The sequence below is a fragment of the Pocillopora verrucosa genome, chromosome 4 (genome assembly GCF_036669915.1).
Source record: "Pocillopora verrucosa isolate sample1 chromosome 4, ASM3666991v2, whole genome shotgun sequence".
In the NCBI taxonomy this organism is placed as follows: domain Eukaryota; kingdom Metazoa; phylum Cnidaria; class Anthozoa; order Scleractinia; family Pocilloporidae; genus Pocillopora; species Pocillopora verrucosa.
Window position 1 is genome coordinate 13,498,791 of NC_089315.1, and position 71,070 is coordinate 13,569,860.

Consider the following 71,070-nt stretch of genomic DNA (forward strand, 5'->3'; position numbering starts at 1 on the left):
CTATTGTGCCAAACATTGTGCCCGACGCTTTTCAGAGAATCTATGCCAGCGAAAGGCCTATTCCCTACCCATACGTTCGCACAACGATTTGATTAACAGCTTGTTTAACTTATAATTGTGTTTGTTAGTGACCTAATGACCAGTACTTTAGAGATTGGGAACGATATTCGAGTCAGGCCGGATTAATGTAAAGAATTGAAGGGGGGGAGGAGCTCGGTTTGGGTTAGGTTGGGTATGATCAGTCTTTGATGAATTATCAACAAAAGAGCTAACCTATTTTAGAATTCAATCGCATTTTTTCATACATGTAAACCACTTTACATAACTATGTAAGCTGATGGATTCTAGACAAGTCAAAGCAGCTCATTTGCTGACGTGAGAAAGCATCTTTTATTTCTTCCGCAAGACTGAAGTGTATCAAGCCCGTCTCTCGGGCTTGTGTATGCGATGACATATTTTACTTTTCAAAACAAGCGTGGAAACACTTGGGCTGAGTCCCAAAGAAATAAAGGTGACATGACATAGAAGGGGACTTCCCCTAATCAGCATGTATGCATTCATTCGATATTTCGGTGGAAACATCATGCTTAGTACCGGTGACATTGATACCCAATCACAGTGTATTGCTGTGACCAGTAGCTGCGAGAACATAATTGTAAATTGTGATGGCCTTCCACAAGAGTGGCAAGACTGTCCGTTGACACGTATGACTAAAGATATTTTGAAGCAAGGCAGCTAGCGGCTGTATAGATCCATCTGATTTCTTTGTTGTTTTAACACCTTCCAAGTCCTCAGGGCAGTAAGTTATCGGCTAAAAAATTTTTTATTAAATCTGAAAAATGACCTTCACGGCATAAAGAAGGGAAGGAGACAAGACATGGAATGAGAATATAAACAATGGTTACATATGCTCCCGTAGACGGCCATAAAACTGTACATAAGAGAATAAACGACCATGGTATGAATTATACTTCAACTCATAATAGCGCATCTGAACCCAAACAAGGAAGTAAGATAAAAACACAGTAAGTGCGTTACCCTCTTCAGACGAATCTGTGTAATACTATGACGTAACAAGGCAAACCGATTGGCCACGAGGCACCAATCGCAACAGTCGAAAGGATGTGCGGCAAGAATTAGAGAACAACAAACAGAGGCTTGCAAAATCGAAAGGGTTATTGAGGGGTTCGGTGATGGCTCCTATTATTATGTGTAAATATATCTTCTGTCACCCAATACCCTGTGGGTGATCTGCCAAGAGAGAGGAGTGTGCCATCCGTCAGTTCTGCCTCATGACCTCATACGAATAAATAGATAAATAACAATCGAAATGTTTCCCTCGAGGCCACATTTTTGTAGCGCGCCATTTGCTAATTTGTTCTTTGTTTTCCGTCAAAAACTTAAGTCAAATTAACCACTGACTGCCGACAACTAATGATTGTATCTAGCTTGAACACCAAGTAATCTGATTGGCTCCCGATTTAGCGCGCTAAATGCTAAATTGTTCTTTGCTTCCCGTCAAGGAATGTGGTCAAATTAACCTCTGAATTATAACAAATAATGATTCTATCTAGCTTGAACCAATTGAGAGCAGTTTAAAGTTTTCTTCCTGCACAAACGGGGGTTAATAGTGAAAAGGAGGTCATGATCAGTTTTTGTTATTGGCTAATGTTGCAAATGTGAGAATTGGCGAGTTTATGAATATTTACATATACCCATGTGACGTTAAAAACCTAAACTTTAAATCGTCGTCACGATTCCGGGGCTTTCAACGACTTATTTGACTAAGAAAATTTTTTACCTTCTAGCGAGGTCTCAAAGCCATTTTCAGACGAGGAGGAACGAAATTGTTCACGAAATATGCCGTCTTCTTTTTGTGGGTTCATAAGACTAATGGTTGTGCAGGTTCCGCTGGTTCCGGAGGTTCCACGGTCTACTGACCCACAGTTTAATAACACCTAGTGACTTACACCTTTAAAAGTACGTTAGTGACCAGAAATAAACTGAAAGTGCTTACGAAGCAGATTATGACAAGATGTACGAGGGTATCAGTCCTTTGAAAAGAAAATGAAAAGGTCGAGTTATGACAGTTATGTGATGTTGTGAACAGATACATCGCAACTCGCCATTTATTGTGTGAATCTCAGCTAACTTCTTCGAATTCCTAAGGGGAAATAACGGAATAATTTTAGCTCAGCACTCCAGATCATATGAACAAAGGGAGTTATTTTCCAAAGAAACTGTGGAAAGTTTTCAACATATGCGGGGAAATTTTGGCGGGAAAGAGCATGGCGTGGGCCAAAATTAGCATTTGCTCTGCTGTCTCTGAAAACTTCATCACGTCACACAAAACATACGTAAATGAAGGCGGTATTACATGCCCAGATATTTATTCACACAATGAATGAAGAGTTGGGATGTATCTGTCACAACATCATTTAACTGTCGTGACTCGAGCTTTCCATTTTTTTTTTTCAAAGGACTGACACCCACGCGCGTGTTGTCTTAATCTGCTTACTTCCTTCGGAACTTCTATGTTAGGGACCAAAACCAGGAAAGGCACTGAAACGATGAAATTTTTAAGGAGAAACCTGAACTCAGTCTGAAAGTTCATACAGCTGGCAGTAATGGAAAAACCATAATTTAAAATTGGATCGTAATCCAGTCTTTCCATGTTCTCAGTTAGAAGTGCAGTTTATATTACATTGCTTTGTTTCATGTTGTTAATCATCCGGGTGTTTATGACTCATTGTTTACATCAGAATTAGCATAAATGTGATGTGGGGTCAGGCCTGAAACAATAAATGCGATCAATCGATCCCATTTCGAAAGCCTTCACACCGTGATGGTAAGTTCTGTTCGCTGCAAGTCGCAAGAAAGTTGAGACAGTTTTGGAAAATCAAATTTCAGAATTCATAAAGCGATTGCGATGAATTTTGGGTCGAATGCGTTCAAACTTCAGACCCAACCTTCCTTCACTTACTGCACTACCGGTCATTAATTACAAAATGAATTTCTGTTACAGCTACGTGATAAAGAACTTATAATACTATGAATTCGACGGGACAATTAACGCTTTCCTGTGTACAGACTGTACGATGACTGACAAAAACGCTAGGATGTATCGATCGAGCGAACAAATGAAGATGTGAAAATGAAAGTGTCTACTTCAGCATGTTTTTTTCTTGCCACGCATAATTTATCATATGTCACAAATGGTGGGGGAGGGGGGGGGGTTGTTGAGTACGCGAACTTCTGGTAATCTATCATTGAAAGAATTAAATTTAAAGCGATATAATGAATATCTCAATGGAACTGGAGAAACGAATTGAGTTTTAGGTGGAACTTATGTAGCTCCTTTTTGTTATTCAAATAATATTTTTTTACACCTCCACGGCGGCCTTGTTAGAAAGTGACCTTTGGAATTCACGTGTTTTCCATGTGATAAGTGAACCATAAGGTGCCGTACATGAGTTTATTAAGAATTGCACAACATACGGACGGGCGAAAATGTCACCGTGCTTTTGTGGAGTGGGAAGTCTGTTAAGATCATTGTGTGCATCGCGTTCTAACCCGGATACCGATCCATGCTGTATGTTGGAGCCAACGGAGAAAATCTCAGGTGAACTTCATGAAAGCTTAGATTATTTTACGCGTCATGATCTATGAGCAGGAAGTTTTGAAAGAAGACTGTTCTTTTTAAAAATGCTTGAGATAAATAGCAAAATGAATTTAAGATATGGACGGAATAAAGATAGAGAAGCTCCATAAAGGGTCGATCACGCTCTATAACTTTCATGTTGGCCGACGATTGCTGTAAAAGGAATCAAGAAGTTAGCAATTTAGAAAACTCGTATTGTAGTTCGAAGTGATTGTGTCGTCACGAAGTAACGAAGAAAATGCTGAATACTCTTTCAGCATATATACTCAAACTAGTGCAGGACACATTCGGGCAAGTTCTTTATCCCTTGATTTTTGTAATCAGTGTTTCGACATCTGTGAGTGTTTGAGATGGCGGGAAAAGTTTGAGATGGCGGGAAAACATAATATCACGCGGAGGAAAGATGGTGACACGTGCGTGTAAGTTATGGCGGGAAAGAGCTTGGCGCGCGGGTGGGAGGTTCATTAATAGAATTACAATTAAATCAGTATAAAATACGTCACACCACTTGAACAAAATAAATATGCAGCGGACTTGGAATTTGAACTGAAAACATTCCCTGCTTGTGTTATTCAAAACCTACTGAACTTTCTTCCAACCTTCTCTGTCAAAACTCAAAACTCCCTATGAGAAAGCAGACGAAAACTAAAGCCAGAAAACATTTATTCAAGGAATCACGATGGTGCCGAAATTTGACACTGGCGTGAGCTGCATTGCGTGAAGTATTGGGAATTTAATCTGACGTCTATCCATACCTCTTTACCTGTTCTATTATTCTAATATTTCGACAATCCTTCGATTTATCTTCTCTTCTGGTTATACTTTCGACTAACACGTGTCTCGTGGCCGAATGAAACATAATTCCGACAATTCGAAAGTATGTCACACAAACAAAAGGGTATTGAAAGTGACGCAAATCACAACTAAAAATAGCCTTCGTTACATACATGCGGAGGAAATATAAGAATGAGTCGGAACAGGAAAATTTTTTGTAAATGAATCGACTCGAACCCCTCAAACGCAGCCACGGGGAGGTATATATCGAAACTTTGATCGGTAGCCGAGCTGACTAATCACATAGTCTATCTTTAAACTAATGTTCATGAAGATTAATAACTAATGCAGAGTGCATTCTGCAGCGCATATGGTAAGTAATTTCCTGTCACTGGTAATTTTTGCATTCTGGAAGAGCATGCAAAGTTCAGTGCATGTGAAACTTCTCACTTGACTGACCAAAGTGTCGTGGGGGAAAAATTTTGCTCCTTCTCGACCTCTCCATTAAGGCTTTGCAAAGTTTGAATATCTGGGATTAAATAAAGCAAATAAAAAGGCTCAAGTTGTTAAATGCAACAATTAGAAAGACGTTTCTTAGCTTCTGGCACGAGAATTTTGTCGTCCATCTCAGACGGACTCTTTGGACCAGTTAGTTTAGTATAGTTTTGCCGCAGTTTAACAAAACCGCATCCTAAACAATCCTCAATTTTGCTGGACCGTTTATCTGAACCTTTATTTTTGTGAAAATTGTCAGGGCTGAAAGCGAGCAGTGGAAGGACATTTATTTGATAGAATCAACCTAACAGCGAAAGCCTGGGGCCCACTGATTACGTAAAACCGTGGCTTGGATTAGACCTCGTGTCGTGACCTCAAATCATGACGTTGGAAACAATACTGTCGAACGGACAAGATATAGTTATCTCAAACCTTTAGTTTTGTAAAACTTTCAGCTTCGCTTGAATTCGTAAGTCAAGGGGGATTTCTGTTTGTTTATACAGCCTTTGTGTTGAATTGAGTTACGTTTGAAATAATTCTCTTGTTGAAAATCAACAGCACCGATTCAATGTACCGATAAAGAGCCAGGTGTGTTACCAGGACGAGCCTTAGAAAGACAAAGTTTCTCATTCGAGAACATATCTGGACTTCAGCTAAAGCGAGTCTACATGGTGTATGAGAAGGAAGACAAATAAACAACAAGATAATGAACTGCATTCAACCTGACCCCAAAGATTACATGGAAGTGGACTTTTAATCCTTTGTTATCGACCTAACGTCTCAACATTAAATTAAAAATTCGAGAAATCAGCTCTCGATTCTTTTTTACGATGTAAAGCACCAGATGGTCTTTTTAAGACCGTAGTTTGAAAAGTATTACTGTTTTGTTGAAGAAATATGCGCTGTCTTCTTTGATTGACAGTTTTTCATATATATGCTGAGTAACTGAAAATCTCGATTAACATTTAACTATACATTGATTTAAAAGCGATAGGTTAGCATTTCAAGTCAGTTCAATCAAATCGGATGTCAAAGTAAGACCAAAGTTATTTGTTTGCCGTTCTCGTTAAATACATTGACAACAAGAAGTATTCAAAAGTATTAGTGCTAACCCTATAGAAGTTACACTGCTGTTTACACCCCACCGCATAAGTTAGTTTCCATTACGTATTTTCCTCGTTTAGCGCACGTTATCGAGCATTACACAAGTAGTGATTACGAATTATGAATGTATTTCTCTTAGAACGAATAAATACATATTAAAGTTTGAATTTAATAATATACGGTTTGTGGCGGTCTCCATTTCGGCTAACCGGTTCCATGAGGAAACAATTACAAAAATGCCAATCTCTCAATAACTGTATATGAGGTTTTAATCACATGCAACGAAACTTTTGCACGCATTCCTGATATATGAAGAAATCATAGGAATCTGACTTTTAGAATTCCAAAATCATGAACGAGTCATGGAAATGTCATTCGAAATTATTATCGCTGATTTTTGTTCTTAATTGCCCAAAGCATCCGTTGCTCTCTTTTCTCGGAGAAAAAGATATTTATGCATCACTTTGCAATAGAGAACTTTATTCACCGCGAATTGGCTTTTCATCTCCAGACATTTCTAATGATTCATATGGAAAAGATGGAAAGCAATCGTCCAATTTCCAAAATTAATTGAGTAGACAATTTTATGTAAAGGTACATTCCTCATGCAATCTTTGAAATGTTAAGGCATTATTAAAGAAGTTTCGTTGTTTCGATTCCCACTATTCCCTTATGCTGCGCAATACGTTTGAGGATCACTTAACATACTCTAAGAACTTATTATTATTTTTAATCCATCTTTATTCGGCTTTATGTCTCTTTTTTCCTGTCCCTATCGTGTACTTCAGTCGTAGTTGTTTATGAGGGGGTATACGCCACAGCGTAGTTAGTATTTCCAGGAGCCTGGTATTGCGCAATAAGTTCGTTTAAATTTCGACATTGGTTTTCTAGTTATATTTCCTACTTAAAAGTTCTGTTTTAGTTTTGTGGCGTAAGTCGATCGATTCCCTTCCATTCCTACCTTGTAGGCCAGAAAGCCGAGCTTGTTTTGATCTGTCAAATTTAAAATCATTGAGTATTTACTCTTGTTGACAAATCTTGCATAAAGACATTAGCTCACTTTCACTTTCAGAGAAGTGTAGTGTTTCATATAAGATACCATCGTCTATGAGATTGTAAGGGAGGGGTGGGGAGAGGAAGGGAGGGGAGGGGGAGGCGGAGGGGATAGAAAAATGGTAAAATGGTAACCTATATACTGGCACAACTCATAATTTGCTAGCAGTGACCATTACTAAGAGATATTTATTATCGTAGTTTACTCGGCAAAAGTTGGCTAAACAAGAAATGTATATGGTTCTATGGTTTCGTTTAGCAAAACGAACCATGAAACACGACGCTAGAAGTTATCGAGAAAGAGACGTGAACGCCGCGTTTTTTTTTTTTTTTTTTGTTCACACAATGTTTTGGTTATGATCGCTACTTATTATTTTACCTGAATGTAGAATTAAAAATCATTGTAAGACATATCCATCCGCGCTCTCTGAGGTTTGTTTATATTTACAAATACCGAGGACCCTTGGCATAGAAGGGATTGCCATAAGAATATGAGATTTATATTTTTGTTGAGAACTTCCGCTCGGGTAGTGGATGCGCTTGGGTAGCTTAACGGGAAGTATCGTAATTTCCGGCCGATTGCCCGCACGGCCGATTACCCGGCCGATTATTGCATACGGCGAAAAAAAAAAAGTAAACAGATTACCCGCACTGGTGGATAACCCGCACGTTATGTTATTAAACTTTTTGGTGGCGAAAACGTGACATTAAGGTGATACATTTCATTCTTTTAAAAGTTGTCTGATCTAACTTTCGAAAACTTGAAAGCTTCTTTGCAGAGTTTAAAGGTCAAAGAAATTCAGATGCGTGTACAATTCTGTGTCAATATTGGCATGTACTTTATTGATGAAATTATACAGTAAAAACACTAACGGCCCATGCCCAAATCTGAACGTTTCATACTTGACAGAATGCGAATTTGTGGCCACATTTTGTGCGAGCGATCGTTCAGCGCCATGTTGATTTGTTGAAAGAAGCTAGGTGAGTGTTAAAACTTGAATTATAAAGCACTGTCGGCGATTTCTGAAAAAAAGATGTCTCCGTTTCTATTGGGTCTAACAAGTCCCTTAAAACGGGAAAATTCTCTTTAGCTCAAACTAGTGTGAAATGGAGATTTGTTATTGATGCGCCGGATATTTTTGGATTATTTTTGTCACCACCAAGGTTTTGTTTTCACGCGTGCCGATAGCAATTTGTTCGTCACGCAACAAATTTTGCGTGAAATAAACTCGAGTCGGCATCATGTTTTCGTGCCGCTTTGTGGCACTCTTAATACAGTAAAATTCATTTGAGAGGTAGGAACGCATGTAGGTGAGAATTTTTTTCAATTCAACAACCAGTAGATTTTAAAATTGTCACATAGCCCGCACCTCCCTATTACCCGCAGTGGCGCGCGTTTAATGCAAAATCAACAGATTACCCGCGGGTAAACGGCCAGAAATTACGGTACGCATTTTCTGACCATCATCGAGAATTATTCCTGTTGTGCTCGCTCGAGAAAAACATAGAGATGCTTCGATAGAGGGTGAATGATCTGCTGTTTGAGATTGAATAAGTCACAGCCATTCAGTTCGTAGAATTTAATTCAGCTAAATGCTTTTTATTACCCTTAACAATAAAATTTTAAAAAAATTACCTGATTACTTATTCATTCCCTGCCAAGCTCTAAGTTCATTTAAAACACGCGACAGTTAAAGAACCCGTAATGTAGATTCTTTCGCTTGATTTCTTTTCCTGGCGCTCAACGAACTGAGAAGCAATCGAACAAACCGCGTGGACAAACAATAGTTGGCAATGAACATTCTCGAAAGATGTGGATAAATATTAAAACGAGAGCTCCAATCAATCCGATATGCCTATGCAATCCTTAACAATCCCCCTTTTCTTCCCTCTGCCGCCATGTTCAGTTGGAGATGTGGAAAACCTTGAAAGTTGGATATATTCCGAAGAGCCAAGAGAAAAACAGACTCCTGTGTGAAAGTTCATCGATAAATAATTTTCCCTTCACTGAAGCTCGACGGAGCTAGAACTCGATGGCGCGCTAGCTCCAAATAATTATCACAAGAAAAAGTGTCATTAGTCGAGAGGAGATGCGTGTTGCTGGCGAATAAAACTGAAAATTAAAACTTTGGATGATGACAGAACGACCTTGCACGAATAGGGGACCGGTAGAACGACAGACAACAATCTGCGAGCAGTTTCTCGCAGTCGTTTAGCCAATGAATGCGATTAACCCTGACGAAGGCTTCGCGCGCGGACTTGATGCAGATCTCTATAATTTTTCGCTATAATTAAGTTGCCTTTTTTTTCCATATTATTCTAGCAGCGTTTGGTAAAAACTTTCAGCTTCGTTAGAATTCTTAAGTCGAGGGGCATTTCTGTTTCTTAATGCAGCCTTTGTGTTGAATACTGGGGGTTACGTTTGAAATTGTTCTCTCGTTGAAAATCAACAGATCCGGTTCAATGTACTGACAAAGAGCCAGGTGTGTTGCCGGGACGAGCCTTGGAAAGACAAAGTTTTTCATACGAGAACATGTCTGGACTTCAGCTAAAGCGAGTCTACATCATGGTGTATGAGAAGGAAGACAAATGAACAACCAGATAATGAACTACACTCAACCTGACCCCAAAGATTACATGGAAGTGGACTTTTAATCCTATCTTATCAACCTAACGTCTTAACATTATATTAAAAACTCGAGAAATTCTCGATTCTTTTTACGATGTAAAGCACCAGATGGTCTTTTTAAGACCATAGTTTGAAATGTGTTATTGTTTTGTTGAAGAAATATGCGCTGTTTTCTTTGATTGACAGTTTTTCATTTATACACTGAGTAACTGAAAATCTCGATTAACATGTAACTATACATTGATTTAAAAGCAGGGTCGTAACGAGGTATATTTTTTCGTCGCTGATCCCGTATTTTTACGCAAATTTTTAATCCCTGATCCCAAAAGTGATGAAAATTTTGATCCCTGATCCCACAAAATTTTGTTGATCCCAGTGTATTTTGTATCCATAACTTTGTCTGGTTATCATTTTTTACCAATTCGCCAATGCGACATTAGACTAAAATAAAAATGAGCTACTTCACATTTCTTTCACTATATTATGATGGTCCAAAGTATTAGAGTCCTACCTGAATTATCTCGGTTCCCACTTCTTTTGTTCGTTTTTATCATTGTAGAATATTACCTTTGGCAATCATCGTTGAAGGATCCGTCACTTCGTTGACACGTGTTAACAATCTTGATTTTTCTCAAATTTAACTATCAGGTGAATTTCACTTAATTCAAAACACACTAACTAGTGCAATACTATACAAATTTTAAACGTTTTATATGGGAAACACGAGGAAACAAAATTTTCCTAAAAATCTGATAACTTTCGAATCGCTTAAAAAAGCAGACTGCTTGAAATTGACGTTGATATTAGCCTCATAAACTTTAATAACTTTCTGTAACCAAAATTAGAATAAAACGTATTTATCGCAGCGACCTTCCTCGACATTCGTTTGAAAAAGAAAAACCGTTTGGTGATGCTATAAACTTTAAAATTTCATGAGCATGCGACCTAGTCAGTTTATGATACAAGTTTTTGTTATCATCTATTTGCAGTATCTGTGCTATTTGTTAATCCGTTTTCTAGACATCTGAAAAAAATCTGTTGAAAAATATCTATCGAGAAAATGTACAACGTGTGTGAAAATTTGACTCCGGAAAGGCCCTAGAATTGTTCTGAGCTTGTCAAAGCACAAATCGTGTCACCCTCCTACTAGATCTACTGCGTCCAGCTTCGAAACGAGTCGGTTGGTCATCATCGTCTTCACTTCTGTCGCCATCACTGTCGTCCTCACTACTGCTATCATAATCAGCCTCGTCAGAGCCGTTAGCCAAGTTTTTTAGGCGTTGCTCCTCGTTTCGGCATAGAATGAATTTCTCACCATCCTGAACCACCGTTACAACATCTAAAATACACTGAGGTGGGTTGTTGTTGTCTTCATTGCCTACAGTGTATAATAGTGCATCTTCCTCTGACGGCTCAAGCCAGTTAATACGCATGGTACGCTCAAGGATGCCACCATTACTGCAATGAAGGTCCTCCTGAAGAATAGCAAGGAAAAAGGGCTCCAAATAACGTTTCCAGTTGTGTTTTAGGGCGACTACATCTCCCTTTGAAAAACGAACTGGACGAGTTTCAATCTGTGCTGTTTCAGGTTGTCCTGCGTCTAAGGCTTGAAGCTCTTCAAGCATGTCAACAACATTTTGAGTTTGGTTTGTTTGAACTCTTCGGATCATGCTTAGAGATAGAGGGAGAGTTCCAGCCTTTTCTTTCGTTTTGTCTCTTACTCTTTGCTGCCGTACGCCTTGCCCAAATTCTTTAGGAAACAGCCTAAGTTCCCTTGATTCTTCACGCAATACATCCTTCTCCTTAACACTATCTTCTTGCCTAAAATGTTCTTCGCTAAGCTTTGCACGATCATAAAGCCACTCAGGCTCCCTCTTGTTTATTGTTCGTTCGGTGTAGTGGCTTTGGGGTCCCGTATACACTGAAAAGGAAGATTGATACACCTTCTGTACGGATTTAACAATACAGCTTGGTCTGCGGCCGCCGTAATCATGCATGTCTGGCGTTGGACGACTTGGGGTTCTCATTCCCGCAAAGAAATGTTCCACATGTAGTGTCGTGAAACTTGGAAAGCATATATCCTTTGCAATATGCTGCAAATCGTTTTCAGAGAAGAACGAATTCGTTTTCTCAAATGACGAATGAAGCATTTTAAAAGCGTCCCTCGTAGGTTTTGACAATGCTAGATCAGGACCCTGGGGACATCTTCGACCTGTTCGAAAATACGCCTGCCTCTCTACGTCTTTCATGAAATCCGCCGCTTCTTTGAGAATAATCAACCCGTCTTCCAAACTTGGTTGGAAACTTGGCTTCCTTGATAGTTCTTCTTCAAGTTGGAAGAGTTCAATAAATAGCCCCAATTTCTCTCCGAGATGTTTATAGCTTTTTAAGCTTGAAATTAGTCTGACAGCTTGATTGCTGGTGTCACAGACAAATATAGATTCTCCATATGACACAAGCGCTGCTGGCGAGTGAAACCTAACTGTAAAGCCGTCTTGCATCCCCGGCTGGCTTCCCCCCAGTGAGTGAATTACCTTGCCATCAATACAAAAGTTCACTGAATGGTCATGAGAATCAGAGAAGACGAGCTTTTGTGCTGTTTTAGTAATGCCAAGGATAACTGACGGGTCCTTTTTAACAACACTGGTTAGTTCGACAGAGGCCTCTTCACGAGAAAGACATTCAATTCCTTGGTTGTGCATCGAGATCAGGAGCCCTTCCGGAGCGTCATAAATGCAAAGCGGTTGACCCTGGTTTACCACAAAATAAATCTCCAGTTGGGTTTTGTAACGCTTCTGCTGAATGTCAAAGTCAAACTGCGATATTTTGAAAATGATCTTCTTGTCAAAGGTGTGGTGTTGCTGATTGTTTATATCGGGAGAAAACGTGACTAACCTTTTAAAATCTCTATTGTTTTACAAACCCGGCGCACGTTTTTAGAGGGATGTCGGCCCGCAAATTGACTTGCAGATAAAGACCAGAAATTTATAGATATTTTTATAAAATTCTCATCCTCAATCCCGTTTCCCGCCGGAAATAATAAAAAATTCCCGCGTCCCCGCCAGAAAAATAAGCAACTTCCCGCTTCCACGCTATCCCGCATCCCGCCTTAAAATTTCCTTTCATCCCGCAGCCCGGCAGCTAAAAACGCCTCATCCCGTATCCCGCCAAACCTATGTTAGACCCTCTAGATGGGGATCTGAACTTTGGCCGCGGGATGTCCGCAAGGCAAGAGTTACTGTAATAACATTTACCAGTAAACCTAAAACTGATGACATTAATTTTATAAAAAAAATCCTTCAAATTAATCCATCTATTATTTTCCTTGAACAAAAGAAAACTTTTCTTTCATCTAAATTGCCTTTAGAATAAATACTACTCGGGTCCACGCTAAATCCCACAACACGACGAAATCTCATAGTCCATTTGTGCTATCAGTTTTCAATGTGTTATCAGTTGTTACATCATGGTTTTTGTGTCTGGTCTTTTCGCCGTTTTAGAAGCAATTCTATGTATACTCTAGTCCTTATAATTGGTAACAACACACAAACACTCATTATTCTAAGTTACCTGCTTGTTGAACGTCGCCTTGAGCTTCACTCATGCCGTTGATCGCCTTTTCTGCTGAGCGACCAGGAACGTGACCTAGAATGTCGAGTTTATGAAATTAAATTTTGCCAAAAGATTGCAGATTTGAACCAGAAAGAAAACCGTAAATCAACGTTTACTCCAATTTACCTTCTACATGTGTGATTATCTTTTCTCTTCTTTCGCTTCCCCATGGAAAAAAACTTTCTGAAATGTTGACTTTTTTAAAAAACGATCCAGTAATCTCCAAGTATACTCAGTGCCCATGCTCAGTGGAAAGCAATCCAACGTGCTCAAATGACCTATTCCTGGCATATTGTATGACATGATTGAACGTCATGCAGCGCGAGTAAGACAATAAAATCCTGGCAAGTTATTAACAGATTAACGACCCAATGCCTAACCAGTCAAGTTTGAGTCAACTAGTACTCTTTGATTCTGGTCTCCGGTGAACTATCAATCAATAAGTCCAAATACCAAGGAATACTGTATAAAATGGGTCATAAAATTTCAAAAAACTTTAAAAATCCATGTTTAGGCGCGCATCGTAAATTATTGTTGTTATCTAGACGCCTGATCCTTGAGCCCATAGAAAACACGCTGATCCCGATCCCGAGGGCTTTGATCCCGGATCCGAGGCTGTGATCCCTGATCCCACCCTTTTTTAGGCCTTTGATCCCTGATCCCATATACCTCGTTACGACCCTGTAAAAGCGATAGGTTTGCATTTTAAGTCAGTTCCGCTACCGTTCTTGTTAATTACATTGACAAAAAGTATTCAGAAGTATTAATGCTAACCTTATAGAAGTGACACTGCTGTTAACAACCCACCACAGAAGTTAGTTTCCATTAAGTATTTTCCCAATTTAGCGCACGTTATCGAGCATTCCACAAGTAGTGATTACGAATTATGAATGTATTTCTCTTAGACCGAATAAATACATATTAAAGCTTGAATTTAATAATATACGGTTTGTGGCGGTCTCCATCTCGGATAACCGGTTCTATGAGGGAAAAATTACAAAAATGCCAATTTCTCAATAATAATTAGAGAAGTGTAGTGTTTCATATAAAGATAACATCGTCTATGAGATTGTGGGGGAGGGGAGGGGAGGGGAGAGAAGGAATGAGCCAGAAGGAAAAATCCAGAATCGAAAGAAAGCAACCAAATTGGTTCCCACTTCGTTATAAAATAGTTGGAAAGGAAGTGACGTATTCTCAAATTGTTTTCCGATAACAGTCAATGGAACTAGTCTAGCGTGGAGAATTTTCCCAAAGTGATGTGGGTTATTACCATACCCAAGGGAAAACGATACATACCTAGGATATAAGAAATTTCATCAACCATTGTTTTTCATCATCAAAGATGATACGCCATGACAACTTGTCAATCAAATAACAAGACGAAGAGGTGTAACCAGTCACTCATTCGATCAGACAGTAGGAATATTTTGCACATAAAGAAAATTAAATTTCTACGCCACAGCAAATAAGGTGAGAGCAAGATGCCTTTGTGCTTTTGTGGACTTGGAAGTTTCTTAAGATCGCTGTGTAAAACAAGTTGTAAGCAGGATGCTGACGATCCCTGCAATTTGCCGAAGTCAACCGAAAAACTTTCAGGTAAAATGGTAACCTATGTTCTGGCACTACTCATGATCTGTGAGCAGTGACCATGCAACTACTAGGAGATATTTATTATCGTAGTTTACTTGGCAAAAGTTGGCTAAACAAGAAATGTATAGGGTTCTATGTTTTCGTTTGACAAAACAAACCATGAAACACGAGGCTAGGAGTTACCGAGAAAGAGACGTTAACCCCCCGCGTTTTTTTTTTGTTCCCACAATGTTTTGGTTATTATCTCTACTAATTATTTTACCTCATTGTAGAAAACCGAGCTTATTTTGGTCTGTCAAATTTAAAATCATTGAGTATTTACTCTTGCTGACAAATCTTGAGGCTAGGAGTTATCGAGAAAGAGACGTTGACGCCACGCGTTTTTTTGTCACACAATGTTTTGGTTATGATCGCTACTAATAATTTTACCTCAATGTAGAGTTAAAAATCATTGTAAGACATATCCATCCGCGTTCTCTGAGGTTTGTTTATATTTACGAATACCGAGGACCCTTGGCATAGAAGGGATTGCCATAAGAATATGAGATTTATATATTTTTCAGGACTTCTCTTGTGTAGCGGACACTATTGCATCAATTTTTAGACTGTCGTCTCTAAAAATAGATCACATCACATCATAATAAGAAAATAGTTTTTCGGTAAAAATTATCAACACATGTCCAACTTTATTTTAAATTCTGGTCGATCAAAACAAGGAAAAGTCTTGTCTTAACTGAGACGATGGTCAACCACTTCAATTTGAGGAAAAAGAAAAATAAAAGAATTAGCCACTTGTGAAGTAAACAAAGAAGCTTAACGGTAAGTCAGACAGTCTTTTTAAGACCGTAGTTTGAAATATGTTATTGTTTTGTCGAAGAAATATGCGCTGTCTTCATTTATACACGGAATAACTGAAAATCTCGATTAACATGTAACTATACATTGAATTAAAAGCGATAGGTTTGCATTTCAAGTCAGTTCAGCCTAGTCGGATAGCAAAGTAGGACCGAAGTTATTTGCTGACGTTCTTGTTAAATACATCGACAATAAGTAGTATTCAGAAGTATTAATGCTAACCTTTAGAAGTGACACTGCTGTTAACAATCCACCACAGAAGTTAATCTCCATTACGTATTTTTTCCTAGTTTAGCGCATGTTATCGAGTAATACACAAGTAGTGATTACGAATTATGAATGTATTTTAGTTAGATCGAATAAATACATGTTAAAGCTTGAATTTATTATTAAACGGTCTCATCACATACAACGAGACTTTTACGCGCATTCCTAGTATGTAAAGAAATGATAGGCATCTGACTTTTAGAATTTGAAAATGGTGAACGGTCATAAAAACGTCATTCGAAATTATTATCGCTGATTTCTGTTCTTAATTGCCCAAAGTCTCCGTTGCTCTCTTTTCTCGGAGAAAAAGATATTTATGCATCACTTTGTAATAGAGAACTTTATTCATGGTAGGAAGCCTACGTAAACAACAACAGAAAAATAGCGTGACGTGATAAAAGTAAAAAATTACGGGGAATCCCCTGCCATAGTTAGCCACGCAATCGTTCAATTTTCAAAGAAAACAATAGAAGGATCCCATGTGATTGGCTCCTGACAACAGAACCAATTGGCTTTCCATCTCTAGACATTTATGATTCATATGAAAAATTGGAAAGCAATCGTCCAATTTCCAAAATTAATAAAGTAGACAATTTTTTGTAGAGGTTCATTCCTCATGCAATCTTTGAAATGTTAAGGCATGATTAAGGAAGTTTCGTTGTTTTCGATTCCCACTATTCCCTGATGTTGCGCAATACGTTTGAGGATCACTTAACATACTCTTTGTCGACTTTTTGTCACTTTTTTCCGGTCCCTACCGTGTACTTCAGTCGTAGTTGTTTATGAGAGGGTATACGCCACAGCAGTATTAGTATTTCCAAGGGCATGGTATTGCACAATAAGTTCGTTTAAATTTGGACATTGGTTTTCAAGTTATATTTCCTACATAAAAGTTCTGTTCCTACCCTGTGATGTATATTTAAGTTCAGATCTGAAAGCAGATCCCAAAGTTTCTGGAAAAATCGCTTTTCTCTCCACAGTTCCCGTAGAAATCATTTAAAATTGATTCCTATGAATAAAAACTCGGCTAGAAAACCGAGCTTATTTTGGTCTGTCAAATTTAAAATCATTGAGTATTTACACTTGTTGACAAATCTTTCATAAAGATATTAGCTCACTTTCACTTTCAGAGAAGTGTAGTGTTTCATATAAGGTAACATCGTCTATGAGATTGTAAGGGAGGGGAGGGGTAAGGAGGGGAAGGGAGGGGGAGGGGAGAGAAGGAATGAGCCAGGAGTCAAAAATCCAGAATTGAAAGAAAGCAACAAAGTGTATCTCACTTCGCTATAAAACAGTTGGAAACTGGGAAGTAACGTATTCCAAAATTGTTTTCCAATAACAGTCAAACTAATTTAGCGTGCATAATTTTTTCTTTAGCGATGTGGCTTATTACCCAAGGGAAAACAATACATAACTAATTCACAAAAGGTGATACGGCCATGACAAACTGTCAATCAAATAACAAGACGAAGAGGTGTAACCAGCCACTCATTCGATCAGACTGTACGAATCAAACAGAAAGATGATAAAGAAAATTTAATTTCTGGACGCCACAGCAAGTAAGGTCAGAGCAAGATGCCTTTGTGCTTTTGTGGACTAGGAAGTTTCTTAAGATCGCTGTGTACAACAAGTTACAAGCAGGATGCTGACGATCCCTGCAATTTGCCGAAGTCAACCGAAAAACTTTCAGGTAATTAAAATGGTAACCTATGTTCTGGCACTACTCATGATCTGTGAGCAGTGACCATGCAACTACTAAGAGATATTTATTATCGTAGTTCACTTGGCAAAAGTTGGCTAAACAAGAAATGTATAGGGTTCTATGTTTTCGTTTGGCAAAACAAACCATGAAACACGAGGCTAGGAGTTATCGAGAAAGAGACGTAAACGCCACGCGTTTTCAGTTTGTTCACACAATGTTTTGGTTATGATCGCTACTTATTATTTTGACCTCAATGTAGAGTTAAAAATCATTGTAAGACATATCCATCCGCGTTCTCTGAGGTTTGTTTATATTTACGAATACCGAGGACCCTTGGCATAGAAGGGATTGCCATAAGAATATGAGATTTATATATTTTTAAGGACTTCTCTTGAGTAGCGGATACCGATTGCACCAATTTGTAGCTATCGTATCTACAAATAGTCGTCGTTACTAAAAATAGATCACATCACATCATAATCCCGATTATCAATCACATCACTGATAAGAAAATGGTTTTTCGGCAAAAATTGTCAACACATGTCCAACTTTATTTTAAATTTTGGTCGATCAAAACAAGGAAAAGTCTCGTCTTAACTAAGACGACAGTTAACTACTTCAATTTGTGGAAAAGAAAAATAAAAGAATTAGCCACTTGTGAAGTAAACAAAGAAGCTTAACGGAAAGTACGCATTTTCTGACTACCATGGAGAATTCGTGTTGTGCTCGCTCAAGAAAAACAGAAAGAGATGCTTTGATAGAGGGTGAATGATCTGCTGTATGAGGTTGAATAAGTCAGAGCCATTCAGTTCGTAGAATTTAATTCAGCTGAATGCCTTTTATTACCCTTAACAATAAAATAAAAAGCATTACCGGATTACTTATTCATTCCCTGCCAAGCTTTAAGTTCATTTAAAACACGCGACAGTTCAAGAACCCGTAATGTAAATTATTTCGCTTGATTTCTTTTCCTGGCGCTCAACAAACAGAGAAGCAATCGAACAAACCGTAGACAAACGATAATTGGCGATGAACATTCTCGAAAGATATGGATAATATTTAAACGAGAGCTCCAATCGATACTACTATACATTGAATTAAAAGCGATACGTTTGCATCTCAAGTCAGTTTAGCCTAGTCGGATAGCAAAGTACTGGGACCGAAGTTATTTGCTGCCGTTCTTGTTAAATACATTGACAATAATTAGTATTCAGAAGTATTAATGCTAACCCTTTAGAAGTGACACTGCTGTTAACAATCCACCACAGAAGTTAATCTCCATTACGTATTTTCCTAGTTTAGCGCATGTTATCGAGCATTACACAAGTAGTGATTACGAATTATGAATGTATTTCAGTTAGATTGAATAAATACATGTTAAAGCTTGAATTTAATAATATACGGTCTAATCACATACAACGAGACTTTAACGCGCATTCCTAGTATGTAAAGAAATCATAGGAATCTGACTTTTAAAATTTGAAAATGATAAACGAGTCATGGAAACGTCATTCAAAATTATTATCGCTGATTTTTGTTCTTAATTGCCCAAAGCCTCCGTTGCTCTCTTTTCTCGGAGAAAAAGATATTTATGCATCACTTTGTAATAGAGAACTTTATTCATGGTAGGAAGCCTACTTAAACAACTACAGAAAAATAGCGTGACGCGATAAAGGAAAAAAATTACGGAGAATCCCCTACTATAGTTAGCCACGCAATCGTTCAATTTTCAAAGTAAACAATAGCAGGATCCCATGTAATGGCTCCTGACAATAGAACCAATTCTAGACATCTCATCTCCAGACATTTCTAATGATTCATATGGAAAAAGGGAAAGCAATCGTCCAATTTCTAAAATTAATAAAGTAGACATTTTTTTGTTAAGGTTCATTCCTCATGCAATCTTTGAAATGTTAAGGCATGATTAAGGAAGTTTCGTTGTTTTCGATTCCCACGATTCCCTGATGTTGCGCAATACGTTTGAGGATCACGTAACATACTCTCAGAACTTTATATTATTTCTATTCCATCTTTATTCGGCTTTTTATCACTTTTTTCAGGTCCCTACCGTGTACTTCAGTCGTATTTTCAAAATAAACAAAGACGACAATTATGTAGAAGTTCATTTCTCATGCTATCGTTGAAATGTTAAGGCATGATTAAGGAAGTTTCATTGTTTTCGATTCACGCTATTCTCGATACCTTTGAGGATCACGTAACATACTTTCAGAACTTATTGTTTTTATTCCATCTTTATTTGGCTTTATGTCATTATTTTACGGTCTCTACCGCGTGCTTTAGTCGTTGTTATTTACGAGGGGTTCTCGATTATTTTTCAACACGGAAGAGATCATTAATAAGAGTATGATACGCCACAGCAGTGTTTCACAACGTTTGTTCGTTTAAATTTCGATATTGATTTTCTAGCTATATTTCCTGCTTAAAAGTTTTTTTTAGTTTTGTAGCGTTCGTCGATCTCTAGCATTGAACTATGCATGTAACGGTTGAATTCCCTTCTATTCCTACCTTGTGATGTTTATTCAAGTTCAGATCTAAAAATACATCCCAAGAAAACTAGCTTCCCAATCATCTGGACCACTTTCCCCCCTGGGACGGGCTTCAGCTAAAATCCCGGAAACAAAAAAACTTCTAAGAATAAACCTATATCTGTGTGCCATTATCTTAGAAATTTCCGGAAAAACCGCTTTTCTCTCGACAGTTCCTGTAGAAATCGATTGAAATTGATCTCACAGAAACTCGCACAAAAACATTACGGCAGGTTCCTCGGCAATTCCCAGAAAACCGAGCTTGTTTTGATCTGTCAAATTTAAAATCATCGAGTATTCGCCCTTGTTGACAATTCCTTCATAAGGATCCTAGTTCACTTTCACTATTCATTCTAGCCCTCTCCCCACTGCTGCCGTTGGGGGAGGGCGAGGGGTAAATGATGGGGCCAACCAATATCTGAGAAGGAAACTATCAATTCTCAAATCAAGGTGAAAGTCCCACAGAATCTGCTATTAGCTTGTGGACGATTTCTGGAAGAAAACTTAAATTTATTCTATGCCTTTATAATCACTACGCTATTATCCTACCCCTCTCCCCACCGCTCCCTCACGATCTGTAGGAAAACTTCCGCTTTCTAAGAAAAAAAAAAAACGTTTCCCTAGAAAACATAAATACAAAGCCCTGCCCTATCCCCTCTACAGGCGTTGAGGAAGAGTAAGGGCTACATGACAAGACTAAACAACGCCTTAGGAGACTGTCAATTCCCAAACCAAGATGAAATTCCCACAAACTCTGCTACCAGTTTGTTGACGATTTCTGGAAAAATCTTACACTTATTCAAAGCCGGAATAGTCACGTTACTGTTATCTCCACCCCTCTCCCCTGCGCCACTTCATGAATACCAGGAAAAACGATAACTCCTTTCTTAGAAAAAAACAGTCGCATTTCCTAGAAAACCCGAAAACAGACCTCGGTTACCCAGAACATAGCGTGGGTGTACGTCATAAAAACTTCAAAGCCCACGCAAACAAGGCGCTTGAGGACTTTCAAAGCGCTGATTTGACGGACTTTAACGGCAACTTTTCAAGATCGTTCGTGTTGCAGTCGCGGATAAAGTCGATGAAAGATGCCAGCGTCACATAGTTGCTGCTGTGGACTGCGGAGATTTTGCCAACCAAAATTTTTGTTTAAGTCGCGTCCTCAGGACCAGGTCACAAATCAGTATAGCCAATTCAACACCGGGAGGATAACAAGTGATTAAGGGTTTTTGTGATCTTGTAAATGGGAAATGAGCAACATTTGCGAGCGTCTCAAATCTTACGTGCATTGCATCAGTAGTGAACACTGCCTCACTACTAAATAAAGTACAAATGTTGGAAATTTCAAAGAAGGATGCTTGCTTGAGTCAGGCATAACGACCAAAAGGTGACTAGTTCCTTTAAGAAGCCGGTTACCATTCCACAATGCATTTGGAAACGCATGTAAACTTTAAAGAGGGTAGACGAGTTCGATTTCCGGGTGTCGCTTGTTCTTCGCAAAAATAATTTACGTTACTCTGCTACAGAAAATGCAAGACTACCGTAGCTTATATTAACCTTGCTACTTATTCATCAATGACTTGGAAACGCAAATGTTTGATTTGAAGACTAAAGGGGTGGCTTTAATTATCCTAGAGTACAGTTAATCGATATTGTGTCTTTGGACTGTCGAATATTATACTCCAGATCAACAAGATTTATACAGAAAGTCTATTAATACTGACGGCATATCGCCCTAGAACTGTACATTTATCCGCCCCATATGCCCAAACCTTATAGTTATGGACGCATCTGTCAGTCAGGTACGCGCTATTTCTCACCGGACTGTTAAATTTTTTATCAATATTTTCAGCTATCGGTTGAGCCCTACGCATGAACTGAACGTGCGAAATACTCAAACGTTGGTCAACAGACTTAACAAAAAGTTAAGGAAAATTAACCAGGCCTATCCTACAGATGCACGACACGATTGGAAATACACGTGAACTCATCGATATCTATACGTTAATACCACAATAACATGTTAAATGTTACGCGTCATTCCGTGGGTGCCTTGGCGGGTGGCAGGCCTACGGTAAGGTTTGCAAAGCGTTCCTTTCGGACGAAACTCGGCAAATTCTTTAAATGCTTAAATTGTTTGACATCTTCCGTACCCCTTCGCAACGAATGATGAGTTGCCAGTAAATTAGATTCTTGTGTTTGCGTAAGGTTGTTTCGACGTAAAATACGCGATTTTGGTGAGAGATCACAGCTATTTCGCCGCCATTATATCACAAATGGATTTAAGTAATGTCGATACGAGAGACGCGTACGTTTTGAAATAGAATCTGTCGATTAACCTCTTACCTTGTCCGAGGTTTGTTGTGAAATTGACATAGCGCAATGCCTCGAAATATCACAAAATTAACCACTAATCAGTATTCTTTCAACCGTATTTACGGTACGTGTGTACAGCCTGTTCTCGTACTTGTTAACGTTTTTGATAAACAAATTACGGCGGCTGAAAATGTATGTCCTCAAAGGAGAGAAGTCATTATCAACGGAAACGGAAATTGTTTTCACCGTGCTGTTGCTCTTGGGCGGGATGAAACAGGCGATAACAAACACGAGATCAGTTAGTAGGTCAAATTCCAAGTCTTTGGGCCGCCACTCTTCACTATTTTCAACCACAAACACAGCCATGGCTTCTTTAACACTAAAAATTTTAGACAGTGATTTCTATGGCTGATCTAACTGACCAACCAAAGTAGTTTACTGTAACTGCACAATTCTTTCCAATGATATGCCCAGTAGCCGACGCATCCCACGAAATTGCCTTTAAGCGTCTTCAAGAACAACAGTGTTGTTGTTTCCTTTGATTACCAAAGCTATCGCTAGATTGTAAGAGTTCGATTAGTGTTTCATTTAATTTGGTTTATCACTTAAGTACAATGTCTAGCGGAAAGTGGAGGAGTAAATACTACGGACAAAGATACACAATCTTCACAAACCACACAGACTCAACACTATCTCAGCTTAAATTTTCGGTAAAGAGGTTTCCAAATCGTCTTTGAAACTAATCGTTTAGACTGACGATAAATTATTTACCATCAGCAGATCCAGTCCAATGCACTGACCAAGAACCCCCAGTTTTGCTAAGAAGAGCCTTTGGAAAAGAAGAGTTCTTGAACCCCACCATTTCAGAACATCAGCTGAAGCGAGTCTATTTAGTTTATGAAAGGATAGAAACAGAAGCAAACTTCACAGATTGAATTGATCACATGAATGTAAATGAGATCATGGATTTTGAACATTCAGTTTCGAAATATAATATTTGAAAGAATGTGCCTTACGCAGTTTTATGTGAGATTGTGGAGTGTAAAAAGTGGTGATGTTTGACGTTTGAGGAACTAGCATTCCCAGGAACAAGGGGCAAGGTACGAACTAAGAGGGAAGCGCTAATCAAATTGTATTACATGTAATGATCTGTTAAGTTGCTTCCGGTTGTGAGTTCTCAATAAGAACCCTGCAACATCAGTTCAATACTTAAAAGGAATTTCCTTCCATGGGGGAGAAGGCGTATATATTTTTCAAATTTCACTGCTGTGCTTCTTCAAAGATCTTAAAACATATGCAATGAAAGATCACTCCGTTTTTGCCCCAGCTCTTTCCCCTTAGCAACTTCTTAAAGGAACAATATGAGGAAACGATGCTGAACTCCTCATTTAAATTTTAAGCAAATGAATTAAAGGCATTTCTCTGTAGAGAAACGCTTACATTTTCACAACTTTCCTTCATTTCTCACTCTGTAACGCGTCTTCAACCACAAGTAGCAAAGCAATTGTCAAATCAACGAAGGAATAAACAAGCCCAAGCACTGCAGACAAGGGTTAGGTGCATGTAACCTATGAGTTGGGAATTTTGGGTTGAGCCAGGAGCCCATGAGTAATGGGCTCCTTATTGAACTCATTTACGGATGGTCAGCGGCTGCAAAAGGCGCCTTTAAAGGGCTGATATCTGGTATCATACTGTGCCTTTGAGCGAGTGCCGCAGTGATTTTGCAAAATCTGCATTTGTAAGCCCGGCATTGCTGGTACATCAGGTATGATTAATACGCCACAATATTCCTCAAGGGTTCCTCTCTGTACCTCCGATCGTGATGTAAAAATAGGACAATAGCAAGACTTCCTTAGCTAATCAGCAAGGAAGTATGACACCTGCAAGCTCGGTACGAACCTTGCAGAGCCGCAGGAATCACGACACAAAACTAAGAAAAGTCGTAACAAGTTGGATTGGTAAACGAGGATTAAGAGGATGAGCCAGTACTGCTACAGGTCAGCAGATGGGAACGGTACTGTTTGTTGAGTCCTGTCATCCAAAACTTCAAAACAATCTCGTCTTCGGGTTTTGCACCAAGAATTTTCAGAAGTCTGAAACGGGTATAACAAGGTACCATTAAATCAAACTCCAGATAATGATCAGCCATACAAAGCATAGGCGAATGTGTTCCTCAAAATAAAAACTTCTCGTGGTTGAAGAAGAATGTGTAAATATGAGGCTGATGCCACTATCCGTAAAAGATATGAGGAAATATGGCTGCGTGAAAACTGATAATGAAATGGGAGCGGTCCCCGATTCTCTGTTTTTTTAAAAAATTATTTTCCTTGACCAAACTAGCTTGAATATCAGGGGTAAGTTTCTAAGAAACTATAGAGCTGTGCGGGTGGAGGGTATCACGGGATAATTTGGTTTTGTAAATTGGTTGATAAGGTAGATTTGCCACCGTAAAGAGTTTCCAAAGCTGACGTTTAGAGCGTTAGCTCTTCGTCGCTCGCTCTGACAAAACCTCAGCTTTAGAAACTCTTTACGTATGGTGGCCAATTTATATTATTAACTCAGTTGAAAAAGTTATCCCGAAAATCAAATGATAGCGCGAAACATTGAGTACGACGGATGGATAAAATTCGAGAGGAAGGAGAAGATTGCAAGATAAAAGTTTGAATTAAACGTTTGAACAGTGGGAAAAACGTGATCTATAGTCATGCATGTCACGGCTGATATCACACCCTAATTTTTTATATAAGAAATTTGATGGGGTAAAAGCAGCGTGTATCAGCGAGAATTATCCACAAATAGCAGGACTCAAACTGATACAAGATTTGGAACGAAGTTATCTAGCTAAAGAAAATAAAAATGATTTAAACTTACTTCTCTTTATCCTCCTTGGTACTTGGACCTGACCTTGAAAACTTGAAAATCACTTTTACTTTGCTAAAAAAATGTAAAAAGTGAGAAATTGGGAGTAAGATGGGGATAGCATGCTTTTCGAAAAAATTCAGAAAGCTTTAACCCTTTACACCCTAACATCAGTATTCATATTCTCCATACTGTTCACTGTACATTTACTAAGATGCTGACAAGGAGAATTTGTTTAGCAATCAAGAGTTTCTTTACTTAGTGATCATTTCCTATATTCTCATGACATTAATGTGTGATTCAGGGGTGATATTGTACGGAGAAATTAGATGCTGGTCACTCTTAGGGGTTAAAGGGTTAAATTGCAACTTACTCCATCCATTCTTCCTTCAGACAAGTCAACAGCTGATCAAAAACTGCATCCGAGAGAGAATCATTCGCCAGGGCGCCTTCTACTTTCTGGAGAACGGTGGGATCTACATATATAGTTGAAAGAGCACAGACTACCCAATAAGAACCAGCCAGAGATTCAAAAGGATCTACATTTTAGGGGCTTGGCATGGACCCGATGAAGACTGTTTTAGGTAGCAGTGAATATAGTATGATCGTGTAGTCTGATCTTCCAGGTGAGGTTAGTGCTGAGAACGACTGTAGCTGGTAGTAGAGACTAATGTTTCTACGACCTGAGCGGATGTCATCATCAAAGTCAAGTGAAGTGCCACTGTCATTCGAGTCATTCATTAAGTCCGATTCGTGTAAAATGATCAGTCAGTTTAGCCGTGATGTGATTGGCTCAAGACTCGAGTGGCGTAAGTCGGTTGTGATCGGTCAGTATGACCATGCATCAGGGGTACGTCATCTAGATTCTGATCATAACCCTCAACAGAAGGTAAAACATTAGATCCCTCATTGGGTCAAAACGCATTTCTAACTATACTCTAGGAAAAAAAGAAAAAAGCAACAACAAGAACAGCAACGAAATACTTAAGAAGACCTCCTTTAAGACGAAAAGAGACTGAATCCTACCTGTAGCATTCTCTTTACCAAAAACAACAAAGCCATACCCAAGAAAGTCTTGTTCTTCGTCTCTATTTCAATATAAGAGAAAGGTGATAACAAAACGTTTACCGCGACGACCATCAAAACTTGTCCTACTTGATTATAACTCAAGAAATCAGAAAAAAAATACACTGACCTTGGCTGCTCCGAGCCAGAAGCTTCAGGGACCTGGACCTTGGTAAGGGATGGAAATTTTGAAGAGGTGGTAACTATTCAAAGAGGGCAAATCCTAGGAACTAACCTGTGATTCTACCTAGCTCTGAAGGATGACGAATGTGGTACAAACAGGTTTCTGACCTCTGACATTATTAGTATAATTGCTTCATATTCAAGTCAGTTTTATTTCAGTATCAAGAAAAGGCAATAACTGGGATTATCACTGCGGCAACGCTTTTTCTTACCTGCTCTCGAGGTGATATGATATCAAGCAAAACAAAGAGATCTGATGACAACACATGCGAAGGAATCTCTACCCCAGGAGCAAGACCCAGGAAATTACACCGCCATGAATCCTAAACGAGTCAGACAGAATAAATAGAGAGAGAGAGAGAGAAAAAAAAAAAGAAAAGTTGCTGACTAGTGCCGTGAATATAAAACTTCTAGGAGGATATTAAAGTCAACGTCCATCTTCAAAGCAGTTGAGCTAATGAAATCTTCTCTAAAGATCTCCCGTCCTTTTCAATGATTATACATAACACAAAAGAATTTGCAGGGCATCTTTCAAGCCAGGCCAAGCTCTTGACAGCTATTTATTACTATAGATTTCACGTTTAAAAAAACGAGTTCTGAAAGGTAACGTGTTCTTAAGCTGTTTCCGACTAGAATTTACGACCCATCTTAAATGAGGCCCCCTTCTCAACATATTTACATGGATGATGATAGTGATGATTATAATTGTAATTATGGATTAGAAAAAAAGGAAACGAACAAATAGAAAAAATGTACATCCAGGGACCGAAGTGGGCCCTAACTTAAACTGAACTCCATTCTGCATAACTGATTGAGAGGAGTACTTTTTTATCAATTTCTGTTTTCATATTTCTATTCGCAACTATACCTTGTATTTCTTACTGTAAGGAATACACGAACAACAACCACTCGGTATCAGTACCTGAAAAAGGGTGGTGTGATATGATTAATGGGGTTAACAAATAAATAAAAAAAAATCGATGACACGTATGCACTCGGCAAAGAGTGCTACTGAGTGATTGAGTTACTTTGAGGCAGCTGGGACTTCACTTCCTAACGAGCGAACACAAAGTCCATGCTTATACAAGCGCACCAGTAAACAAAGGAATAAGAAACAGAGACAAACGGCCGAAATATCGCTCAAGGGGGTCAGGTCTTAACAATTCAATTGTCCACATTGACAGAAGTCATGCAGGTTTGTGTGGCGTGAAGTGAGAGGTATTTTGTTCTTATTTGGTTACCAGTTCCTCGTGAGAATCTTTACTCATTTTGTCACATTATGTGGCACTAGGCACCATGACAGAAAAGTAATGTGCAGAAAAACCCATCAAATTTGGGGATTGGGGAAGGCGCAATGGTGAGAGCACCTGCCTCCCACCCCTACGGCCTGGGTTCGTTTCCTAGACCTGGTGCCACATGTAGGTTGAGTTATTGTTAGTTTTCGTCCTTGCTCCGAGGGTTTGTCTCCGAGTCCACCAGTTTTCCTCCCGCCACAAAAGGCAAAATTTCAAATTCCAATTCAACTTGGAAACAGTGGACAAGAAGAGCTACCTCGTGGAGTGCCCACTTTTAAATCTCATTACTATTATTATTATTATTATTATTATTAATATCATTATTATCATTATTATTATTAGTATTGTTATTATTATTATTATTATTATTATTATTATTATTATTATTATTATTATCACTATTATTATCATCATCATCATTATTAGATTAACCCAAGACAGGGCCTTTTGCTCCCAACCCATCTCAATTTCGCCAACACGCTTCCCACAAAAATCGATGAATAGACGTATTAAATAATGTTTACACTCCACTATCTAACACGAAATAATCTAAGGTGTAGCCTTTTTTATATGTATCTCTCACCTGCAAGCAATTTAAGACTGATTCAACAGTCTTTCTTTTCTCACCGCGCACAATGACTTGATTGCCTTGAATCACGTGAAAAGCTAACAAATGGAACTTGTGACCTCCCAACACCTGCATACCAAGTTGATAGAATTACAACTCAGTTACGACTGTAGCTCACCTGTTTTTGGAATTACTTCAAGTCATCGCAGTTAGTTTTCGCGATGACAGTTTCGCACAAAATTGCAACGCAATCGAATTGTGGCCCTTAAAATTTGATTGACTTTGAGCTGTTTCTTTTGGTTTAATGACTGATTGATCGATCGATCGATTGATCGATTTACTGATCAATTAACTTTGCTGGGTTCTGATTTTAGACTAGATGATAAGCAATAATAAAAAATAAAAAAAAAAAGAATGCCTTCTTAATTTCTGTTCCCGCTCCCCGCCCTCTCCCGCCCCCTGTTCTCCTGGGTTCCCGTCCCCCATCCCCCTCCTCTTAAAAGCTGTAACTACTAGTTGAATGATTGACTGATTCATCGTGAAGGTGCATCATCATTAGCGACCAAACGGATATCAGTGGATAGGATATTCCAACTGTTAGACTAAATCGCATCAAACACAAGCAACGTACCTTTAAAATGTGTTGAAGAGAGGTAAAAATTGGCCCAGTCGTTTCACCTGATTAGAAAATCAAGATATGCAAAATTCAAAGAAGATCTTGAGGTAAACTTAAAAGTTTCTCATCTTGTTCCTCTGCCTTCCCCTGACCCTCCACTGTTCAAGTGTATCGAAAGAAGGGTGAAAATTAGGTAAGCATTCAAAGAGGAACTTCATTTTATAACAGTAGTGTCATGTAACTACATGAACACTGTATGCCTTTTTATCTGAGACTTAAAACGGCGAAAAGGATAATTATGTGAATTTACAAAGCATAACTCAATCATTATTGTTCATGGCTAGCTAAAAAGGAAGTGTGCTTGGGTATCAAGTGATGAAAATAAATCACTGAAGTTATTATAATGTGAGATTTGCCTATATAGCATAGACATGTATTTTCAGATTACACGTACACTATGGGTCACCATTGGGATTTTGCTACGTTCAAAAACAGCCATTATTTCCTATCCCAGGAATGTCAATTAATTTTCCATGGTGTAATAAACGGCTGTGCCTGGAAGAGGGATGGCAATGAGAGGCCTTATTAAGGCAGTGGTTTACTGCCCTCAACTGGCTTTCACCCTTTACACCCTAACATCAGTAGACATAATTTCCAATCTGTTCTCAACACATTTCTTGAAGAGCTGACAAGAGAATTTGTTTAACAATAAAGAACTACTATAGTTGGTGATCATTCCTTATTTCTTGTGACCTTTCTGTGTAATTTGGGGGTGATATTGAAAGGAGAAATTAGATGTTAGTCACTCTTTGGGGTTTAAAGGTTAATTAAACACCTACCATCCTAGTAACACAGTTAAACAAATTCGTCTTTGTGTAATGTTACTTTTTTTTTACCTTCTTGACTCTCAGTTTCCTTTTCTGTATCAGACGTTTCTGTGAAAATGAACCAAAAAAAACTTGGTGTACAAGAGTAAAATTGTTTTTTACATATCATTTACCTATCATCTTTACCACTCATATTCACAAATGCAAAATGAAATGTACTGTATATCAATTTTTAATTGATAGAGAAAAGAAAGATGACCAGGATAAACATTAAAACAATTATTAGCTACAACTGTAGCTGCTGCAAGTGCAGCAATCAACTTTTGAGTGCAGGTAAATTGTAAAAGTAAATCATCTAAACTATGTGGACTTACCTTGAAGATCATCATCCTCAAAATGAGCTTCAAGATCTGTCAGTAGTTCCTCCTAGGACAATATATACGTGTACATGTAACTGTGACAATTGAAATGATGAATAGACTACATGAAGATGTAGGTTGCGTGAAACAAACTCACTGATGTTAAGATGATAATTGCATGCTATTTAACCACTGTTCATTGCTTATACAGTAGTTGTATACAGCCAATGTAAAGGTACATACTCTTGGTGGTCCTTCTAGAAGCTTTTCAGTTATTCTGTTTCCACAGGCTTTTAACATCCATGAAAACCGTTGATGAAGAGTAGCAAACAAGTCCTTTTCATGAATCAAGAAACAAGGTACATGTAAGTGGAGAAATGAATAAATTTATAGAATGATTTAAAACATGAGTTTAGATTTTTGGATCAAGGGTGTCAAGCCAATGGCTCATTTTCAAACTTAGATAGAAAATAAAGTTGAGGTGTCATAGGATTTGTCAAAATTAGGTCACTTATAAAAAGTTATTAAGTTATGCTGTAACACATGTAGTGGTGCTGGGCTACTTTTTTCAAGCCATGACCAACAGGTACATGTATCTCTCTAATGCACTCTGGATGGTTCCTGTTAATGAAAAGACTTTAAATCTTGCTCTCCAGAGGCAAATTGTCTTTGAATATTAACAAAATGATAAAGACTTTTCTGCACTTCAGAAAGAAGGAAAAGGAGGAATTTTCTAAAATTTGTGAAAAATACAGTCAAGTACAAAAGACATAATTTTTTGGTTCTTTAAAAAACCTTTGTGCATTTGATACCTTATCTCCTAATATGTCTGCAATCCCTCTGTAAGTTTTATTTCCACCTCGCTGTCTTCTGAAAATATCTATTAATCATAAAAAAGAGGAAAAATAAAAGTATTCCAAAAGAAATCTTTGCACTTCTTGTATGATAAATAAAACAAAGACTGGAACTAAGTCTCTGGATATACTGTACATGCAGTTGTCATAAAAAGATAGTATTACCAGGAGCATGAAGGAATCCATTTGCACTAGGCTGAATGTGTTGTCCTTTCTGAACACTTTCTGCATGTTCTGTTTCATAAACTGCATTTGCCTAAAATTACATTTAGTATAAGAGAAGACTGGTTACTTAAAACTGAACAATGTCAAATAATTTGAAAAATCTATGTTGTTGATATATAGGAAAGAGGAAAGTTTGCTAGAGATTTACACTGATATCCACATCCACTTTTAAAATGCACATTTCAAAGGATGCCTAAATGCATGAAAAATCTCATTATTGTGTTTCTTGGTTTGAGGCTCCATTACATACAGTAGTAAACCAGTTGTTGGATTTGCAGATGATGTTGAAGCTTGAATGCTTTAGTTTGAGTTCAGCTTCTTGCAGTACAAGTGAGGAAAATCTCTGCACTTAAACAGGTATTCAAAATAACAGAGCATACCTTAGCCTGCAGTTCATCTATCAGTTCCCTGAAATTGCTGGAAACAAGAAAAAAACACAAATTTGTAAAACATTTTCTTAGTGAAACATCAAATAATTATTCTCAAAAATAAGATATATTGTATATGAAATCAATCAACATTGAAATTTTAAGAGGAAGTGTCAAGGAGAAACTCACAACTTACACTTTAGAATAACAGTGACTATGAAAATTACAATGAGAGTGAGATTGACAGTGACAGAGTCAATAACAGTCACAGTGACTGTTATAGTGGCATTAACATTGTCATAAACTGCGAAATTTACAGTGAGGTCTCTGTAAAGGTACTGATGATCAATCAGTCAAAAGGGGTTCTTAGACTACTGCTGATACATGTATGAAAGTGAGGTAATGAGCAGCTGCCATAAATCAAGACAGAGTCTTCAATACTATTTCTCTTATTGTATCATACAATTGGAGAAAATAGCTACTGTGTAAATTTAGGTGAACACTGTTGCAGAAAAATTAGGTAATTTAGTATTTATCAACTGAGTTGATGATACTAAATTTATTCAGTTGATAATGAAAATTGGCCACTGTAAAGAGTTACAAAGCTGATGTTTCACGCGTTGGCCCTTTCTCAGAGCATAATTGTTGCAGAGAAGTTGTGTTCATTTTTGCTGTTAGCATGTCATTCATGTCTTTGCACATACAGTTTACATGACTTTCCACTTTTGTTTCTAATACTTGTAACAGACACTTCAATGCAAGGGTGGGACTATTCAGTCAGCAAATGCTGCGATAGGAGAGACAACTCCTAAGGTGTTCTCCACTGCCAGCATTTGATGGGAAGACATCCTGCTTGCAATATGAATACAAGTCAAATACTGTACACTGTATGTACCTCACAAGGAATGGCCATGAATTCACCAAATAAATGCGATCCTTCATAACTGCAATTATGCTATACCTTGGGAGAAACATAGAAATATGTGAGTAAGGAGTGTGCCTATATGTACAATTAAAAGATCATTTTGAAACCTCTTGGTAACCTAACTACCCAAATGATAATCATTATGTCCTGAAGGAGCTTCAAGCTTTCTTTCTAAAATGTTGTCACAGAAAGGAAAGGTACCACAATGCCGGTACCACAGAGAGAAATTGACTTATCACAAATATGGTGAATATCACAACTGCAAATAACTGTTCGACTGTGTAAAATACCTACAATGGGACATTCATTTTTCAGTGGAAAAAGAGGCAAGGGATCTTGACCATTATAGGAATGCTCCCCTCATAGGCAACTGCTCTAAGGATAAAAATCATAATGTCCCTACCTCTTTGGTGAGGGCCTTTCCCATTAACAGGAAACCTCATAAAATGGAATTCACCTCGTAAAAAGGAACCCTTTTTGGTCTTTGTGATTAGGAATTAGGGGAACTTCAGTAAAAGAGTTATAGAAAAGAATAAGGAAAACAGCAATTATTGTTATTTTTTGAAATGTTTCAAAAAGGGTCTAAAGTTTTGTCAGTATATGATGAATGAACAGCTTTACATTTTAATGGTACGAGGGCTAATTACAGAAATCTTTCTCAATGATGTTCCATGGATGTTGTGTTTCATTGTAGATGTATAATTATATAAAAATGGTATCATAATGAACCATCCCCTAGCCTTTCCCCACACATCTTTTGGCATTGTAATAATTATTCTAAGCCGTGACATGTGCACTGTTTCTTGCTGTTTGACATACCATCTTTGGAATCCTCTTGACTGAGAATCCTTCAGAAAGAAGGTGTGAGTGAAAACATATCCTGATGTCTCCTCTCCGAAAAACATTGGACCCTCACGACCTGGACACACCTCACAGCTCAAACTAGAAAAAAAATTTAAAGCTCAAGTGTAAGGTGTAGAGGATAAAGGATTAAGAGGAGGGTAAGATTTAGGGCTTTTTTGATCAACTCCCACTCTGAGAATTTCACATTCCATGATTGTGCCTTTGCACTATTTATTTGCATCCTTAAAAGAGGGGTACAGGTACTGCTGCCTCAGAGTCTGAGCCATGAGGAGCAGGGAGCTACCTAACTTTAACATTGGTGAAGGAAGGAAAGTGAGTGAAGGTATTGTACAAAGCAATACAAAAACATGTGTGTCAACTTTACTAGATGAAACATTAAAAAAAAATTCACTTTTCAACAGGGAATATAATGGCAGAGCTTGATGAATAACAACTTGACCCTTCACACCCTTAGAGAGCTAAGTATCTAATTTCACCCAACAGTTTCAGCCCTAAATGACTGTGAATATATGAAAATCATATACTGCTCAATTAGTGTTCATTACTATGAAGATTGCTTTCACATTCAAGTTTCAGCCCTGAATCACTATTGAGGTCACGAGCATAAAGGAAATGCTTGCAGTCTTAAGAAGCTCTTGATTTCTTCACAAATTCTTCCTGTAAGTACCAATGGAAATGTAATGGGGAATACAGTATGGAACAGTATGGAGAATATGCATACTGATGTTAGGGTTTAACAGGCTAATGACAAATAATGCTGAAATATTATGGAAACCTGGGCATAATTATAGTGCTGTGTTTCATTCTCTCAAGCAAGGACTCGCCATTTTTTTCACTGTGGCATTCAATAAAGAATACAGGATAGACTAATAATAAGAGGGTGCTTTACCTTCCACTAAAGTTATCTATGAGCCAGTTCTTACCTTCTAACACAAGCCTGTCTTACTACGCTGTATAACTCTGGCTGCTCAGGTGACCTGTTGCTGTAGTAACTGATATGTGCTTCATGATCTATACTGATGTATCCTGCATGGGTGTGATCCAGAGACTTGCAAGCCTAAAAAAATGGTTAGACAAAGGTAACAAGTTAGGTATACATCAGATACGGAAATCTTGGGGTTGTAAAAAGGCCTATTGTAATCACTTCATGACAAAGCAGTCAGTTACAGAAGTTTACAATCAATTGGTCAGTCAGTCCATCAACAAGCCAACGAGTGAGTCAGCCAGTAAGTCATCCCTTCAGACCATCAGTGAGATATTCAGTTTATAGAAAGTTGATAAGGCAGTTAATCAAGTCATCAGAGCCTGTTTGCATTTTGTCAGATAAGTGCTGTGTCAGTTGGTTAGTTCAAAAGTCTGTCAAAGAGTACCTCTATTACATGTAGACTACAGCAGTAACATCAGAACAACAATAGGCAATTATCGGATGAGGTTGAACATGATAACAAGAATTATCAATTTATAACCCAGGTCTGAGTTATCTGCTAGGCCAAAAGCTTACACAGACATGAGGTTTGATAATTCACTTAAACGTAATTCATAAAAACTGAATTCAACAATTGTTTTATCATACATTTTTGGAAACAATCTGCAACAAAAACTTGGCCTATATTCAGCCATTGTGACATTATTCTTGGTCAATAACACACATATGTTGGCCTAAAGATCATTTTATTATGATATCCACAAGCTTATCTGTTCATGTCGTCAATGTTGTTTTACCTCACATTGGCTTGATCTGGATGATGCCCAGACATCGCGTGATCCTTGTGTACTTGATCCTGGAGTATCTGACCCAAACCGTGTAAAATTCCTGAGGAAAAGAAAATGCAACTATTTGTAATCAAATACTTATCACAGCATCCATATGGTAAAACAGGTTGTTTCAATTGAAAGACACATTACCAATTGAGCATTACTGTTTTTCCCATAAAATATACAAATCTAATCAGCATTTTGATTGTTTACTGCTACTAATCTTTCATGTCACCCTTGAGAGCATGATGGGCCATTGTAACTGGTTGGTTTTCAAAAAATGTTCTCAGTCTGATCCCAAGTGCATTTGTGTGTCTGTCAATACAAATACCACAAATCTGTGATAACTAAGCAGCACATATGTACAAAAAAATTTACCAACAAATTTCAAAACAACGAATTCCAAACACACACACTCACACATGCACACAAAAAGTGTCGTTCATGCAATTACCGTTTGTTGCAAGCTCCACATTCTAGAACAGAGGTATTGGTTCCCTTTAAGGGGTCATGAGCTTCACAATGAAATGCCTATAACCAGAGAAAAAAAAAGAGAGAGAATTTTCCTATCAACACATTTCAGTAAGCAGGCCCACATTCAAACTAGCTTGAAGCTGAACTAAGCCGGCCTGCATAAATATTGCAAATGAATAAATAAATAAGTTATTTGTTTAGATGGTGTCTTTGTTTAATTTTTTCTCAGGACTATCAAGTAGCTGACTTTATGATTCTCATCTGTATTTACAATCGTCAGTGAAGACTGTCTTCTGTGTGATCAACTGAGGTGTTTCCATTTACAAGTACATGAACATAACATTTCGATCCCTAATGAGCAAAATTAGTTTGGTAACTCAACTCACGCATACATTGAACATAGGAGCAAGTCGCTGGTAAACTTTTCTGTGCTTGTTCATCAGCAAAGCAAAGCCAACTAAAGAAAAAAAATCTCCAGTCTCCAGCTCTGTATAATTTACTTTAAAAATGTAGATATGACTTTGTTTTCGGAAAAATAGACAGGTTATGTCATTTCCGGGAGTGTAATGGTTAAGAACTCTTTACAAACAGTAAAATAAACGTGCAGGTATCATTTAGCGACAGCATTATACTATGCCGAAAAATGTACAGGCATAGCTGAATAAATCTTTTGAATCTTTATACGTATGTGGACTGCTATGTAGCAGACAAATTCCAAAGTCGGTTTCAAGGATTACCTGAGTACAGAACAAGACGCTTGGTCCATGAAATTCGCAAAAGTGACACAGGGCGATGATAGCGTTCATTGTGTGAATAAATGACCAAAAACCAACCGAAAACAAACTGTGGAAGGACTGGACAAATATCTTCACGACATCTTTCGCTAAAAGTTCAATTCACTGTTTGTGTGAGATGACGTCGATATTTGCAAAAAAAAGTTATGAAAGCTGCAGCTTCCTTTCTGTCGTAAGAGCGTTCCCCAGGTAATAATAATCCGACGTTGGATGTAATGTTTAAGAACTAAAAGTTTTCCGTGGAAAGACTGTATTTTTGCGCTGAATCACTCTGCCATGACTGTCACATGATAAACAAAAAACAGTAGGTACAGTGTCCAAGCCTTCTATTTAGGCTTGTAAAGACTCATGAAGACTAAGTCCTAGTCGCGATGAGAGTCACGCGCGTCACGCGCATTGTTTCAGTCACACAAAGGTCAAGCGAAGGAACTGAGGTACTCTTAATCTTTCCTTTAGTATGTTGCGGGTAGTAATGTAGTTAATTGGTACGATTTTCCTTATGTGGTTTTCAGTGTTTTCTATCGACAAGACCAAGCTTATAAGATGCCCCGTAAAAAGTTACCACTTGAAGCTGGTCATATAGGCAAGGGAGATCAAAACAGAAACTACGAAACAAATTTCGAATAGTAGGATTTCAGCAAAAGAGAAAGCTTTGAGTGGCAGCTTTGTTTGAATTAGAAATTATCTAATAAAGTCTACGGCGTCATTTTCGTTCGGTGCTTTCCCGGCGCAAGGAGGCAAGCGCAAGGCGTGCGTGAAAAAAGAAACAAAAAACAAAAAACACACACACACAAAAAGAAAAAAAAAAGAAAAAAAGAAAGATAACGCAAACATGACAAATTCTTCAAGCAGAAATACTACATGAATAAATGACGCTGACTCACTTAGAAAATGCAACTTTTATTTACCAAACAGCTAAAAGCACTTATTTTAGTTTGTTACCTTTGCTAGTTTAATGCAAGTTATTTTGAGAGAAAAATATTGGCACCTACTACATTCAGTAATCGTTCACATTCATGATCTCAAGAGTCATGGTTGAATCTAGATAGATTAGTGCCTTCAGGTCTGCTCGGCTGAAGTTGAACAAAAAAAAAAGCAGTTACATTATTCTTACAAAATAATCACAAGTAAGCAATTGCAAAGAGAACGCGCTCTGATTAAAACGCACGCTCTGAGTTTAAAGCCAAGCTGAGATGTTTTTAATTTAGAACGTGTTCTTTGAGCCTGCTGTCACTGTCAAAATATCTAATTCTCTTCTACAATTAAATTGTTTATAATTTCATCGATATTAAAAAAGGGTGGCTTGTCCATAAAACTGTGGAAGATTACAGTAGCTCACGATAATCTAAATCTTTGCATTTTCTATTCATTTTCTGAATGAGCTCTTGGCTCCACGTTTGCACAACCGCCGGCTTAGTGACAGATATGTCAACTTTTGCACTGTTGCCTTTTGGTTCAACCACGACATCTCCCATCAGAAGGAACGTTTCTTGGTCGGGTAGCAAAGGGCATGGGCAGTCTGGTGACTCGCTGTAAGGAATATTCACGACAACACTTCCCAATGTAGGAAATCCCTCAGATTTCCTGAGCACGTTCTTTATCACGACCAGATAACGAGCTTGTTTCTTGACTGGATCATGTCGCAATTCCCTATCGACTTCGCCTACAAAAGCTGAGAGTGAAGACAATCGTTTAAAGAAAAGTTTAGACATATAAGAAAGGAAACAACACAAGACACAAAATTTTAGCACAAGGTCGACCCTCATTATCTATTCGAACTATGATCGCTATCCGTGATCTCTGGATAATAAATGTACTATACATGCGTTTCTCACCGCATAAACAAACTCAATCCTTCCAGTCATCTTATAATACCAAACACCCAGTTACACACATCAGGAGAGTGGTAATGAGGTAAGTTTATTATTGTGAGTTTTGACCAACCAAAGTTTCGCAGCGTAGCCCAGATAGAAGGACAAAACTGACTGAGAGCACTACATCTAGCGATCGGGATGCTAGTTCATATGTTTTGCTATTACGGGCTAAAGAGCTCCACGGTAGAGGGTTCGGTGGAACGTTTGTGAAAACGAAACTGGCTGCTTGGAACCTTTTCGGTAACCAAATACAGGGAAAAAGCAATATTCTCTTTTTATCACTACCATCGTCACAACTATTACTTTTAATTCACTTTTATCGCTCTTTATTTCCATGGAGAACGTGCGTCGACAACAGGCCAACTCACCGATACTGCTCGATTTGCATGCCTCACGAAGTTTCCTTTGAATGCATCTTGGACAGGCTTTGTTTCCTTGTTCTAAGAAAAACCATGTAATTTCACCATGTTCAGTAACACAAAGTGTAAAATACCGTCAACGTCAGCTTTAAAAGCTGCGATTAAGAGCACAAACTAGAGCGACTCGTAAATATATTGCACAACTGAGAGACAATCAGAAAGCAAGGATCATTAGTGATTTTATATTAAATGTAATATGGAGAAATAAAATTTTTTTTCAGAAATACAATGTATCTACTCCTCCCTCGTCCCTGCTCTTTTTTATTCATTTATTCATTTATTTATTTATTTTGCTCTCTTTCATCCAATGCCTAAGCGTGACTCCCGTTCAGCACACTCTTCTCCCGTTTATGAAGATTACTACGTAGACCATCACTCGCAATCTGATCGATTCAAGAGGAACCAGAAGATTCCCAGAGAATTCTTCTTAATCTCTTAACTTCGAAAAACCGCAAAAAACAAGGAACGAAAAATAAAGCGGCAGGAACACCTTACCAGTAATCACAGGAGGGCAGCGTTTATTGCATTTTTCTTTGCTGTCAAAGTTATTTTCATTTCCAAAACAGCCTCCATAGTTGAATCGTTTACAACGACCAGCTTTGGGGCTAAATGCCCATCGATGTATGGTGTTGCTACACGGTCCCGGCTCAGTAGGCTGGCTACATACGTCCACTAAAAGCATTGCATAAATCAAATTTATAGTAACTTATAGCGATTTTATAGCAATGGTATTGAAAAAAGATCCAGCAATGTATTTTTTTTCATTCTTTATCATCGGTCTGGGGGATTTGGGGGATTACATGGTTTTCACTGGGGGACGGAGTGGAGGTCAGTCTTCGCCAACCGCGTATAAAGAGTGGACTTTAGAAAATTGCGAATGAAGGGGGGGGGGATCATAAGCAAATTACAGAACCTTAGCGGGGACTAGGTTAATTTTATCGTTAATTTTACTATCAAAATCCTTCAACCCCCTCCCTCCCTCCCCCCCCCCCCAAACATAAATAATAACCGATCCATTAACCCAAATATCGAAAATCTTTAATTGCTCCACCTACCAGAACAAGTGCGATTGCAATCTTCCATGGTAGGGAAACCATTCCATCCGCTTGGGTGACAACCACCAGCAACGATTGGCTGACACGTATTAGTTGTCACGTTGAAATAAAAATTTCTGAAGTAAGCTCTGCATTTGCTTGCAGGGTTTATCTGACAAATTCCACCTGTTAATTGAATATAAGTTATTTTAGAAGTGGAATGAACACGACAGATTAGTGATCTGTCGATATCTTTTTTCATTATTACACTGACTTTATACTCAGGCCAATACATTCCAGTTCATTAATCCTTTAACTCCCGTAAGTGACCAAGACAGAATTTCTCCTTATTATATCTGTACAATATCATAAAGACAAGTGATGAGAATAAAGAAAATATCAATCATGGGATTACTAATTGATCCGATACCAAATTCTCCAAACTAACATAAGAGAATCATTTGGCATACAGTAAGGAGACTTATTAATGAGATCTTGGGAGTTAAAGGGTTAACATGATGATTCCCATGTTATCTATTATCACTTGTTTTTGCCGCAACCATTCTCAAAAGTCATGTAACGTACTACTGCCTTTCTGCATATGTTACATGTTTTTTTTTCTAAAAAAAAACACACAAACAAACAAACAAACAAAATCGCACCAGTAATCGGGTTTTTATTTGGCTGGTATTAGCTTTAGCAACTGATAGGCGATTAAGCATTAGAAACCTTGAAAGAACAAGACGAAAGAAGACATACCAGGAGAACATGACTTATCTGCTACCTTCTCCACCTTCTTCCCTTCTCGACAAGCAGTCGCCTTCATGATGCAGTAATTGTTGTAGGTTTTCGCATCCGAACCACAGATGGGTTGTAAATCGGCAGGGCAGTCCACGTTGTCACGACAGACGCATCTGACCCCTTGGGCACTGTTATAGACACACTTCTCTTCAAGTTTACAAACCACGCCCTCGCAACGATCTGTAAAATTTATAATTTCCATATCTAAGTAATCGTTCGCACAACGATCCTTCTCATTGACCAAACAGCCTCAAATTTTCTTACAAATGTAAGAGATGCGTAATAGTCGATCATATTTAGAGTCAAAAGCAAATAAATTCTATAGCAATAATTAAAACAGGCAGTGGAACATTTCGAGAGAGGTGAGAGAGTGTGCGTAGATAGAGGCCTCTGATTTAAATAATGCACGAAGTCGTAAGTAATAGAAGTCACCCGTTGACCTTGCAGCGATCACTGAGAATTGCGATGGCACTCCTCCACCCCTGGCCCCCCCCCCCCCCTCACAAAGATAGGCCTAGAAGTTCTAATAGCTAACAGTAAGAGATCCATCAGAAATCGTACTATTTAAAATCTGGTTAGAAATTGAAAGTAAAAGCCTTTACTGATTTTCACCACAGGCTAGAAGCAAAGAAGGCGCACTGCTTTGTCGTACCTTTACACAAAGGTGGATGGTCAGACCATTGACCATCCGGGCGACATGTCAGCTTCGATTCTCCGTCAAGCTCATATCCCTCATCACAGGAAAAGGTCACAGTGCTTCCAATAGAAAAGTCATCACCAATTCGTTTGCCATTTTTTGGAGGAAAGACATCGAGGTCCCAGCACGAAGTAACTATTAGCAAATTCATTTTTATTTTATGCATCTTGGAAAACAGTATCTTGACGTGCACGTTTAAATTCAGACTAGCTGAAGTAAAATACATCATTACAGGGTGGGCCTGTGTCTTAACGAGCAAACTGACTCTATTTGTGCCAGGGTCTTTGTTTGATACCTTATGTTTACTGGGTCTAATCTTTATTAGCTCACTAAAAAAATATAGACAGTAACTGATGGTATTAATAAATACAAAAGTCTTAGATACTCTTAGACTGCTCATAGCAAAGGCTGATTGAGGCGTTGGAGATCATTTATTAATTAAGATAAAATGTTAAAGACTCTATTAACTACCACCTCTATCAAGTCTTCTTGCTTCTGTCTTTGAATAATCACCATTCTGGTGTTGACGGCGTCATGATGCCACTGAGACGTCGAGCTTTTACTAAAGGTTTGTCTGCAATATTTGCATTTCTTTAATTTGCCAACGCGAATCTCTCTTTATCATTTACACTGCCGTCATGGCGATTTTCGTTTCTGTCCTTCAACACTATGCCTATTTCAAAGTATCTCTTACACTTACTTTCGCAAGTCGGTTGTTCTCCAGACCATCTTCCACTTGGTTGACAAGTTCTCTTACTTGATCCGATCAGACGGGTATTTATTTCACAACCAAATTCCACTTCGGTCCTTACAATAAACTCCTCCAAGTTGTCCGTTCTAAAGCCTTTGTTTGGCTTTCCAGGGTCTGAACATGTTGCTGTAATGGTATAAATCAAAGGGTAATTTCAGAAAACTGGCCTAGATTAGGTGCAAATTTTCACCTTTTGTCAAGAGTAATAAATATAAGACTTATACGTAGTCTTTGATAATCGTGCTGCCAAGAGTTAAGTTCCACTCCTTGGAGCGTTAAGTTCGCGCTGTTTGGGATATAACTTAGTGGCTAAGTTATATTCCAAGGAGCGCGAGCACATTTCTCGAAAAGCAGCTGTTAGTTGAGCCTAGTCCAAAGTTTTTAAGAGCTTCATTTTTGGCTCAGGCCAATAAATTAAGACGCTGGTTAATGGGACATGTACAGTTAAAAGCCATAGGAAAGTTTCTTCGTAAGATGCGGTCTAGTTCTTGGATAAAACAGAAAGAGCATGTCCTCATTTGGATGTCACTTTGTAAGACTTTTAAAGGAAAAAGTTTCTCGACCGTCAGGTTTTTACAAGAAAGTATTAGCTAGTTATATAAGAAAGAAGAGGACGTTGAGCTGGGCAGATTGACCGCATGATCCAGGCAGATTTTGTTGAAGGTGGCTAATAAAAATTTCCTCAACCCTTCAATAGGCTTCTTAGCTTAAATAAAGGTACCATGACTGACTTACCACAGAATGTCGGGGGAAACAAGTTACGGATATGCTCTAATGCCACATTCTGCTTAGTCCGCTGTTTGTCCTCAAATGTTACCGAATACTTTTCACCATTGATCGCGTCAACCTTGGCAAAGATGTACGTTCCTCTTTGCATTACAATCACACGCGTTCCCAAGAAGATGTTCTTCGGAGATGGGAGTTTGTCCTCTACTATAATGTAATGTTGTGTTCCAGGTCCAAATATCGCAACGTCTCTTTGTTCTTTGGATGAGTCAATCAGAACTGTCACGATATTTTTGCTTTTTTGCTGAATTATTCCATGGATGAAACGTTGGCCATTCCTGACAAAGACTGGGGTGTTAACACCTGCACATTCTATAAAATAAACAAATAGATAAATAGATAGATATAAATCTGAGAAAATAACACACTCGAGTATTAAAATTCGCCTGTCCCTCTGGACAACGTGCTTATGAGGTTAATGAACTTTAAGAAAGTGAAGCTGAGGTAAAACTAGAAGCGCAGGGTTTCAAAACAAGCCGGCGACCTAATGGCCCTTAATAAACTTTTCACAAAATATTTTGAAACCCCTGGAAGCAGTTTTAAAAAACAAAGTAAGAAAAAATGAAAAGAAGATTGATTGACAATGGACTTAGGAGTGTAAAAATGATAAAATGAAAGTGTAAGTTAATAGTAAGGAAGAGAAACCGAAATAAGCACTAAAACAGTGCAATGATTGTAGGAAAAGAAACTGATCATCATGAAACATGATAAAGCGAAATAAAAGATGTACTACCATGATATCATTAATCAAAGGTACAGAGATGTTTACTTATTTACCAACACAAAACGGTTGCACCCCAGTCCACTCCCCTTCACCAACACAAGAGCGCCTGTCAGATCCATACAAAATGTATCCATCGTTACATTTATAGAAGATCATTGACAGATAAGAGAATGGAGGGCCGGTTGAATTTGTTGAACCGTGTTGAGGTGTACCGGGATCAGCACACGTTACCACTAAACAGGAAATAATAATAACAGTAATAAAAATAATTATAGTAATAATATTAGTAATAAAAACAATGGCCTCAATTGATAGCTACCTAATGGGTCTTCTCCTCTCAAGAAAAAAAAAAAAATGAAAAAAAGAAAAAATTGTAAATAAACCTAGTGTTAAAAAAATACCAACTAGCAGGAGGTGGACCAGTTGGTTCTCTAGAAGGTGCAGCCAGGTAGTTGCACTTAAGGCAAACAAGAACAATCTAGTGAGTAGCAAGGTGTGATGCTTGAACTCGCGACAATCAGTCCAGCAACCCGTGATCAATCGGTTACACTGTCGCTCCCTAAAAAACTTCGACCTGCCGGACTACTTCAGTTTGTAAACCATTGCAGAATGTGAAATTACATGGTTTGACATTTTTGACAGCTTTAGTCTTATACAGCCAATCAGATTATTTGAACTATTCTAACTGGGATTCTGATTGGCTTATTGTAGCGTGCTTTATGAGAATATAGGGCGTGCTGCCGACACTGTTGTTCTCTTTTGGACTTTGTTTTCAAGTCGACTACGTCTCGTGTTTCTCCCTATTCTTCTTTCGTGCTCTAGCACGCTTCCTGTGTGCTTTGCAACAGAGCAAAGTCAACGCTTCTCTAATTGTTAAGTAATTGGTATATTTGAAAGCTACTCATTCACTTTACTCCGTGCTTCATCCATGTATAGAGGAAAAAAGGTACAAAACGAAAGTCAACTAAGAAACTCACCTTTACAAACAGGTGTCTCACCGACCCACTTTCCATCTTCCCCACATGTCAAAGTATCTGGTCCTTTCAATTTATACCCTTCATTACAAGTGTAATACACGTGTGCTCCAAAAACAAACCCACCGCCGAACATCACTGCGTCAGGTACTTTTGGAGGCTCCTCGCAGGGTACAGCTAAAATATATCAATCAAATAAATTTTTCGTCATAGCGATGGCTCATTCTATCGCGATACTGATCCATCTATTTGACTTTTACTATATTGCATTGACGAGGAAAAACAAGCATTCATTTTATCGGGGTAGATGTCTACGCTTTAAGGCATTCTTAATGAAGGGATTCCAAAGTAACCCGGACCTAACGCACTCAGGTACGTATAAAAAGGTACTAGATAACAGGAAACTAAGTCAGCGGAATGAGGGTTTGTTTATTTAAGTTGGATTCTGTTACATCAAGAGGAAAGATGGTACATTATTCTCTCTTAGTTGCATCCATTGTCTTCATTGACACGGGGTCATGATGATTCGTTTTAATCGTATACTACATTTTTAAAATACAAGAGAACATCTTGCTGCATAATGTAATCTTACGTTTGCAAATTGGCTGCGTGCCACTCCAGGTTTGGTTCGCAAGACATGTTCTTGCGTTGGGGCCTTCCAGTTTAAAACCGCGATGGCAGTCGAAAGTGACACTGTTATTGTACTGAAATAACCAGCCCTTGCGTTTTCCATTCAAGGGAGATCCAGGGTCTCCACAACTTACAGCTGAAAAGAGATAGGATCCGATAACTACATCAAGTTAAAATAAATAGAATTAGAAAATGAAAATCATCGTCAACGTTACTGAAAAAATAGAACATGAGTCACGACTGTATATCATTTAATTAAGGGAAATAACGTAACAACATCAGCAAATTAAAATATGGAACAATAATTTTAAAACAGAAATCTTGAGAACAAAACAATCAGTTCCAAGAAATAGACGTGTTTCATAAATTGTTACAGTCCCACCTGTCTTAAACAGTCAGTTGTCAAAGTCCCGAATTTCTTCCCCTTAATCATTTTTAATTATTTTATCCCAGCGGCCTGTTTTTATGGTCCTCTACTTGTATTGAACGGTCTCTAGAAACGGGACCACCCAAATGAAACTAAGAATAATCTTTAAAGTACTTTTTGTTACATTTTTCCTCCCAAGTGGCGTTGTTTATCGTTTTTCTAGTACCCTAAACTGTTGAAACTGTATTAGGCAGTCATCCCGCCATTCCCGCATTCCCGGTGGGTGAGTGCTTGTTACAGGTTCGACTATATATGGAGAATCATAACCATGATGAAATTATTTGATATCTAATCTATACTGACCAACACAAGACACATTGTGTTTAGTCCATTGTCCATTTGACTGACATCTGATTCTATGAGGATTTCCAAGTCGATAGAAGCCCTCTTTACACAAGAATTTGACGACGGAACCAACCGTATTATTGCCAATTGTTTCAGCATTTTCCGGAGCTTCTGGAGGTGGGCATGTTTTACCTATTATCAAAACAAAAAATAAAGATCATCATTTGGTGCCGAGTAATAAAAGCCGTAGATTTCTTAAACGACCCAAAAATATCGAGTCAGAAGGAAATTTGCGCCGTTGAATACCAATTTTATATAGGATACCTGTTGTGGTCAATTAAACGAATTGCATTAAAGGTACATACTCAATTTTATCCTCACAAACGTGTCTTCGTAACTAATTACTCATCGGTCACGTGTAATCGCGTTAACCACGCGCGAACGCGGAAGCAGCTATTGCGTTACACGATCCGTTTCACTTCCTGCGCTATCCTTGTTACCCTGAGCACCCCACTGAGATTGGAAAAAATCTAACATACCACTGCTTGGGCTATTTTGATATCGTGGAGCTCTCCTCTGGAGAAATAATATGTCATCTCACCCCACGAGTGAAGAGTTGCTTTGGTTGCGGCACCCAACACCACATGGTATCTATATTGCTTCATCGCAAGGATTTTCGTGGAAAAAAAGGAAGGTAAACTTATCCCGAAAGAAAATATTTGACAGGTCCGGTTACGTTCTACACTTAGTTCACTGATGCATAGAATGAAATAAATACATAACGTAATCAAAATTTCAAAACGAAAATCTCAATGCCGGTCATCTTTCGTCTTACTCTTATTTCTATTTTTTTTTATCTACGATGACGAGTGTTGCTAAACTCATTCAACTTGAAGCAGAGATAATCAGTTTTGCCGCCACAACACATAATGACTTACCTAATATATTGTCTTCGCCTCTTGCCAGTTGGAGCAGGAAGAGACCGAAAATAAAGCTCTGAACGCAACGCATGGTTATCACCGTACGCTGTGGTTATGAGAGCGAAATGTAATTTGAAAGTATTGCTTCTGCGTTTCAGACACAAAGGAATTAAATAAGGAACACGCACGAACGTGCCAAAAGATTTTTCCTTTCAGCGCACCTATTTGGTCAAGCTGTCAACGGTAACGTTATCTTTGATTCCTTAAATTTGAGCGCTGTTATTTCTCAGGGTGTTAAGGGCAGGAAATGAGAAGCTATCTGTCAGCAAACTATTATTTTAGTGCGGAATTTTCTCTACGTGAGCCAAATCACTGAGGCTGAAACTGTGCTGTCATTTTCATCCCATTAAAAGGCCTGTGTATTTGGAAATCATCCAACCCCTGCTGTTTATCTTTTTATCAGAATTGGGCAATATGGTGTTTCAATCAGACCTATTGAGCCGCAGCACCGTCATACTTAATTTAACACTCAACTGTGTATATTTTCAACCTCTCCTTATTTCCTTTATCATAGATAGTTTACCGTCTCATGTTAAGCAACAGAAAACCATACCAGATTTAACAATTTTCATTGAAAGCGACAAGGAAATGACGGCTCAACAAAGCGAAGAAAATATGTTTTTTTCCACGGGAAGAAAATAACTTCCCTGACCTTTTCCTGCGACTTCCCAAAATCCGACCTCAACATCCGCTGAAACTGAAGCAGCTCAAATTGCTAGCACGTTCTGAGTGTGCGTGCGGGCTGTTTTCTTTGGCAACCGATAATTCGTGTTTAGGCAGCGCTCAGAAGGTAAAAATACACCGAAAGAATTAACTAAACAATCTTAACAAGTTAGTGTATAGCGGAATCAGAAATCGTTTCATCGTCCGTGAAACTTATCTAGAGTTAGATCTACAAACAGAGCAAGATGCAGTTTTTTCGATATCAGGTAAGACATCAATTTACTGTACACTGTAACGCAACTGAAGCTGAAAGGACTAAATGGGAAAATTTACGCGCTAGATTGACCAATATGGTGATTGATCTTGACGGGGTATTTTGATCATTGTTTGATTAAATATTTTTTTTCTAAGAGGCCAGATACGTGAAAAGCATGTGAACATGTCTTGCAACTATATCTTAAAATTCAATGTTGTGGAGCGACTGGTGTCACCGCACAGAACAACAAAGGACGTAACGTATTTATTTAAAAGATTCAAATCCGTCTAGTCCTTTTCAAGATGGGAACGTTATAGGTCAACAAATAGCATGCATATAAATCAATAAAAATCGATGATAAATGATACTCTATGCCAATTGATCGATCGTAACTGGACAAAAATCAAAGTTTTATTCTGTAGTTATAAGATCGGAAATGTTGCTTTCAGTTACAACAAAGAGTTTCTAACATTGGGTAACCTTTAACCTCCTCTATGCTAAAAGGGAAGATTCTTCTTTCAGCAGGGGGAGGAAAGCACGACAAAAATCACTCCTTGAAATACTCCTATTTCTGCATGTTTACAGGCGTAGGCTTAAATTTATTAGATTTCTGTATCCAATAAGGGCACTCAAAGGATGTACGATAGCATCAGTCGAACTTCTTTAACATTGGCCATGGAGACTGCTTACAACCAAGATATCTATTCAATTAAGATTAGATCTCCCTTAGTGTTGCTATACACTTCCTTTAAGTTAGGCAGGAGAATTTTGACTTTCATCAAAGAAACCCACTATGGCAGGAGAGCTAATCCTTTTCCAATTCTCATCACTTGTACGCTGAATTATGAACTGATCTTGTAAGGAGAAGTTATCATTCAATAAACGGTCGAAACAAAAATTAGCGGAAAGGATGACTTTCATTCTCCATACAATTCAAAATGTAGCTAAGTTTGATTAAACGAGTTCCTTTAGAAGACCATTTAATTAGTCAAGAATATGTTCGACAAATATTTCCGACTCGACCAACTACAGCTAAGTTTGGTATTATCTACTGAGTTGATGATGTACATAGGCCGCCGTGAAGAGTCTCTTAAGCTGACGTTTCGAGGGCTAGCACGTCTTCAGAGTTGACCTAAAACTTGCGTTGATCTTTACTGGATATCTACTAATCTGCTTAGAGAAGAGAAAATTAACTAAATCGACAGCGCACTTGAGCTTCAAGCCTATGATTAGCTTAGGAATATTCACTGGAAAAAAAATTGAACCTCTCTCTTATTTCCTAGATTCTCTGGTACGTGTTTTTGACTGCACTGATGTTGGCCACTCAAAATGTAATGGGCCGAAAAACTAGTAAGTTTTACGGAAATTCATGTGTTTACTCCTTGAATTCAGAGTTAACTGACCATCAGCTGATGTATTCGTTTCCTGTTGTGCCATTCTCTTTTGGGGATCTCCGTACAAATTTTTACGAGGTGGAACTTAAAATAAAGGGAAGTCCCACCATTAAACAAACGGCGAACAGAGGGAACAGTAGAAGCTTACGAACAAAACTGAAATCAGTCCTTTCAAAACGAAATGCTATGCAGATGCAAGGCGCGTGTTTTTGCATTAGCTGACATCAAACGGGAGGCTCTAATTTGGCCTGTCGCAAGAATTCACCCTTATAAACAGAAGTGAGGTCTAATTTCGGTTCATTAACAGTTGAAGAAGGTGAATTGAATGAACTTGCAATCTCAACGAAAAGATTGACTATTTTAGATTATTAATTTACAAAAAATCAGTATAAAAAAATTCACCGGAGCGTTAAATTCCAGTTCAGTATATCTAACTGCATCATAACAGATTACCTTACTTGGCGCACGTTACATGTTTCTTCTTATGTTAGACTGTGACAAGAAATGCCTTGATATTCTCCGTAAAACTCGAAGAAATCCGCCCCCCAGTACTAAAGTGGAAATACACACTGGTTATTGTAAGGCAAAATATGTTTGCCGAAAAGGAACTGATATAAGAGCTTGCAGGAATGGGCAGTGGATTGGAAGCAAAGCACTCAAGTGTCCAGGTGAAGTTCGGCGGGTTGACTCACTTCGGTTGGGATAAATTACAATCATTCGATCGGAAAGAATGAGTTATTACAAATCAAAATCCCTGAGCCACGTCACCATTCGATGTTCATAGGTTGAATCATAAATTGGACTTTGTTATATCGATACGAAAATATCCATTCCTAAGCAAGATCAAACGCATTTCACTATAATCCATGATTTTTACTGGTTTGTGATTGAAAACTTAAGAAACTGCATGTTCACATATTTTATCTTATAAATAATTTCTAACATTCTTTTATCAGCATATTGCGGCAAACCCGCGGACATTCCACACGCCACATTCTCTGGTTCCCGTTTCGGCGTCAACAATAAATTAAAGTACCGATGTGATCAAGGCTACGTACTCGATGGACCAAAAAGAAGGAAATGCGAAAAAAGCGGACAGTGGTCTCAGGCTCCTACATGTTCACCACGTAAGCTGAATTTGATAATCTTTACACACGTGTAAAGACGACAGCAATTTTCAGTTGAGTGTCGAAAGCAATCAGGGATTACTTTGGTTTTGCTTTATTTCTTCAGGTGATTGGTCCAAAAGACTCTCATCACTTCCTCGACCAATCAGATTCAAAACTAAAACCATTCGCGACTTGGACACCCGCGTTTTCTCGCGCTTCAGGCAGTTTGCTTGTTTTCACTTCGAGTTCTCCTGGTGATATCGTGCTTACTATGACTGGCTGTTGTGATTGCATTGGTTTTGGTTTTCCGACACTAATTCGAACCCTGCACTTACACAATTAATTCATATTGACCACAACGCTTACATTTTACGTCACTGTTCACTTAAAGTTGTCTGAGTGAAAATGCAACAACACCGACAATTAGCTTTATTTGCAAAATCAAAGGAAAGGAATGTACAACTATATACTTCCCTGCAATTGTTTAATTCCCTTGTTTGGGCTATAAGAAAATATTTCTAGTAAAATTAGGAACAAACAAGTAAATCACCCCGATTAGTCCCAACAAAGCTCTATAAAAATGTCAGACTGAAAATATGCATTGGAAGACAGTGGAGTCAACAAACATGATAGAAATAATTATGATTGGAGTAACCGATCTGAAGATGCCAAAATTGAATGGGCAAGAAGAGTACCTTACGATTCGACAAAAAAATTTTAATTCAACGACAATGCATTCACCCTCAGGACGTGCTTTTCTTGTCTCTGGACGGTCGTGAGCATCGGCAACAGCCATAATGAATTGGCAGAGAGAGGTCTAGGGCTCAGAATGTTTCATAGTATTCCAAAGTTTATCTTTGTTCCAGCTTCTTCGCGTTTTATGGTGTTAAAAAAATATACTTGTGTTCTCTTTGGTAGGATCATGTGGAAAACCTGAGGACATTCCTAATGCTATCGTAAGCGGCTCAAGTTATAACTACATGGATACTTTGAATTACACTTGTTCAAAAGGTTATCAACTTGATGGGCCGGAAACGAGAACGTGTCTTCATGATGGGAAATGGACCAGTAGTCCGACTTGTACACGTAAGTTAGCTAAGGAATTACATAAGCATAACAACTGTTGCAACCGCAAAATTACCAAGGAAGGTGCTATCGCACTGTTTTCAATTTGTACGGAATGGGAGGATATTTCGCAAGCATTTTTTGTTACCAAGGCAAAAGAGTACAACAGCCCGACCCCCGCCATTTAAAGGCCAAGGATGCTTTTACTGAATATTCAAAGGAAATTAAGAACTTTTTAATCGTACCATAGGAACATTTTTGGAGTGATTTTATATAGTATTTTGCTTTTTAATACCATATAATAATACCTTTTGTAATGTAAACATAATGATTATGATTAACTTACAGGACCCCCATTGATACCAGTGTCATTACACCGACAGGGTTATCTTGTTTAAATATATATATTTTGTTTTGTTTTTTTGTTTTTTTGTTTTTGTTTTTTTTGTTTTGTTTTTTTTGTTTTTGTTTTTTTCTATATAACTCTATACTTCATTATGCATACAGTTCTTTATAAAGGAAAACAATAGCAAAACAACTGATTTGATTTGGGAACACAGCTCTGTTTAAGAATAGTATTGGGTTACATGATTGTGTATGGAGAGCTTTCCAAATCGCTCTCATAACTTCGTAATAGACCTCGCTCACCGTGAAGTCTCTGTGGCTCAGTGGTTAGAGCATCGGAGCGCGGAATCCGAAGGTCTGAGGTTCGATTCCTCATGAGGACTCCGAAATTTTTCTTTGTTCCACGCTCGTGACAAGACGAAAAACATTCTTCCGCTTTCTAACTGTATTTCATTTGTGTTTACAGAAATCCGTTGTAGGAAGCCACGGCGTCTTGTTATGCGAAATGGAAATGTCACTACCTCTGACCCTGAATACCTGTATGGAGCAACCCTTGCGTTTGAGTGTAATGAAGGGTATGAGTTACGAGGCAGTGACTCTATGACTTGCCTAAGATTTGGTTGGAGTCCAAGGAGACCACCATACTGCGCTAGTAAGCACGTTTTGATGAATGAAATAATGTTAAAACTTACCTATGTGGTACAAAGAGACAGGAATAGCCTATTAGTCTAAGGGCTCGTCCTCACTGCTTTGGTCTGGGTTGATTTTCACATCTGGAGTAACATTTGGGTAACATTCTGTTTGGCACTGTTTCTTTTCCTCGAAAGTGACATCTTCCCCAGGTTTATTCACCATTGATATCAAACACAGTATGCAATATTTGAGGAACACAGTCTGTTGCCTAGCAGAGTAAGACCCTAGTGCTAGAGATCAATTAACTTAACTGCAAAGGGTAGTGTGGGTGCGACAGCCTACACACTGAAACAGTTAAGACTTACTGATCAGAGGTGTGTTTTTTATGGTAATTACCAATTGTTTTCAAGGTTGATCATGGTATTATTATCCTTCATTCCCAAATACTGAGCTCTTTCAATTCCAATCGGATAAAACAACAGGCTTTGGAAAACGAGAATCCACATGAATGTGCAACTGATAACATTTCATGGTGTTATCAATTTTTGAAATGATAATTATTGATATTATTTTCTTAACCATAACCAATGCTTCTTTGTAGTAAAATCTTGTCCAGATCCTGGGAGACCAGAGAATGGTGATCGTTATTATCAAGATCGATATTTTAGAGTTGGTAGTACAGTGCGGTTTTCCTGTCAGTCTGGTTTCCAATTGTCTGGCTCAAAGGAAAGGACTTGCATGGAGAATAAAGAGTGGAATGGAACTTTGACCACATGTCAGGATGGAAGTAAGTGAGAAATTTCTCAGGCTTCTCTCAAATGTAATAGAGAGGGGCAATGGCTATTTGCTCTTTATTTATTATTATTTATTATTATTATTATTTATTATTTATTTATTTATTTTTTACTTCCTGTATTCTCTTGGCTCTGAGTGAAGACTATAGCGTGCGTGTTGTTTTTCATTCACCTGGCATAAAGAGCCCAGCACAGGTCAAGTTGGGACAGGATAAGATGAAAACTTTCTTAAATGAGATGGTCAGTTCAGTAGTCAGCTAGTTCCTCAGTCAGTCCTTAAGACAGTCAGTCAGTCAGTCAGTATAATGATTAAGTCAGTCTTTCAGTCAGTCAGTATGTGAGTCAGTCAAGTTTTGAGTCAGTCAGTCTATGAGTCTGTCAGAGCATGAGCCAGTCACTGATTCAGTCAGTGAGTGCATCCATTGGTCAGTCAACCTGTTAGACTAAAGGATCCTTTCTTCTTACATCTCTCTTAAGTAATGACTCTCCTATAAAGTTCAGTTAGTCAGTCGGTCTGTGAGTAAGTCTGTCAGTCGGTGAGTTGGTCTGTCAGTTATGCATATATGAGTCAGTCAGTCTGTCAGTCAGCTTGAGAGTCAGTCAGTCAGTCAACTAAGGGGTCTTTCTCTCATATTTCTTTTTGATAATGATTTTTCCGTTCGTTCAGTCAGTCAGTCAGTCAGTCGGTCATGCGGTCCATCAGTCAGTGTAGGTCCTGAGGTGGTATAACAACGAGTGAATTGTCGACTGAAAACGTTTCTTCTTCAATTCTCTTTCAGATACCAACTGTCCCATTTTGGGTACCCCAATAAGTGGACGTAAATACGGCAGCGGATACAACAAAGGAGACATTGTGTCATTCGAATGTAAACGGGGCTTTGTTCTTAAGGGTTCTGCAGTGAGGAAATGCTTAGATAGCGGAGCTTGGAATGGTACCGACGCAATTTGTCGAGGTAAGGCTGCACAGTAGTTGCACAGTAGTTGCATTGCTGTATCCGAAGCCTTAGTATATGACAAACAAAAACATTTCAGAGCATCACGTGCTATGGACTCTGATGAAGAGCAGTTTCCTCAGTTTTCCCTCTATCCATTTGTTTTTACAGACGAGTTCGAAGATCGTTTTAAAGGTGTTAACGTCACTGCCTACAATCTTCGCAAAAACCTGCTTGATCCTTTATCAGAGTACACATGTAACAGTGATAACAGCACTGGATGCAACAGGACAAGTATTCGTGGCATGGATTTCAGAGGCAGAGCCATTAATTTGAACTCAAGGGGTGGCTTAGATCTCGTGTTCGTCATCGATGCGTCTAGCAGTGTGAGAAAGCTGACTGATTTCAAAAATGGTTTGGAGTTTGCAAAAGAGCTGGTTAGAACCATCGGGTCCAACAATAGGTACGATTAATTTTTAAGAGACAGAGTTCTTTTACATTTGTTCAACATGTTAATAATTTAAAGGATTAGTATATCGCTAATTGAGGCGCTCAACACATGGAGAGCGTCGCTTACAAACCAAATCATATTTCTTGTTTTATTAAGTCCATACTGCAAGTAAATGGCTCGTGACTTAAGAATTAATGAGAGCAAACTCGAGGAAACTGTTCGTTGTCAAGTTTTGTCATGGTTACTAAGATAGCTTATAATGGGTTCAAACTAACCGAATAGTAATAATCACGACCATTGTCATCAGCAGCATTAAGATCAAGACATTTATCTTACCTTCAGATTTTTAACTTCTTAGAAAAGATGGAACACGAGTAGCAGCTGTGACCTTTGGGACGGATGTGAAAGTTGAATTTAACTTAGGAGATGCTAAAGTCGACACAATGGATAAAGCAATCAAAGCCATCGATGAAATAATCTACATCGGAGGGGCTACAGCGTCCGCACTTGCGTTACAAGAGGTCAGAGATGTCGTGGTGCCGCTAGCTCGTCCAGACAGTCACCGCGTGTTGATGTTCATTACAGACGGAATGTCTAACATAGGGGGTCCACCTAAAAAGTTAGCGAAGTACCTTCGTGAACAAGAAAACTTTGAGATCTATGCAATAGGTAAAGTAGCTTGGCAGTGATTTAAAACAGGGTTACTTGAAGATTTTGAAAACGTTAAGTGTATAAAACTTCTTAACGGACACTCTTGGGAAGATGTTTTACTCGATTCTTATTTTGACATTAACATAAACGCTCATTCCCTGCAATGGGACGAAAACACTTTGGAAGAGTGCAGTTTCCACTTCTGTATATCATGTCTGTGTTTTTGTTTTAATTTGCTTCTAACTCTTATCAATGAGTTTTCCATTTTACCTTCAGATTTGTTGTCGACGTTGTTCGCTAGTTTGACGTTTCCAGCTATTGTCTCCTCTTGTCCCATGTAATTGCACAGTACTACAGTTGCTATTTCCTGTTGCAATGATCATTTTTGTAAGGGGTCCTCATTTCTGAAGTTGAGCTACAATCTAAAAGGGGGAAACATCGCTGAGCAAGGCATGGAGCGCTATCTCCAAACGACGCCGAGTATTTTAAAACATTGTTTTTTATTGCATAATGATTATTTTTTCAAGAATTGTTTTAAACTTCATCAGTATTTTACATTTTTCGCACAATCACTTAACATATTGCCCCTTTAGGAGTTGGAAAGAAAGTTCGTATCCGCGAACTGATGGATATAGCCTCACCTGAAGCGGGCGATAATCATGTGATCCATGTCAAAGACTACGACGATCTTCAGAAAGCCATCAAGAGAGCGACTTATCTCAAGATCGGTATGTCGTAAATTGGTAAAATAAGCTTAAATCCCATTGCTTATGATTTCTCTTATATTTTGCTGTCGATTATGAATTGGGACTCTTTTATTCGAAATGGTTTCATTTCAGGGGAGACATACTAGAACAGTTGAGTGTTAATTAGCAGCTAGATCGACCGGCCTATTCCACAAAGTATCACCATAAAATACAGAATAGAAACTAAAGGAAAAGAGGGAATAAAAGAGAATTGCAATAAACTGGTCTTCTCTGAAGTGATCATGACTTTATGTATGTTTCTTGCTCACAGACTATACACCCTGTGGTGTAAGTCCTGTTGAACTGAGAGCGAGAATAGTCGGAGGCACGAATTCAAAAAGAGGCTGGTGGCCCTGGCAGATTGGACTGCGCAGGGTCGACTCAAAAGGTAATTTGAATGGAAAATTTGCATTTCTAGCTCATTCATTGAATGCTGTATATACGAGGAAAGCATCCATCATTCGGCAAATCATTCACATAATGCACATGACTGGCTCTCGCCTTTCCGTACATCTAAGGAGGTTCGGAAAGCCGCAAAACTCCAGACATAAAAATAATCTTTAAAATCTCTCTTCATACCCACGATATCAACGAACGATTCTCATTCAACTGTTATTTTTTGTTTGTTTGTCTGTTTTTTTTTAACGTTACTATGTTCCCAAAAATACAAACTAGCTCCATTTTTCTGTATGCAATCCCTATACAACCCACAGTTCCTCTATTTGCTCTGACGAGGGGCCGAGCTCGAAAAGTTACTTAAAATGCACTTGTCAAAAGCCTGAACCTTTTTTCGGGCATAATTTACTATGAGTAGTTCTTTTTAACAAGAAATTATTGGTAGAGATTAATAATTATTATTTTAAATGTTTACTTTCTCTTTTTTTTAAGGGAGACTTGTGCTTATCTGTGGTGGTGCTCTGATTTCTCGTCGCTGGGTTCTGACGGCTGCACATTGTTTTTACCACGAAGATTTTCGAGGGGCTCGTGTTCTCGACGATTTGTCCAATAAGTAAGCACTGACTCCAATAATCCTCTTTACGTTTGAAGTTTAAAGAAACATTTTATATCGACGGATATAATGTTTTTCATTGTTGTACTTGAAAGTTCGCATTTAAAGGCAGAGAAAATTCTGCCAAAAAAAAAAAAAGGTTTCGAGTTTCTGATATCATTTACAAGGATTAACTCTTGAAAAACTCCCAAAACCAGTCTTTCCTTAGTGGGTGAAGCAAACCTGGCTTATTTTCTCTACGACTATTACTCTTTATCTCGCAGGTACCGGGTGACAGTGGGTGATCACCACTTGGGGAGGGATGAAAAATCTCAGATTGACGTGGAAGTGATGAAGATATTTGTTCATCAAGATTATGATGATGGGAAACTCACAAATGACATTGCTCTGGTCAAACTCGACAAGGAAGTGGAACTTGGCCCCTCTGTACGGACATTGTGTATTCCGGACAAGGATAAAGGAGATTTGGCAATCGTTAAAAAGTACGGCATAGCAACAGGATGGGGTGTAACGCAAGCCCTGAAACCCTTACAAGTCCCCAAAGAACACAAACGCTACTCAGACCGTCTTCAATACTCAGCCTTCACAATTCAAAGCGACCAACTGTGCGCTAACAAATCAGGGGGATTTTTTGTTAACTCCACAGTGACGTTTTGTGCCGGGGATGGAAAGGGAGGAAATGACACTTGCAAAGGTGACAGTGGAGGAGCTTTCGTCCGTGAGGCAAAAAGAGGAGACGACTTCCGTTGGGTGGCTACTGGGCTGATCAGCTGGGGAGAGGGCTGCGCACAAAAGGATAAGTATGGATACTATACCAGGGTGTACTCATTTATTGACTGGATAAAGAAAACTATGGAAGACAACTCATAGGAAAATGACTGAACTTCTTCAATACATGTTCGAGTATCTTTTTACTGATTAGTAGTATAAAGAGTGTCTGTTCTCCTGCAAAAATCGTTGCTTTACCATTCTCAGAGTTACTTTGATGTCTGATTGAGGTTTTTGCTTAGAAAGGCCGTGCTTTTGTAGATTAATGTGCAGATTGATAGTTTGGGTTTTTTCCTTTTTTTTTTTTTTTCGTTTTGTAGTCAAATAAAATCGCCGATGAACGCAAGACGGTTTCTTTCATCCTGTCTTAAAGTAGATGTAATCATGACAGAAGCAAATAGACAACATCTTTAAAGGAGGTAATTTAAGTCCTTTTTCCTTTGGGGTCATTACTGCCTGAGCTGCCTCTGCGTTACCTCTGATTTACCTCTGATTTAAAGTGGCCATTCACCGAATGGAACATTTGTATATCGCAATGGGTCAACTCCTTTGCCACAAGTCTTCGACAGGCGATAACTGAAGATAATTTCGTATCAAAATTTGTCACCTTCGGTTTCGTCAGCAAGGGATTTTGTTTCAAGATCATCGATTAGATAGGATGTTTCCGCGTCGTTACTTATGAAGCATGAGAGAGTAACATGCTGCTGGTACGTTTTCGCCTATTCTCGGTAGTGCATTTCGAATACCATTATCATTCCAACAAGTTGACATTGTTCAGTCGTTCCCTTTGTTAATAACATGCTGTTTTGCAATATGACCATGGGTATCCATACCGCGGGAATTTCGATTTCTCTGTTTCTGTCAACATAGTTTTAATGAAGTTTTGTGTTAATAGCTCCCAACAACCTGAGCGTGTAACGATAAGGGCCTGTGTTTACGATTAGTAACTTAGCTTGGATTCAAAAACAAAGAACATCTCCTTATTGAGAAGGTGATCTGAAACCACTAAATCGTTTCCCCTTTCATATTGTTTCACTCAGTTCTTATATCACTGTCCTTTTTTCTCCGAGTTATACTTTGCTGCGCTCGCATGGAACCCTATAGTAAGGGCGGCCTTCCTGTGAGCTGAGCGTTTATTATTTTTTCGCCAGTTGCTGTAATACCTATGACACCTATGATAACTATGTGGAAACATTTTTCTCTCAAAAGTATGATTTGCTTCAGTTTTCTTCCACCATTTGTTTGCAGCCATTCAGAGAGTCCTTCGTAAATCGGGAACTTTTCTCGTTCAGACCAAATTGTTTTCCTAAATCAGTGTTGTTGCGCTCGAAAGTGCAAATTAATGAACAAGTTTGGTTTGGGTGCACCACTCTTAACCCATTAAAGTGCCTGTGATACGAATTTTTTTTTTTCGCGTAAATATTTAGCTTATCATATGCACCAACCAATTCCGGTAGAAGAAAATTTTCAAAAAACTTAAAAATCGGTTTTTTCGGGCCCTAAAGTGCTCTTATTTTGTTGTAAAAGTGTCTCCTGGACTGGTGACGAATTAGCGGGTGATGACGTATAAAACTGTGAAACTCTCCGTTCACACCTACAAATCTCTCGCATCTCTCGTAATTTTGTATCAGTCAGCGTTGAAATACTCTCAAATGATGTCCGATGGCGATGTATACCTACCTTCAGCAAGCTCTACCGAGAGTTGTGATACAGCGTACTCGAGTAGTAGAGAAGAAATGGTAGTTGCTTGTACGGTTCAGCCCTACGAAAGAGGACCGCGTGCATCAAACGAGGATTTCGACTAAGACTGACAAAGACGGTTTCTCGCCTGCGGTGTTTAGGTCAAAATTAGAACAAAAAATTCCCGTTACTGAATGTTATTCTGATATGTTTTTGTTTTGCTTTCTAATGCGAAATCTATGGGTAGCTGTGTTCGTTTCTGTTGCTATAACATTTCATTCCTTCGCATTGTGTGCGGCGAAGGTTCCCTCAGTCAGTGCTCTAGAGTTTCGTTGCTGTAGAGCCGTCTTAGAAGCCGGTACGAAACATGAGGCCAATGATCATTGAAGAGTAAAATCTCCTCGATGTCGACGATTGAAACGCGTCCATTTGAGCCATACAGCTACATCCTTTGGAACGTAGTGTATGGGAATACCCGGCATATGTATATTATTCTTGTAGCTAACATCATTTGGCGCTCCGGCCATGCAATACGTTATTCGTCATTTTTTCTAAATTTCCTTTCTCCACCATATATAGTTGCCGGCGTGTCTTCACAGTTTTCTATGTCACAGCTATGTAACATGATCGTTTTGGCCGCGCGCTTAATGGGGACACTTTTTGGCCCCCAAATCGTACTTTGAATGCACAAAAAAATGGTCAAGGAGAACTCGCTAGGCGCTAAGGTCGATTATTTCTAACTTTAAAACTGCCATCAGTGCGATCCCTTATTAAAGAAGCTTGATTTTCAAATAAATTCTCCTTACCAAAACCTTAGAAATGTATAGAGAACAGTATAGAGAATATGCATACTGATGTTTGGGTGTAAAGGGTTAGTCCAACCTTAACACACCATTTGCGTCCACAAATAGATACAAAAAAAGAAATCTTGATGCTTCGGAAACACGTTTTAAATGATTTTTATTACGCACGTAAAATATCATAGATACATCGACTTGTTCTGATGGCTAAAAACATATTCGGTTTAAATTTGATTACAATTTGTTGTCCTTTGTTAATTGACTGGTAGTCCCAGCAGAATTGTGTCAGTCATGATGATTTTTGTATCGTTGGATCGAACAACTCTGATAATATGAATACGCATAAAAATTGAAAAAGTTGAGGATGGAGGTTCGACATGTTCTTTTACTATGATTACAATAATTGCACTAGTTGTAAATTTAAAAACATAAGCACCCCCGGCCCGTTAACTTAGCATGTCCTAGGCTTATCTCCTTTCTTAGACTTTACGTTATACAATTTATTAGAAGTCGGTGGAAAGGGAGTTTTTCTTCAGAACGGTCTAACATCCCCCCCTTAGGGACCGGTCACTCTTTATGGCCTAAAGGGGGGGGGGGAAGGAGGGGAGAAGCTGGAGAATTTCGGTTGAGTCATAACGAAATTTACCTTCCTTCTTTCTATACACAATTAAGAAACGACAAATGTGTAAGTGTCGGCTGAACTGTAGCTGGTACAAAAATTTCAACAAGCGCCATACCGACACGCGTGTGTTCATGTTAACAGGAACCTTTTTACATCCTCTGTCACTTACGGAAAAGTTCCACCGAATGTAAATGCAATTATCCCCTTATAAGGCACGCTCAGTAATATTTTAAGATGGCTCCTCATAGGCAGTTTATTAGCAATCAATTTTCTAAAGTTCCTCCTTTATGTTATGATGGTGACGACTGATCTCCCCTCCGATCCCCCCCTCCCCCCGAAAACCATGTGTTCCCTTGAAAATTCTTCACCCCAGGCGATAACAAATAACTTTTCGTATTTTAGGTCATAATGTGATTTTCACACAGTTCTTTTCTAAAGACTCGTACGTTCTCTAACTTGCTCTGCCATTCTTCACCGTCAGTTTCAATAGTACATTGAATTGAACTACATACTCGTTTTATTTTTCCCTCTTTTAAGTTTCCTCTCGGATCTTCCCCAACTACCGCAGTTCCTTCAGGTATTTCGTCCAAGTTTGGCTTCTCATCAAGAAGTACTTCATCTTTGCTTTTGTATAAATATTTGTCTCCATAAAGAACTTCCCACAGCGAATGGCGTGCGATAGAAACGAAACGCCCTTTTAAATAACTCTTTCCTTCCCTGAAGAGGACTGCGGAGCCTGACATGATGCAACCTAAGAGTGATAAATACATAGTACATGATTCGAAATAACGACTCATACAAATATTTACTGTATGCAAATGAGGGATACTGAAGCTGAGCCAGTAGTTCCTAGTACCCTGAGAGCTTTCTTATCAGAGGATATCATACGTCACTCAACAATCGATGCTGTTAGGCTTCGATGAAAGGGTGCATGGTTTCTACATTAATTCAAATACGCTCTATTTCAAAATAGTATGGATGCTGATCTAGATAGAGAGAACAAGAATATCAAGTTATCTAGGATATAAATTCTTACCTCGAAAAACTGCAGACTTACAACCAAACACTCTTGGAGTTCTTGACAGTGAAAATTTATAACCCTTTCGAAAAATAAGCCAGATTTGCAAATACTGAGTGATAACTGGTCGAGAAAGTTTCAATTTTTCCTCTTCCTCACCGACACGTGGCTGAAACAAAATCAAATTATATTTGTAAAAGAAAATTTTTACTATGCTTTTCGAAATCAATTTTTCATGTGTCGCTGAATTAATCTTTATTCCAGTTCTCAAAACTGATGTGACATTGGATGCAAGCAGTTTGTGTCTAAGAATCAGAAATTAGACAGAAACAGCAACTCCGTCTCTTTCTATGGTCAGCGGTTGAATCAAACTTTATATTTCGATGCCTTATCAAAGAAGCCAATATGACTCATAACGAAGGGAAACCAACAATGATGATGTGAATATAATCATTGAAATTAGGATCTGTAAGCAATTTGTTACCTCAAAATGATTCATTTGTACCAATTTGTTGGAAATACGTGCTCTTATTTGAATCTGTTGATAGTCACTTCTGATATCTTCCAGGTGGACACTTGCCGCTGTAATAACGTTTCCCTTTCTGAGGTGTATCTCAATTGAAGGAATATTCAGTGTACTGTTTATGGATCCAATGGAGCGCCTGTGGATATCCAGGGACTCGTTGCACTCTAAACGTGGAAAAAAATGTATGGTATCACGGCACCTTTAAATTTGACCGTATGAGTTTCCAGCGCGCAGGTGCAGTTTCAATTAAGTCAATGACTATCAAGAGGGATAAACTGATCTATCTTATTTTTCATAACGCTGGTGGAGGACGGAGAGTGAAGAAAGGGGTGGTTGAACCAGCAATTTTTCCCAGCTCTAGCTACCGAAAACAGATCTACCGGTGTCTATACCAGATCATGCAAGACATTCTTGAACTGAATCAGCCTTTTCTCTGGTCAGCATAATCATGTTGTTCGATTACGTGCGACCGCAAAATCGTGTGTTTGTTTCAAATACTATTGTTTTTGTTACAAATAAATAAAAAATCAAACAACATGAACATCAAGGGGCTAAAAATCTTAGACAGCAACGATAGAAACACAGCTGCCACCGATGTTCTAAATATTTACTTTTTTTTTATTCCCCTGTAACAGGGTTGAAATTTTTTACCATTCTATTTTAAAAGATTGGTCAAATTCTTCAATGGTCAAAGATAGAGCAGAAAAACAATGAACGAGCTAAGAATGGGATTCCGAGCGTGAACTAAGCAAATTTCTCTTCTCGTTGCTCTGACATGTATATATCAACAATGTCTTAAACAAAGAACTGTTCCTCCACTCCAGCGCTAGTATAGTCGATCGCTTTACGTTTACTGATACTTCAACTATCAGCATTGATACTCGCTGATCCTTCAACTATTCGCATCGTTCGATGAAAAAAATAGAAAACAGTTCTTACTTAGCAAGCACTTGAAATTCACTGCTGTCCAAGTGTTCCCATTGCATTTTATTATTGGTAGCCCAGTGAGGTACAAGCCTTGTTTACAACCAAAGACAACCATGCTGCCATTTTTGTGGTTTCCTCGCTGTGCAGGATAAACGATGGTCGAACCGTAAGGAGAAATTGGAGGCTGACATGAAGATCCTTCAAAATAAGGTCAACACAAATGACGCAATAGTATATAAGGCCAGGTGATTCATCATGGCGCGCCACGAGCAGAAAAACATTGTCATTATGGTCATTATGGTATATTATGTGCCCCACATAATATACCACAATGACGCGTGCCTGTAATGAAATTAGAGCCCTCTCTAACATGTTGTGGAGTGTCTGCATTCTGGTAACTATATATTTTTCTCAACCAGAAACATGAGGTCTCTCAGCGTCGCAAACAGACGTAATTAACTGGGTTAGTATGGCAGCCTATTGCCCTGCAACCGTAGCGTGAGGCATTTATTGATTAAAGAAAATATATTTTTTAATTATTTCAAACGTTGAAAAGTTGCCAATAAGCGTATCTCTTAATCATACCTGGAACGGAACATCCATACAGCTCCAGTCTAAGGTATGAGTACTTAGAAAGGGTGCAATACAACGTCGTTAGATTATTGGGATAAATTCTTATTAACTGTGTTCTGATCGGAGGATCTAAGATATTTGACCAAAAGCCATGAAAATTATTGTTGCCTGCTTCTCCTGAAAATTAAAAAGAAAGTTAACTTTTCAGATGGTTCATTTGCAACATGAGTTAATTGCGTAGTATTACATTGTCTCTCAACGCCCTAGATTCAAGTATGATTTATATTAAACTCTCAGAAGTGATTAACTTGTAACTTCTCCCTGCATCGGCCGTTTTAGAGCATACCCACGATACCGGACACCGCCCGCTGAGCGAACCTGATCCAAAGATCCACCAAACACAGTCGTGGAATTCCATCCAGTCACAGCTGAGCACAACAGTTTATGGATGGAGCATACTCAATTGACCTTATCGCCTGAAGAAGATTAGCAGTGTGCAGTTGAAACGTCGTAATCCTCATCTGCAGTGTCCGCATTGTGAGGCAAATGATTATACTTCTCTTTCGAAATGTCTACTCGTTATCCAGCAAACAGGTTGTGAGAATGCTCAAACTAATCAGGTAGAAGATGATATCTTGATCAAACACCAAATTCTTGAAACTCATTTACACGGAAATGTGTAGCAGTTAGAGGAGAGAAGTAAAGGTTGAATCTTGGGAGTTAAGAGAGGTTGTCAGTAATTTTCAAGAATCCGGCGACAGAAGCAAAAATTCAATTTTTTTTTTATTTGCTCCAAAAGACCCTTTTGGTGAACGGTTTTAAAAAATAATTTTCAAAAGTTCCAGCGAGTTTTTATTTTGGCAAAAAAGTTCGAAATCGGCCATAATATGCGACTAACACAGTCTGTAGACTGTACAATTTTACGCCACTATCTGCGTCGGTGTACATTCTGTAAGATTTTAAGCCGTTTATTAGTCGCATATTTTGTTGCATTATTTCTCGGATTTCTTCGACAATTTTTACAAACAGAATTGCAACTTAGAGTTGATTTGAAAATGTATCTAAACAGGTGAACTACACAAACAAGCTATTTTAATTACAGTGACAGAGATAGAAATCTATTGAAAGCAACCGAGCAAAACACCGAATGTATATACACGAGGTTCATGCACAAGCGAGTATTTTCTTGCGACAACTACATGTTTCGAATATTTTATGTGTGCAAAGATTTTATTTAGCTCACGCTCATATATTTACAACAACATTTATAGTTACATGTAATTTACTCTAAAGTTATGCCAGGAGGATAGATTGTAAATTAAAGAACAATATAAGCGACAGGCCAATCTCAGCTAAAAATACGTCGACAGAGCTGGTATCTTTGTAAACAGCGATTTGTTTATTTAGCACTCGAGAAAAATGAACTTGAAAACTTTACCTAAAACGGAGGTTTGTTCACTTAACAATAAAGGTAGGGTAATTTTAAAGTTAAAATTGATATATGTAAATGACTCAAAACAGAAGTACAGACTAAACACGTCGAGTTTTGTCCTAATAGCGTGTGATTTGCAGTAGGAGTACAGCGTGAAAATGGCCGAACTCCGTGAAAATGCACGCAATATATTTTGGTCTGGCGCGCTCACTTTTCTCGGGCCAAGGATAATATTCTAACATGATAAATACGAAGAATTGCTCGTTGAAGAAAGCTTTATGTACATTCGTATGCCCCCGATGTTATGGTCGTCTGAAATATGGCAAAATTCAAAGTACAAACGGAGTAGCAAATATAGTGTACTTTACGCGGGTGGTTACAAACGAAAGAAAGCTTAGTTGGAGATAAAATATAGTTGCAAAGCTACTCCAAGGGATGAAAAATAACTTATAAAAAAATTAATCCAAGATAAATTTTCGTTGTCTTGTACGAGCGTTGTGAAAATGCACTAAAAGCCAGATATGAATTATGCATATTAGGTACGTTTTAGCCGATTTCGAACTTTCGTATTTTTTGCCAAAATAAAAACTCGCTGGAACTTTTGAAAATTATTTTTGAAATCAGTTCACCAAAAGGGTCTTTTGGAGCAAATAAAAAAAAAGTTGAATTTTTGCTTCTGTCGCTGGATTCTTGAGAATTACTGACAACCTCTCTTAAAGGGTTTATGGGTGCAGACAGTACACTCTGAAGGCTATTTTAAATTTATGTCTGGAGCTTTTCATTTCTCTCAAGCCCGCGACAAAGCAACATTTTCCAAGCTTAAAAGATCGTGAAATATTCGCAAATTTTTTTTGAGGGTTCGTGATACATACAACTTATATAATACTAGCACTAACTTGCTAACTTTTGAAAGATGTTTTAAGTAAATTTCACATTTCCCCACGAACTTGAGAGTATAAAAAAAAGGGTATGTTAGATCAGCCCCCTTGATACAATCCGGTAAACCAAAGAACAAAAATCAAATATAAGAAACTAATCATATAAAACTCCAAGAACCTGATTATATTCTTTCCACTTTCCATTTTCCAGAAACCTGGCTTCATATTTTGTCGCCCCTGCCCAATGATAAGAACTTCGTTGGGTTATTATTTCAGTAATAATCTTTGGTTGTTCCAGCTGGATTTGTATATATGGCAATTTCTCATATAGCGCAGGGCACCAGGCCTTTGAGCCTTGCAAACGTGCAAAGTGAGGGGAGTTGTCTGTACTTTTTGAAGATGCTGTAATTCTCTCGTTTGCAATTCGTTTATTTTGCATTCCAAGCTCATCGCTGCAACTCTCTGCAAAAAAGGTCGATGAATAAAAGAATTTGGCTCGACTCTGGTTTGTTGTAGTCAGTAGCCGAGGAACAATTTTCAATTTAACGCTCCCCAACATAAACGCTGCGTGTATCTTTTACCTCAGCTATTTTTCCATCTTCTTACAATCGGCGCATGCTTTCGTCGTAAAGAAATTGGAAATGCAGAAATTTTAGCTGGGGAAGGGGGGAATAGTAAAATATAATATTATGAGAAATGTTGTAAAATTTAATTGGGCCACTGAGTTAATGATTTACATTGAGGGAGACAATGGTGGAGACTTGGTGTACAAAAATGGCTTCATGATATCATTTTGGTATACCAGTATCTCTTCATAAAGGCCGCATAATGCATCACACAAATTAAAGTGAATGCGACGAAACTCTGCAGCAAAGTGCTTTGACCATCGTTAGAAAACAATGACTTTCACGCTAATGTTTCCGACTGAAAAGGGGAGATAATATCCAGAATGACTGACTTTCTGCACCATGTAAAATGGGAGTTTAGTTCCTTTACAAGAATACCGTATTCGGTCACCTTCGGTGGAAGCTTTGAATAGGTATGTCATTTAAAGCGAGTGTATTTCATTATTAGCTCGCATTTAGTTTTTTAGCGTGCGTAAACTTCTCTTGAAATGTTATTATTTTGATAATCTCGCTAATGTCAGACTAGGCAGTGATGTGAGCCGAAAATCTTAATCCTGTTCAACTGTTGGCGCAACTACCACAAGAGCTCATAACTTCGCTTTTCTTGTCAACCGATTTTTAATCCATGTTCATCGCAAGCTTACTATATACTTAACCTAAAGTAAAGCTGCGAAAGAGTAAAGTTTACGTCATCACATAGTAAAACAAGCCGCCTTTTTTTGTTGCCCCGCTACTTACCGTTAGATCGAAAATAGCATAAAACCACTAAAAAGTAAACAATACAAGCAGTGCAATAAATGGTTTGAAGTCGAGGGTAACATGTAATAGTGTAGTTTGATTACTTGACACTGTTACGACTATTGCCGACAAACGAGCCAACAAAGCAACTGAACGTGCCCGTACTGGACATCAACAGAAATTGACACGACTTCTACACAACAAAGAACAGCGACGAAGTAAACCGGACGACAACTGGGTAAGGAACATCTCTTCCCTTAGACAAGAATGAAACTCGCGTACTGTCGTACGGACTGAAACACTCAGTTACACCGAAACAGGCACCGACCGAGGCTATTGTATCTACTGTTGAGGCGGCTCTGGCTCGGTAACGAGAGCTATTTGAGTCCATTTATTATAAGGATAACATCAGAAGTAGAATTACTTCCACTATACAATCATTGTCACTACATGGCAGCAAATTGAGTAAAGCCGAACAACATACCCTTAAACGACTGAAAAACGACGAGGACATAGTTATTCTACCAGCCGACAAACGACGAGTTACTGTTGTCATGGACAAGACTGTCTATCACTACAAAATGGACGCACTAGTTAACGACAAACAAACCTACAAAGAGCTCAAACGTGACCCAACTTCTGCGCTTCAACGCAAACTCAACAGCACATTACTGACGCTCAAGAAGACAAACGCCATTGACACCCAACGCTACTACCGACTAAGGTGCTCAGTACCACAGCCACCGAAACTTTACGGTCTGCCGAAGCTACACAAACCTCAGTGGTTTCCCAATGCGACCTATTGTTTCTTTCTGTGGTTCTCCGACATACCAACTGTCCAAGTACCTTACGACGATACTACAACCGCTCACCGACAAATCCAGACGTAACCTACAATCCACCGAGGACTTCATTAACGCCACTAAGACTGTAGAGATACCTGACGACTACGAGCAGAAATTGTGATGCAGAACATTGTCGACTTGCCGACAAACGATACCGCTCTGGTTACGCTACGTTGACGATACTTTCACCGCCGTACGACACGACGAAATCGACGCATTCCACGACCACCTTTGACGAATCATCCTACAACCCGACATCACACAAAGCCACAACTCTCAGGACTCTTATGCGACGAGCGCAACTAGTATGTAACACGACAGACAGCTTATCGGACGAGAACAAGTAACTTGGAAACAACTACAACGAGGACTTCATCCAATGTAACACTCACCAACCTACTACTACTACCGAAGCTAACGAAAACGCAACTCCTACGACTACAGCAACTATACCGTACATAAAGGGCATATCTGAGAACATATCGCGCATCCTACAACAATTCAATATCCACGTCGCTCACAAACCTATTACCATAATACGTCAGTTACTGACTAACGTCAAAGATAAAGACGAACTGAGAAGCAGACAGGTAGCAGTGTATAAGATCAGTTGCTCCGACTGCCGCGCCTCTTACATCGGTGAGACTGGCAGAAACCTCACAACTAGACTGACTGAGCACAAACGAGCGAAGAGGGAAGGCGATGTCAACAATCACATTGCTGAACATTACCGACTTACGAACCACACTATTGACTGGGACTCTGCGCAATGCCTAACCTACAGCAAAAACTACTTTCGACGACTGATCCTGGAACGGTTTACTAACTTGGAACAGACTCAACAGGTGTCAACCACTACCGGCACCATACAAAAGAATCATCTACGACATTAACATTATAAATGAACCGAGCAGAACGACCTAACTTCACTAGCGGATCGAGACCGACTGATGACGACCGACCTAAGCCACTTGAGTCTTACAGCCAATAACATCACGGCAAAACTGACCAATCAGCTTGTACAAACCGGACTAAGAACATTGAAGTCTGAGTTCGAGAAAGTTCCTCCCATTCGTCTATGATCGAACTTTCTAACAGCACATTTTCACCCTCAAGTTATTAGCCATCTAAAACATATATAGATACACAGATATTCATGAACTAAAATCACTCCATATTTATAAAGCCTTAGAATAACATCTCTGATTTGCAAGTTTGACTTTCCTAAATCGTGAGAAGGATCGATCGCATTGAAGAACAAGGGATTCTATCTATGCGGATAGCATTTCTTTTTGTAAGTTTATTCGTAACGCACCCTAACCATTGAGCCATAGCCATGTGATCGTGAATTGTTTGGATCGATTTTGGGTCTACCTATTGTGCAAAAGGACGGCGGTAACAGAAGTTTACGCTACTGAAAAGTAATACACACATCCGTCCAATTCATAGTTATACCTATAATAGTGTGTTTTCTTTTGAGAGGATCTTGGTTATATCACGATAAAAATTTATCTGATTATCCCCGATAGGACTCTGTAATGGTTATTCTTATGATCAATGAGCTTCATATATAAGTTATCGTCGGTATCGAGTTCGTCTCCGCTGCTCAGGAACGCGCTGTTTCAGCTGAAGCGGATGATAATATCGTTACGAGGAAATGGCTATTAATTTTTCAGATCTGGATACTTTCCAAAATCGTCCGGTCTTTGTTTGAACAGGTTAATTTTATTAACAAATAATGAAAAAATACAGGAAATAGTAAAAAACAACAAGAGAAAGAGATAGAGAGACGAGGGGTTTCCTTGCGCATTGTTATAACGCACCGAAAGGTCATGGACTATCCTGACACTCGCAAAAAGGAGTAGGAGTCGTAATCCAAACAATTATAGGGATTAAAGGTAGCGACTTCATAAAGTAGGCTGTAAAAAGGTTCCAAACAGGTGTGCTGTTTTGGGGGGATCCAAGAGTTTCAAACGATTGCCATACGGAATGGCTCCGAGGAAGTTTCTGCGAGATGCTTGACTGCTTTATTTTGACTTGGTGAGAATCGACTGAACGCCATCGCTATTCGAGACAATTTCAATTTATTTAGATAAAAAGAATGCTGAAAGCCGACGCATGACATCCTCTTTCGTTTTGATAGAACCGGATTGTTTATCTTCCAGACTGAGTGCTAAGGGAAGCTTATTGAGAATAACGGGTATGAGAGGTCACTTTTATCTAGATACATGTTTAATCGAGAATTTGTCCCTCGTACCTGCTTTGTCAAAAGGTGGTATGATGCAGTCGTTATTTTGTCGTATTCACCATATGTGACGATCACAAACGAAAATGTAAAGGACGCTGAAACCATCCCACACGTTTCATGAGGAACCCCGTAAAATTTAATCTTCTTACTGAAATAGGTTGCTCAAATTGAGATAAGGATGTGGAAAGACAGCCTTTTAAATGCAATATACTTCAAGTTCCTTTCACATTGTAATTGAACAAAAGAATATTAATCTCAAAGGGGCAGCATCTCCAGCAGCGTTCAGTGTCACGAATTCTTACCATTTGGCTTATATCAATTTGA

The 71,070-nt window shown here is 38.5% G+C and overlaps 5 protein-coding genes across 6 annotated transcripts in view; 1 reads left to right on the forward strand and 4 right to left on the reverse strand.

The window, feature by feature from the left end:
• Window positions 1-10,834: 10,834 nt before the first annotated feature.
• LOC131769303 (uncharacterized) lies at window positions 10,835-11,386 on the reverse strand. Its single transcript, XM_059085031.2, has one exon. It carries the CDS (start codon window positions 11,384-11,386, stop codon window positions 10,835-10,837), a length of 552 nt encoding a protein of 183 aa, XP_058941014.2.
• Window positions 11,387-23,975: 12,589 nt separating this feature from the next.
• On the reverse strand, window positions 23,976-36,925 carry LOC131771062 (folliculin). Its single transcript, XM_059086817.2, has 21 exons — window positions 36,579-36,925; window positions 35,822-35,898; window positions 35,335-35,425; window positions 34,536-34,669; window positions 33,568-33,690; window positions 32,719-32,784; window positions 31,836-31,872; window positions 31,396-31,486; window positions 31,189-31,256; window positions 30,620-30,712; window positions 30,392-30,443; window positions 30,087-30,125; window positions 29,206-29,252; window positions 28,590-28,703; window positions 27,580-27,633; window positions 26,924-27,034; window positions 26,659-26,696; window positions 26,490-26,551; window positions 25,837-25,939; window positions 25,476-25,538; window positions 23,976-24,697 (listed from the first exon to the last, which is right to left on the reverse strand). Exons 1-21 carry the CDS (start codon window positions 36,645-36,647, stop codon window positions 24,574-24,576), a joined length of 1,656 nt encoding a protein of 551 aa, XP_058942800.2. The 5' UTR covers window positions 36,648-36,925; the 3' UTR covers window positions 23,976-24,573.
• Window positions 36,926-37,519: 594 nt separating this feature from the next.
• On the reverse strand, window positions 37,520-47,199 carry LOC131771088 (complement component receptor 1-like protein). The gene is made up of 13 exons (XM_059086842.2): window positions 46,976-47,199; window positions 46,056-46,229; window positions 45,288-45,461; window positions 44,699-44,872; window positions 43,775-43,954; window positions 42,947-43,309; window positions 42,161-42,337; window positions 41,416-41,595; window positions 40,722-40,943; window positions 39,984-40,148; window positions 39,424-39,600; window positions 38,878-38,949; window positions 37,520-38,307 (listed from the first exon to the last, which is right to left on the reverse strand). The coding sequence occupies exons 1-13, from the start codon at window positions 47,046-47,048 to the stop codon at window positions 37,961-37,963; spliced, it is 2,478 nt and encodes an 825-aa protein (XP_058942825.2). The 5' UTR covers window positions 47,049-47,199; the 3' UTR covers window positions 37,520-37,960.
• Window positions 47,200-47,754: 555 nt separating this feature from the next.
• On the forward strand, window positions 47,755-58,178 carry LOC131771060 (complement factor B-like). 2 transcript variants are annotated; one of them, XM_066165722.1, is made up of 14 exons: window positions 47,756-47,946; window positions 49,220-49,286; window positions 49,822-49,998; window positions 50,287-50,457; window positions 51,358-51,525; window positions 52,316-52,501; window positions 53,084-53,269; window positions 54,056-54,229; window positions 54,380-54,671; window positions 55,018-55,328; window positions 55,904-56,038; window positions 56,328-56,444; window positions 56,945-57,065; window positions 57,329-58,177. In XM_066165722.1, the coding sequence occupies exons 1-14, from the start codon at window positions 47,926-47,928 to the stop codon at window positions 57,933-57,935; spliced, it is 2,733 nt and encodes a 910-aa protein (XP_066021819.1). In that variant the 5' UTR covers window positions 47,756-47,925; the 3' UTR covers window positions 57,936-58,177. The 2 variants fall into 2 exon arrangements, with proteins under 2 accessions (XP_066021820.1, XP_066021819.1); XM_066165723.1 differs by lacking the exon at window positions 49,822-49,998 and having other exon boundaries at window positions 47,755-47,946; window positions 57,329-58,178.
• A 2,284-nt stretch (window positions 58,179-60,462) lies between these two features.
• Window positions 60,463-71,070, reverse strand: part of LOC131771064 (uncharacterized) — an 18,091-nt gene continuing 7,483 nt past the window's right edge. Inside the window, exons 4-11 of the mRNA XM_066165312.1 lie at window positions 66,468-66,751; window positions 65,696-65,723; window positions 64,288-64,407; window positions 63,992-64,156; window positions 63,419-63,604; window positions 62,438-62,643; window positions 61,972-62,122; window positions 60,463-61,686 (exon numbers count right to left, since the gene is read on the reverse strand). Coding sequence (XP_066021409.1) covers window positions 61,334-61,686; window positions 61,972-62,122; window positions 62,438-62,643; window positions 63,419-63,604; window positions 63,992-64,156; window positions 64,288-64,407; window positions 65,696-65,723; window positions 66,468-66,751 — 1,493 coding nt within the window. The 3' untranslated portion in view covers window positions 60,463-61,333. The remainder of the gene's footprint in view (window positions 61,687-61,971; window positions 62,123-62,437; window positions 62,644-63,418; window positions 63,605-63,991; window positions 64,157-64,287; window positions 64,408-65,695; window positions 65,724-66,467; window positions 66,752-71,070) is intronic.

What these genes read in the sequence shown, in the direction of transcription:
- LOC131769303 (XM_059085031.2), bottom strand. Translation starts at nt 11,386, where the DNA reads ATGATCCGAAGAGTTCAAACAAACCAAACTCAAAATGTTGTTGACATG.
- LOC131771062 (XM_059086817.2), bottom strand. Translation starts at nt 36,647, where the DNA reads ATGAACGCTATCATCGCCCTGTGTCACTTTTGCGAATTTCATGGACCA. An exon ending in TGTGGAGCTTGCAACAAACG is followed by an intron (nt 35,426 to 35,821) that starts GTAATTGCATGA and finishes TCTTTTCCTCAG; the next exon opens with GAATTTTACACGGTTTGGGT. An exon ending in CTCTTCAACACATTTTAAAG is followed by an intron (nt 28,704 to 29,205) that starts GTACGTTGCTTG and finishes CTTGGTATGCAG; the next exon opens with GTGTTGGGAGGTCACAAGTT.
- LOC131771088 (XM_059086842.2), bottom strand. Translation starts at nt 47,048, where the DNA reads ATGCGTTGCGTTCAGAGCTTTATTTTCGGTCTCTTCCTGCTCCAACTG. An exon ending in AGGCGAAGACAATATATTAG is followed by an intron (nt 46,230 to 46,975) that starts GTAAGTCATTAT and finishes TTTTGATAATAG; the next exon opens with GTAAAACATGCCCACCTCCA. An exon ending in CCATCCACCTTTGTGTAAAG is followed by an intron (nt 40,944 to 41,415) that starts GTACGACAAAGC and finishes TAAATTTTACAG; the next exon opens with ATCGTTGCGAGGGCGTGGTT.
- LOC131771060 (XM_066165722.1), top strand. Translation starts at nt 47,926, where the DNA reads ATGCAGTTTTTTCGATATCAG. An exon ending in GAGACCACCATACTGCGCTA is followed by an intron (nt 52,502 to 53,083) that starts GTAAGCACGTTT and finishes GCTTCTTTGTAG; the next exon opens with TAAAATCTTGTCCAGATCCT. An exon ending in CTCGACGATTTGTCCAATAA is followed by an intron (nt 57,066 to 57,328) that starts GTAAGCACTGAC and finishes TTTATCTCGCAG; the next exon opens with GTACCGGGTGACAGTGGGTG.